A 56,991-nucleotide genomic window follows, 5' to 3' on the forward strand; every position below is an offset into this window, starting at 1 on the left:
ATAGCAACTGCTTTAATAATGCAGTGGACCCACACGGTTAAGCAAATGCTACGATCCTTACTTTAGAGGAGTCAAGCGACTCAAGCCCTTAGGAATTGAATAGTCTTTTCCTCTTTTAAATTAAACTGATGCAATTTAAAAAAAAAAAAAAAAAAAAATCGAAACAGAAACACAAGTTCGCTGTTATTTGGTTTACAATAATAAAGATAGCTCTCAACTATCACCTGAATTAACCTTATGGTCCAGTTGGTTCCAAGCATTCAACAGGCCATTCATTATCACATATTCACATATGAAGCAAAAGTTGACAGAACTCGCTAGTCGCTCCGCGCTATCGGAAAAGTTGGAAATATCAGATTTTTGACAAAACCAAAAAACCAAAAAACACAAATTACTGCAGAAAAAATCAAAATTTTAATGCCAATTTATCGATCTTGTTATAAATATTAGGTTAAAGTTCAATTTACACACTAAAATATAGGAAGTATTTCAACTATATCCATCATGTACAAAATCATTCAAAAACATAACTCATCTAAAATCTAAATTGAAAATTTTTTATTTCTCATCTCTTTCTTTTTTTACCTCTCTCCACCTCCCACTCTCTCTCTTCCCTCTTTCTGGCCAACCCTCCCAACCCAGCCTCTCCCGACCCCACCCTCACCACAAGGACTGGCTTGAGATGGCAACGTATTGGGAAAACCCAAGAACCCAAGTAAGACATAATAATAAATTATTAATCTTATAATTGTTGTAAAAGTATATGAAAGTAGGGTTTGAGGCAGAGAAAAATGTGATATGTATTCTTTCATTCATCAGATAACTATCCTTATATAGAGGTATGGTTTACTAGGGTTTAGTACAAATACAAGTAAAGCGACAAAATCAAGCTTGTTGAGATTTGACATTCTTTACAAGAAATGAACAAATAATCATAATTAGTGCTTTAGACAATAACATCCATAAGCAACAAATAAGAACTTCAAGTTCTATAACATGGTATGAAAATTCAAATTAAGCATGTAAAATCTACTAGTTTTATCATGTATGGTGAATTTTTATGAAGGAAACTTCAAGTTCTTTATATGGCATTATTGAAGCTACAGGTTCAATATTTATGTATGAATTACTGTTTCATTAATTACCTGTATTTTTTACACATATACTCTAGTGCAAATATTTAAACAAGTAAAATGTCCATATAACCAAATAGAACTGAAAAATATCACAAAATTATTTAAATAAATATTTTTGAAATCTGAAGTATATATATTAAATCGGATGAATATTAACAAGTCACAATTAGCAGCGCAGTGGTTCTTAGCGCAAGTTGGTGCGCAAAAGGTTTTAGGTTTGAACCCTAGGCATTGCAAGGGATGAAAATCTCCTTTTTTCAGAGTTTCAGGAGGCTCGCCACGTGTTAGTGCGAGACTAGCCGCTGATGTGGCTGCTTGGGCTTGCACAGGCTGGTTGCTGGCCGTGCTGGGTGGTTTTCGATCACCCAAAAATTCTCCCTTTTTTTTAATCATTCAATAAAAAAAAAAAAACATGTACAAAAGTATATAACTCTAAATAAATCAATCACATAGATTTAGGGTTCATGCTTCATGGGGATTTTTACATGCAATCAAGGTTAAATAAGCATGAATATAAAATTATTTTATAAAATCTACTTGGTTGAAGAGCAGATTGAATGATGATCCTCTTTTGTTTGGCAATCCACAATCCCAGAGCTTTCCGTGCTGATAACGTGTTGTAAAAGTATATGAAAGTAGGGTTTGAGGTAGAGAAAAATATGATCTGTATTCTTTCATTCATCATATAACTATCCTTATATAGAGGTATGGTTTACTAGGGTTTAGTACAATTACAAGTATGCCCCTACAACTAAATACAGGAATAGCCGCACTAATAAAGTATTTACAACAATAATATAATTATTGCATAATTGCTTTGGTATAATTATTGCTTAATTGCATAATATTTTTTCCTAAGTTTGCAGGAGATTACGGAAAAGAACAAACAAAATAGAGATGCCCAAATGATGAACCACACAGGTGGAACCTAGAGTTGTGCAGTCAGTCGACATAATTATGTAAGTAAATTAAATTTTATTAAAATTTTAAATTTTATACATTTAGGATTTTCAATTCTTAGAGGAATTAATTATTGTTTTAATGGATTACATAATAAGTTCCAAGAGCATGGACGTGAGCCCGACATCATCTCCTTTTTTCAAGAAAAGCATACCCATAAGGATGAGAGAAGGTCTTGGGTTGATGCACCATCGGAGAAGCATTTTGTAAGTGTTATATATATTTTTTTATCTTTTGCTTTATATTTTATCTGAACTTTCTTAATTATGAAGTTGCTAGTACTAATATATATTTGTTAGGCTGCCATGGATGCTCAATTGCATTCAAGGCTGGAATCTGGAGAGGAGGGCAACAATGAGCTGCGAGAGGCGCAGGTGTATGTTGCTGAGATGGGTCCTGAGAGAAAGAATAGGGTTCAGCTCTATGGACTTAGTGCGACACCATCTCAGGTGCCATTTGCTAGTGCACAACATGGATCATCATCTCATCGATCGCGCTCAGACTATGCTCGCTTGGAGGCAGAAAATCAACAATTGAAGTCCCAAATGGAGCAACTTGCAGCTCAGTAGGCGGCTTATCAGGCAAGCATGGATGAGATGTGGTCGCTGATGGAGGCGTTTAGACATAGTTCACAACAGCCGCCATCTTATCCTGCACATACATTGCATCCTCCATATTTGTCTTATCCGCACATGCTGCCACCATATTCTTTTCACCCATCGTATCCTGGATATCCGCCTTATCAGATGGCACCTTACCGGTCGGAGTTCACTTCTACATCTGCTAAGCAGTCTCCAGCTGCAATACCTCAAATTTTATTGATTTTGGGTTAAGGGTGTTACTAATCTAATTCAAAATAGTTAGAACTAATTGTTACTTCTTTTGAACACAAATGTGAATTTATTCCACATAGACAAATTTATGGATTTACGTTTATCTAAGTGCTTTATTTAAAATTATGCACTTATGATAGATAATGTCACTTGCTAAGAACATGACCACTTGTGCACAACACTTAAACCTAATTGCTTATGTTTGGATAATTGGATTATGAACATGACTTTGTTCACTAATTTGGTAGTTTCGAATTTCAAAGAAATGGCAAGAGCTTATATGTTTTAATTTCATCCAAAAATTGTTTTAAGGCACTTATTTTAAATAACATATTTTATTGATTGTTTGGACACTTAATTGATCCTTTCAGATCACACACACACACACTCTTGCTTGTACAAATAGGTGTTTGTGACATTATTTGTTTAGAGTTAGGATTTGACAACTAGACATACCAAGGGTTGCAAAGTTGACCTTGAAACCCTATTTTCCTTGACCAATCTAGACCACTAGGGCTAGAAACCTAGATTACTTAAGCAAGAGATCAAATGATAACTATTGCATGGCATAGAGGTCATGACTAGAGGTGGACTTGGAGTGAATTTTTGGCTAAGAGGAAAGAAAAACCAAATAAAAGGTCATGATGGTATTAATTAATTGACTTTGGTTAAATAAAAGCCTTTGATTGGTCATTGGGCTGTTTAGCCTAGAGCCTTAGGCTAAACATTCAATTAAAAAGGGTCTAAGGGATTGGCCAGCCTATTAGAAGCCTCTTGAGAAACCAAAAGCCCTGACAAACAGCCCAAGAGCCTTGTCAAAAATCTTTCCCCCGCAAGAAAGGAAGTATCTCTTAAGTTTTCCCTCCAACAAACACAAGAACATACCCTTTTATAAAACCAACTCCTGCTCAGACTAAACCCCCCCCCCCCCTCCCCCCTCCCAACAAAAATTCTAAGTCTAGAACAAGAGAGAGAGAGTTAGAGAAAGAGGAAGGACAAGAGGAGAAGAAGAGTGAAGCCAAAGAGGGAGGCCAACCCGAAAAGAAGAAGGGAGTTTTGCGGCCTGCATTGCTCTTTGAAAAACTCAGCAAGAATTGGTAAGAACCCTCACTCTACCCTCTAAGTCTGATTTTCAATACCTTGTAACCTTTTTGAATGGCTAGGGTTAAGTGCATCCAAGGAAAAATCCAAGCGTCTCACAACCTAACCTTGTTTAGCTATTTTCGCATTTTTTGACCTTATTGACAAAAATTGATTTCTATACCAATCGGGATAGAATCTTGCAAAACTGTTTTTGTGCATAAAACTAGACATATACACCTTTAATTCAAGCTAAGAATCATGCAAATGCCATTTATATTGAGTGAGTTATGCATTTTTTAAGTTTGCCTAAAAATTTGACTATTTTCTGCAGCTTTTTTCAAAGAAAATTTTTGAGGTTTGCATGCTCAAATTTTGTTTTACTTAGAGACTTGATTTGAAATCATTACAATAGATTGTAGAACTGATTTTGGACTTATACCAATTGGTTTTACTTGATTTGGTGCATTAAACCCAAAAAAGACATTTTTTACCACATGAACAGTAATTATGCAGCAAAATCAGATTTCTGATGTGAACTTTGGGCTTTCGAAAACAATACTTTCATAACTCCAATTGCTTTGAAAATTTTTGTTCATGAGTGTTAGTATGTCTTCTAATTGCCTGTAAAAAATCTCGTTCAAATTATTTTTGTGTGATTTTACAAAATTCAATAAGCAAGTACTGCCCATTTGCATTTTTAAAGAAACAAATATGTCTCAAAACTGCCATTTTTGACAATAAGGCTTTTTGGCCTAAATTGTTGGTTCACACAGGTCACAAATCATCCCTGGGATTGATCTATGAGCATGAGGGAGTTCATGTACCTCTAGAATGGAGTTTGGGTTGTCAAAACCCATGTTTTTGAACAAAATCTAGGTTGCAGCATACCTCTTTTCTGCTGTGGCCTATCTGTTGGTTTTTAAGCTTCCAATTATGCTTGCATACATGATTTAGAACTTGTTTGAGGTCATAGAATGATTGCTTATAGGTTATAGGTCTTGGATGCCACTTAACTTAGCCAATACAATATCAAAACCCTAGAAAACTCCATTTGAGTTTGAGAATGTGAAATCTGATTCCCTTTGTATTTTGGGATTAATTTTCAGTTTGGTGGATCACTACAAGGACAAGAAGATTCAATTGAGGTAGGGGGATCTAGTCTTTTCTAAACTCTATGTTTTAATGTGATTTAATTCTCAGTTAATTTAATGTGGTTGTTTCCCTGAATGCTTGGCTCGGATTGATTCTTGTCTTAGATGTTTTAACTTGTTTCTTGACTACCATGTTTGATTGGAATTAAATAATTAACCTTGAAAGGAAATTATGATTTATTTAGTTAATTATAGAAAAAGATAATCAATTTGCTTTTAAAACCGAGAATTAATTGAATTTGGGATGCATGTTGATGACTTCAATTTGCCTAATTAGGGTGGAAAAAGCTACCTATTTGTTCTAGGATTAAACAAGTGGACTTATGTGAATTTATTTGAAAATTGAATCACCAGGGCTGCATAATTAGTTTTAAAGAAACTAACCTAAGATTTAAAGTGCTAATGAACTTAGGTTGGTTTATTTTGAAAATAATGAACTACATATTATTTTATTGTTGTATTAAAAGGGTACTAGATCACCTAGATCTAAACTAATAGGGCCTATATAATTGGTGGTACTCGAAAATTATTAAGGATTGATTTCTACATTGTTGTAAAACTTGAAAGTTCTAAGGTTTAAGAACTAGTGTAAAGGTGTATAAGAGGCTTGGAACCAATAAAAGAATGTGTGTTAAATTGGCCTTATTTGTTGGTTTCGGATCCAAGTTTAAACTTGGACTTGGCTGTCTATTTAATTGCACTTTTTGCCTTAAATTTTTATTTGTGTTAAAAGGCATGTTATATGAGTAATAAAATGAATGAATTGATTATATAATTTGATTGTCATTTCATGGTTATATAGCATCATATATACATGTGAAGCATTGAGGGCAGCCACACCTTGCATAGGGGCTGCCAAAGCATACATGAGCATTCATATTTATTGAATCAAGAATGCTTACACTAATGTGGTTTAAGTATTTGGACTTCCTAATTAGAGATGAAAAGGTACAGTTCTTACTTTATCATTGGGTTCAATTCCCTAAATGGTATGCATATAAGTGTCGTCTGGAATTGGTTATGAAAATTAAGAATATGCTAGAAGGGAAAGTAGATGGTTTTTATTTACTTCAATGAAAGGACATCTCACTATTTAGATCTTACTTTTTAGTAAGATATGAGGGATAGAGGTAATTAACTTTACAAATTAGGGCATAAGTCCACTGTCTATAAACTTTAACAGGTTTGCAATGTCATGGAGAAAAAGGTACGCTTGCATTGTTATTTAATTAAATATACATTTGCATTTCATGAGATTAATCATGTTGCATATATTAAAAATGGATGTATGATGGTTTAATCATACCCAACCCGAGAAAGCATGGTATTATTTATGAAATTATAGCCATAACTTGATGTTGATGCTGAAAAATGGTAAAGTAGTCAACGTCGAGTCGAACCACGTGGACCCGTTGACCTCCTAATGAGTGGATGACACGTCGAAGTGGGGTAGGAACAGGTAGCTGGGTCCGACTAGTGAATAGTGGAGAAAGAGTGATATTCAAAGCACCCTGCGCAAGTACACAAAAGTGAGCGGGAAGGGCACCGATGTGGTACCGGCCGAACCTCCTCTGACGCTCAAGTTAGTGTTCAGAGAATCTATGAGCAGAGTGAGTGAATAGTATAATATTGATTGAATTGTCCCTTTTGTGACAAGAATGTACCTATTTTATAGTACTTTTGGAAGAGTGTCAACCAATCCGGTGATGACACGTGTCCCTTGTAATGACTCACACTGTAGGAGCGCCACGTGTCACCTGTCTCGTGGATCGGAATGAGTCGAAACGGGTCGGGGCCTAGGAGGCTAGAGCTTGAGAGGCCGGAACCTAGGAGGCCAGGACGTAGGAGGCCGGAGCCTAGGGGGCCGGAGCCTAAGAGGTCAGGGGCTAGGAGCCCAGGAGCCCAGGAAGGGCTTCGTCTTTGGGCCTAAGAAGTCGGAGCCCAAGAACTTAGGAGGGGCTTATCCTCTGAGCCTAGGCCCAAACGACATAATGTTAAGCCTTATGTGACTTGTCGTTATGCCAAGATGATTAGTCATACGAATAGAGGTCCCCCAAGTTTCCGAGCAAAAGATACTTCTTGGTTAGGAACTTTGTACACAAAGAAGTCCGAGCAGAACGACAAGTGTCCACATACTTGTTCCTGCTTAAGATACTGTCCAGAAGCCCCCCAAGTTCCTGAGCAAGAAAAGCTGTACTGTAGGAAAGCTTGGGGGATTAGATATAAAAGATCATAATAATTTTTTTTTTTTTTTTGAATTTTAAATTTGATCACTCTATACTTCGAGCAGTAGACGCTTCGCAAAATCCCAGTGAATCCCATCCAATTTAATGGTGGGATGTTGCCCTTGGTAAATGAGAATCTGGAATTAAATGGTAGAGCCCAAATATAAAAAATTGCACACTCACATCTCCCCCCCCCCCCCACTTTTTTTTTTTTTTGTGACTAACTTGGAGAGAGAAAAGAAAGTTGTTTTTTTTTTTAATGAACAAACATTGGCTGTGAGGGGTGGAAACAAAATAGGGGAAGAAGAAAGAGGGCTCGGCTCGGGTGGGTGGGGGTATTGCTCGGGTCGGACTGAGGGGGGGGCTGTAGGCTCGGGTTAGAGAGGGTGTGTTGCTCGGATTGGACTGAGGGGGGGGGGTTGTAGGCTCGGGTCGGAGAGGGAGGGGTCGGGTCGGAGAGGGTTGGGCTGCGCGCTGCTCGGAGTGAAGGTGGAGGCTCGGGTCGGCGGCGCGGCGCGGAGCAGGAGAGCCTTGTGGTGCTCGGGCTGCTCGGATCGGTGCGGGTCGGGCCGAAGGTGTTGTGCGCGCGGCGGACTCGGGCCGAAGGTGTTATGCGCGGGGCGGGTTGCGGTGTGTTCGGGCCGGCGGCTTGGAGCAGAGGAGCTCGGCGCAGGGCGGAGGAGGTGCTGTTCGGGTCGGAACAGGGGGGCTGCTCTGCTCGGATCGGCTCGGGTGTGGGCTGCGCGGAGGTGCTGCAGGTCGGTTGAGCTGGGCTGCTGCGCGGTGGTGCTGCGAAAGGCTGCGCGGAGGTGCTGCTGGGCTGGGTTGCTGCGCGGGTCTGCTGGGCTGACTTGCTGCGCAGTGGTGCACGGGTCGGCTCGTTGGGTGTGGGCTCGAGCAGCAGCGGCTTGGGTTGAGCGGGTCAGAAAATTGGAGGTTGTTCCGAGCACTTGAGGTAGGCACTTTGAAATTCTTCCTAGCCATTTGATTTGTTGATTTTGCCTTGGAAAATCTTGGAAAATTTAGAACTGTGAGAAATTGTAGTCGTCCAGCCTGATGCGGGCCTTGAAATTCTGATTTAGAATTTGTGGAAAATGTGAGTAGGGGCAGGTGGAGGTGCGGGTGGGTATGAACCTTGCCGAGCACTGGGTAGGCCACACGCCTTCATTTTTGGACTTTGTAATTTATTGGGTGTTGTGTTGTTGGCTAGGTACATAGGAAACAAGATAAGTGGGTCGGAACCCGTCTGAGCTGTTGAAGCCGCGAAATACAGGTAAAGCTTGGGTTTTTATTGCTCTTCCTCTTGAATTGATATTGTGAATATTGGCTTTGATAAATGGTTGGTTATGTGAACATGTGAAAAAGTGATAGGGTGAATGTTATCAAATTGGGGGTGGAAGAGCTATATGAGGGGTGGGAAACCAGTAGTGATTTGATATGTCCATGGTGTTGTCTTGGTATTCCGAGCACTTCCCATCTTGATTTTTTGGTTTGTCTTGGATGGGTAGGTGTGGTGGGGTCGGACATTCCATGGTTTCCTCAGACGATTCGTTAAGGGAGGGCAATTCCATGGATGATGGAGAGTCCGACCAGACGTCTACAAGTGATGGGACACCGACGAGGCCAAGTGTGCCCCGACCCCGGATGGGGTGTGGAAACATGGAGGTGGGCAAAGTGCTCAAAACTGTCCAAGAGAGCCTGTCCATGGTGAGGGAAAGTGAAGGGAAGGACACTGGTAGTGAGGACAGTGATGATAGAGAAACGCCCACAAGTGGTGGTGATGTAGGTAGGCACAGGGTACCTAGGACGTATTGGTCCGTGGATGGGCTGTGTGAGAATAAGATGAAAGAGGAGGAGCTTGAAAAATTGAGAGTGGAGTTCCAAATTCCCGATTACATCTATCTGAGCCTCCCGGGAGAGGGTGATGTCTCGAGTGACCCACCGGAGGGGCATATTTTGTGTTTTGCCAAAAGTTTTCACCATGGGTTTAGACTTCCTCTCCATCCTTACTTCCAATATATGTTAAGAAAGTTAGGAATTGCGCCAGCTCAACTAACACCCAATAGTTGGCGAACATTAATTGGGTTGTATATATTGTTCCGAGATGAAGGGTATGGTGCCCCGAGTATGGCTCAATTCTCAAACTTGTTTGAAATTAAGTCGAGCCCCAATTTGCGAGGGTGGGTGTACTGCTCGCAGTTGGCAAACAGGCAATTCACTGATGGTACGACTCTCCAAATACAGGTGGGCCACCCAGACGCTCATAAGGACTGGAAGAAAAAATGGTTTTTTGCGAGTGGAGCCTGGGAATTCGGCCGGAGTGAGAGGATGACCATTAATAGAGTGCCGACGAATTTCCACATAATAGGTTGTCTGTTTGAGCCGATGCAATGGTCTGTGTACACTTGGATTATTAGCTGATATTGTGCTTGTACTAATAGTAGTCTTTAGTTGTTTTTTTTTGCAGGAGGTGAGTGGGAGAGATTGCCATTGTCTGAAGAGAGTGTGGAAGAGGTGCGGAGGGTGCTTAGTCGACCCGCCCGAAAATTGAGCGCCACATACCTTCTGTCTCCTGAGAAGTTGGCCAAGTACGGCTTTGGAGCCCCAGGTGATTTTCTGTACTTCCCCTCTTGAAGTGTTGGTTGCTGAAAAAAAATAACTTGTGCTCATTGGTTTTGTTGTCTTACAGTGAAAATGGCCAATATGAAAAAGACAAGTAGACCGGTTGGTCCTGCCCCGCTTGCCCAGAGGAGGCTGATGATGGGGGCGTTATTGGCCGGGAGTGGCTTGTCCCAAGGGAATACAAGTAGAGGTGCGCCGGTGCCTGGGAGTATGAGGCATAGTGGGTCGACCAACACCCTTGTTCCGAAAGTGACTTCTCCTGGGAGGAAAAGGAAGACTGGAGTGGATGTGGCAGAGCATGGGAGAGAGGGCAAGAGGGCAGCTAATGTGCCTGACCCGGTCCCAGAGGAGGATCGTCTGGTAAGGCAGGCGGTGACAGATTTTGGAGGGTTGCTGAAGAAGGGGAGGGATGACCGGGTGATCGGCGATGGTGCTGAGCCGCTATCTGTTCTGCAGCGGGCCTTTTCGGAGCAGTCCTAGGTAAGGGAGGGTGGTATATCATAATGAGATGTCCAAAGTTAAAACTTTATAGCATGTGATAACATTGTTGTGACATTGGACCTGGCAGGCACTGTATTTCACTTATTAGGCACATGTTAGTGTCCTTGCCACGGTGGAGAAGATAGGACGAGATGTCGAGCTTTGTGGTGTGGAAGGACAGAGCGCTCTCAGCCGAGGAGAAGGTCAGTACCCTGGTCGGGCAGAACAATGCGTTGCAGGCCGAGCTACTGCAGGCCAGGAAGGAGGCGGACCAGGCTAGGCAAGAGTTGGAGCAGTGCGGGCAAGAGCTGAGTCAAGCCAAGCAGGAGTTGGACAACGAGTATAACAGCGGCTATGCAATGGGCTTTGGCGATTGCAAATTAGAACTCGAGAAGATGTGCCCTGATTTTGACTGGGACCGCGTGCGTGGTCTGCTAGGGGCTGGCAGTAATGATGGGCATGCCAACGTCCCAGAGGGAGGTACCCAGGGGGAAGAGCCCGAGGATGGAGCATCCACAGGTGGGGAGCATGACATGGGAGAGGATCCCAAATAAATGTTTGAAGCAAACATGGCCCGGAGGCAGGGGTGGGCGAACCATCTCCCTATTTTTGTTTGAGTTATATGGTCAGGTCGGATGTGGCCCGTACCAACTTGCAAACTCTTTTGATTATTAAGTTTGTACTTAATGATATTTAGATGATTTGGAGGGTGTCCGACCCGTCATGGGGTAGGATGCCCTTCTTTTTAATACATGGTATTGTGGAATTTTCTTGAATGCATGGTACTTAGTTTCCCTTGAATGCATGAAATTTATTTTTCCTTGAATGCATGGTACTTAGTTTCCCTTGAATGCATTCTCCATAGCCGCCCTTGAATGCATGGTACTTAGCTTCCCTTGAATGCATGGTACGGATATGGGTAGGGTCGGATGTAAGATGGCCCGGAGGTCCATACAAACAATCAACACTTTGAATGAAAATGAAGAAAAAAGGGTGTCCGTGGTAGGACATTCATTTATTAAAGTGATAAGATAGATGAAATTGAAAAAAGTCCCCGGGGGGTACAAGATGTGTCTACTTGTAAAAGTTGAGGAGGTGCTCGGCATGCCAAGGGTGGCCGAGTTCCTTGCTGGTTATGGCGCAGAGCCTGTATGTGCCCGGACGGATGACTTCAATGATTTCGTATGGTCCTTCCCAGTTAGGTTTCAGAGCACCCGTTTTGGCCAAGGTAGTGCTGCGCAGGACCCAGTCCCCCACTCGAAAGTGGCGAGGCTTAACTTTAGAGTTGTAGTACCGAGTGACCCAATGCTGGTAGGCATACTTGTGTAGCTCAGCCTGGGTCCAATGCTCTTCAGCTAGGTCGAGACTTAGGACTAGCTGGTCAGCATTTTGCTCAGGCTGAAATGTGTCGAGGCGATAGGAGGCAAGTCCGACCTCAACTGGGATGACGACTTCAGAAGCAAAGGCCAAAGAAAAGGGGGTTTCCCTGGTCGATGATCGACAAGTCGTCCGGTAGGACCATAAGACTTCGGGTAGGAGGTCAGTCCACTTTCCCTTCTTTGCATCAAGCTTGGTCTTCAAGGTATGTTTAATGGTCTTGTTGACAGCCTCGACCTGCCCGTTGGCCTGAGGATGACCAGGAGAGGCAAAGAAAACCTTGATGTTGAATGTGGAGCAAAATGATTTGAACTCTTTGTTGTCAAACTGTTTGCCATTGTCAATGATAATGGCGTAGGGGAGACCAAAGCGGCAAATTATGTTCTTCCATACAAAGCTCTTGATGGTCTGGGTGGTTGCCTTTGCCAAGGGTTCGGCTTCTGCCCACTTAGTGAAGTAGTCCACTGCGACTACTGCCATCTTGACTTTTCCTTTCCCATCTGTCATTGGTCCGATTAAGTCGATACCCCATTGGGCAAAGGGCCAAGGACTGTTCATGGTAGTCAGGGGCTCGGGTGGTTGGCGCGGAAAAGTTGCAAATTTTTGGCACTTTATGCATTTCTGGGTGAGCTTCTTTGCATCAGCGCGGAGGGTCGGCCAATAATAGCCTTGGCGAATGGCCTTGTGGGCTAAAGATTGGGCCCCTGCATGATTGCCACAAACCCCTTCATGGATCTCTCGGAGGATATAGTCGCCTTGCTCGGGGGTAAGGCATCGTAAGTATGGCATGGAGAAACCTCGCTTGTTGTTGATAATGGTATATCGGGAGGCTCTATGGCGAAGGCGCTGAGCCTCGGTCTTGTCCGCAGGTGGGTTCTCATGCTTAAGAAATGCGAGGAGAGGGTCCATCCAACGAGCTTGTTGCTCAGACTGGCAGACTTCCATAACATCAGTGCTGCGCTAAGGTAAGAGCTCGACTGGGACAGACCTTCCGGAGGTTTGGTCAACAGCCGAGGCAAGGCGAGCTAGGGCATCCGCCCTCTCATTGTCTGCTCGAGGGATTTGTATGAGCTGATATGCTGAGAACTGACTGAGTAGGCTTTGAACTTTGGTGAAGAAGGCGGTCATGCGCTCACCGTTTGTCTGGTATTCCTGTGTGACTTGGTTCACCACAAGTTGAGAATCGCTGTAGATTTTGAGTTGCTCAACGTCCATATGTAGTGCCAAAGATAATCCGGCAAGGAGGGCCTCATATTCAGCCTCATTGTTGGATGCCTGGAAGCCGAATCGAAGAGCATAATCGATGGTGGTTTGGTCAGGGGCGATCAAAACAAGTCCGGCTCCACTGCCCTGCTGGTTAGAAGATCCATCAACATATAAAGACCAGATTGGGCGATTTAACTTGATTGCTGGAGTGGAAGAAGTTGGTGGGTCGGTGGTCGACACAATGGCGGAGGAGGGCTCAGCCTCGGATAGGAATGTAGACTCTGAAATGAAGTCTGCAATGGCTTGTCCCTTGATCGCGGGCCGTAGGCAGTAGGAAATGTCAAATTCGCTCAGCTCAATGGACCATTTGATAAGTCGGCCAGAGACCTCAAGTCGCTGCAAGACTTGCCTGAGCGGTTGATTGGTGAGAACCACAATAGGGTGAGCCTGGAAGTATGGGCGGAGGTGCCAGGCTGATGTGACCAAGGCAAGGGCTAATTTTTCTATCTCTGGATATCTGGTCGCAGCATCTTGCAGGGCCTTGTTGGTATAGTACACCGGGTGCTTAACCTTATCCTCAAGTCGAATTAGGACCGAGCTGGTGGCTGTCAGGGAAACGGACAAGTAGAGGAGTAGCTCTTCCCCTGGCTCGGGTTTAAAGAGTAGAGGTGATTTGCCCATATACTCTTTAAGGTCTTGGAAAACTTTCTTACACTCCGGAGTCCAGTCAATATATTTTGTCCGAGCCTTGAGGGTTTTGAAGAATGGGGCGCAACGGTCGGTGGCCTTAGATATGAATCGTGTCAAGGCGGCGACCCGGCCTGTTAGGCTCTGGACTTCCTTCTGAGTCCTAGGAGATTGCATATCGATCAAGGCTTTGATTTTTTCAGGGTTGGCCTCGATCCCCCTTTGGCTCACCATGAAGCCAAGGAACTTTCCCGAAAATACGCCGAACGTGCACTTGGCAGGGTTCAGGCGCATCTAGTACTTCTTGAGCACTGAAAACATCTCGGAAAGTTTGTGGACGTGGTCCTCCCGCCCGGACACTCTTGACAAGCATGTCGTCCACATAGACCTCCATGGACTTACCAATATACTCTGAGAAGATGGAGTTGACCAAACGCTGGTAGGTGGCCCCGGCATTTTTGAGTCCGAAAGGCATGACTTTGTAACAATATAGGCCCCTATCAGTGATGAAGGCCGTATTGTCCTGGTCGGAGCTGTGCATAAGGATTTGGTTATAGCCGGAGTAAGCGTCCATGAAACTAAGGAGTGCATGGCCTGCTGTGGCATCAACCAGTTGGTCAATTCGTGGAAAAGGAAAGCTGTCCTTGGGGCAGGCCTTGTTGAGGTCGGTGAAGTCCACGCACATCCGCCACTTGCCATTTGACTTTTTGACCATCACAACATTGGCGAGCCAATCCGGGTAGGAAACCTCGCGGATGAAACCAATTTTTTGTAATTTGTCGACTTCGTCCTTCATAGCAGCATAGATTTCGGGCTTGTACTGCCTACGCTTTTGTCGGACAGGGCGGTGCTGCGGATTAAGACTCAGGCGATGGGAGATTACCTTCGGAGATATCCCGGGCATGTCATCATAGGACCATGCAAAGACTTTGGCATTGGCACGAAGGAAGTGGATGAGTTCTTCTCGGAGACCAACACTGAGTTGGGTTCCGACCCGAACCTTGCGGTCCGGGTAGGCAGGTGAGATGAGAACTTCTTCCACACAATTGTCATCCGGTTGGGCAATAGCTCTAAAAGATGAATCACGGGGATCTTCAGGAGGATCCGGGGTAGGGCAGGGGGGAAACAGAAACAGCCATAGAGGGCTTGGCCTCTTTCTTCTTCTTGACTGAAGTCGTATAGCATGACCTGGCTGATACCTGGTTGCCTTTGACTACCCCCGTTCCACATGGGGTCGGGAACTTGATTAAAAGCAAGTGAGTGGAGATCATAACCTTCAGTTGGTTAAGGGCCGGTCGTCCCAGGATGACGTTGTAAGCTGTAGGGCAGTCGACCACAAAAAACTGAGTGGTTGTGGTAGCAGACGAAGGATACCTCCCGAGGGTAAGGGGGAGGTAGATTCCACCAAGAGGGGTGACCATATCGCCCGAAAGCTAAGTAAAGGAGCAACTGACCGGTCAAGCCTCTCCTGGTCAATTCCAAGAGCTGTGAAGGCTGAGGCGAAGAGGATGTTGACGGAGCTACCACAATCGACAAGGATCCGAGCCACGTCGAAGTTAGCTATGGTGGCCTCAATGACCAAAAGGTCATCGTGTGGAAAGATTAAATCACGTTCTTCCTCCTCAGCAAAGGAAATGGGCGACCATCCGAGCTTAGGAGTCTTTTTGCCACGGTGGAAGTCTACAGCCATAACGCCGGAGCATTGCTGAGCACTTCGGGCGTATTCCTTGCTAGCCCTGTTGGAGTTGCCAGCGAGGGTTGGGCCCCCACAGATGGTATTGACTCGCCCCCGTCATTGTCCTTCGGTCTTGGCCTTCTCAGTGGCCTCCTTTCGACAAATTCGTCCAACTTTCCTGCCTGTACCAAAGTTTCTATGGCCTTCTTAAAGGCTCGACATACTTCAGTATCATGGCCATGGTCGTCATGGTAAAGGCAAAAAAAGTTCTTGTTGGCCCGGTACCGTGTTTGTGGTGGGCGAGGTGGGAGCTTAGGAAGTATGTCCTTGATCTGGGGATACAATTCTGTATAAGTAACAGTGAGAATTGTATAGATTTTGAATCTGGAGGCATAGGATGTCTGATAAGTTTCCTCCCTTCGTTGTCCTCCCCCTCTACCATCACCAAATTGTTTCTTGGTGAATTTATTGAACTTTTTCCCGGACCCCCCATACTGGTTACCCGAGTAGGGCTTGGGCTGCGGTGGCACTATGATGGCCTGGTCGGTACTTGGACGATCTATGGTAGGCGGCTTTTTTCCATATGTTTTGAATTCAGCGGTAGCATAGGCAATGACCTCTTGCATGAGTTCCTTGTAGGTGTGCGGATTACGGCGGTTGATTTCAAACAAGAAGTCCCCCTCTAGGAGACCACCTTTGAAAGCAGCGAAGGCTACTTTCTCATCACAATCGCAACACCGAGATCGCTCTAACTGAAATCGGGTGATATATTCCCAAAGGGATTCCTTGCTGCCCTGGCGGACCCGCGTCAGGTCATCCGTGGTGTAAATCCTATCGGTCTGGATGATATACTGGCCTAGGAAGAGTTCTCGGAGCTCGTTGAAACAGTCAACCGAGCCTGGAGGAAGTTGGTAGAACCAGTTCCTTGCACTGCCAGAGAGAGTGGAAGGGAAGATTCGACACTTTGTAATGTCATCGACACCTTTGGACTCCAGAGCTGACCGGAAACTCATGAGGTGATCATATGGGTCTTCCTTCCCTGTATACGGAGTGATTTTGGGAGGTCGGACGTCGCCAACCGAAGGAGTGGACAGGATGCGAGCTGTGAAAGGTCCAGGTAGCTCCCTTGTTTCCAAAGATGGGTGTCCACCACGACTTCCCCCCTCCACTCTCCTCAGGCGCTCACTGATGTCCATGAGGAGTTGTTGGAGCTGGTCTGGTGGAAAAGATCCGCTATTACCGGAGTCAGCGACTTGCTCACCTGTGAAAGCATCATCTCATGCACGGCGCCAAGCCGAGAAAACCTGCTTTTCTCCCCGTTGTCACTTGGGACGAATAGCCTCGTCCTCCTCAAAGTCTTGGGGACGTAGGTTGAATTCACCCTGGTTCGCCCGCTACTCTTCTCGTCGAGAACGGTTGTCGTCGAGCAGATGACGGCAGTCCCCATAAATGTGGAACTCTTCAGAGCGGGTAGGATGCTCGCCAGATTGGGTCCGGGCGACCGGGTGGACAAGTCTCTTTTGGAAACCTGGGGGTGGGCGGCTGCCTTGCCCTGCGTCTAGTTGACGCGGAACATTTCGGTCCCTCCGAAGGTTCCTCCCCTCACCACTCCGGATAGTGGTATGCTCTTCCCTGTCGTGGAGAAGTCGCTCATATAGCTGCGTTGTGTCTTTTTGGAGGTCGAGCTGTTCCTGGGTTCTTTGGAGTTGAGCTTCCAACCGTTGGATGTATGCCTCCTGATTAGATTCGGCAATCTTCTTGCCTCGTTTGTCACCAAGTGGGGTGTTGTCGACTTGGTCAAGAATGGGGCCTCCGTCAGACATTGCGGGGGTCGGAAGGTTTTTGCACCTCAATTGAGGGTAGAGAATCAAGTGGGAAAAAGTTGTAACTTTCCCACAGACAGCGCCAAACTGTTGATGCTGAAAAATGGTAAAGCAGTCAACGTCGAGTCAAACCACGTGGACCCGTTGACCCACCACTGAGTGGATGACACATCGAAGTGGGGTAGGAACAGGTAGCTGGGTCCGACTAGTGAATAGTGGAGAAAGAGTGATATCCAAAGCACTCTGCGCAAGTACACAAAAGTGAGCGGGAAGGGCACCGGTGTGGTACCGGCCAAAGCGCCTCCGACGCTCAAGTCAGTGTTCAGAGAATCTGTAAGCAGAGTGAGTGAATATTATAATATTGATTGAATTGTCCCTTTTGTGACAAGAATGTACCTATTTTATAGTACTTTTGGAAGAGTGTCAACCAATTTGGTGATGACACGTGTCCCTTGTAATGACTCACACTGTAGGAGCGTCACGTGTCACCTGTTTCGTGGATCCGAATGAGTCGACACGGGTCGGGGCCTAGGAGGCTAGAGCTTGAGAGGCCGGAACCTAGGAGGTCAGGACCTAGGAGGCTGGAGCCTATGAGGCCGGAGCCTGGGAGGCCGAAGCCTAGGGGGCCGGAGCCTAAGAGGTCAGGGGCTAGGAGCCCAGGAGCCCAGGAAGGACTTCGTCTTTGGGCCTAAGAAGTCGGAGCCCAAGAACTTAGGAAGGGCTTATCCTCTAGGCCTAGGCCCAAATGACATGATGTTAAGCCTTATGTGACTTGTCGTTATGCCCATATGATTAGTCATACGAACACTTGATGTATGTGTAATTGTGTTTTTGAGCATTGAAATTGACTAAACTTATGCTTGTATAATTGTGGTTTCGATCTTTGAAAATGAATATGCTTATATTTCAAAGAAAGAATGATTTGGTTTCCATATAAATGTTTTAAATAGGTTACCATTTAATTATTAAATTATTTGTTTGGGCATAGGCCATTTTGGCAAAGGCTTAAGCCATTGATATACCCTACTTGTTATTGAATTGTTTGTATTGAAATGATTGAGTTTTGTTGGACTAGTTGAGTGTGTGATCAGTTGTTTTGGTGATGCTCACCCCTACAAAAGAATGGTTAGCTTCATAGACGTTTCGGAGAGCGATGGATGAAGGTTTGGAAGTAGAGAGAATTTACCAAGAAATAGCATACCAACACTGCCCACATCCGAATACTCAAGTGATGAAGATGATGACCCAATTATTGATGAGTTTGTTACTATCCATTTTTTTAACTATCTTTTTATATTTTAGTTGAGGATTTTGTGGAATTGATTATTTAAGGATTAATACAGCTCAATTACTTACTCATTATGTGATACCTTGAGATGTTGTTTTGTTTACACCAAAATTAGGATTTAAATTAAAGTTTTCACTTTCAATTGGATTTCAATTTCTTATTCGATGTTTTGTTTACTGATTCTAAAACAAAGGGTTTGTCTTTATTTTTGGAAATTGATTTATCTTGAAAGGAGAATATCTAAAAGCTCACTATTTTACAAAGTTTCCATTTTCGGTACACTCAGATTATTTTTATGAAAAATGAAAAAACTATTCCCCACTGTTTTGGAGTTAGTTTGTTTTTAATTTTAAATTCTTACATTGATCTTCGATCTTGACATGTTCTTACTTAGGTTTAGTGAGAGTATGTTGAGGTTGAAGATCAATGTGGCGCTGCCACAAACCCAAAGTGCTAGACCCCATTTTGGAAATAATAACAAACAATGTAAGAGGTTTATACAAAAGTGAGCCCCCAGCCCCCACTAATATTTAGTGGATCTAGCGTTTTGTTCTAACCAAGCACAAGAGAAGCCTTGAAGCCTTTTCACACAAGACAGCATGAAGACAAGATTGAGACAGTACTAACCAGTAAGCAAGCACAAGAGAAGCCCCGATCCATCCAAGTGTACCTACCATGCAAAACACAGCACTCCAAAGCGGCTCAGCCCATAAATTATGTTGTTTCTATTGTTGAAATATCAGGCATGGCTACATTCCTTCTCTCAGTAGTTTTCAAATAAGATATATTGTACATCAAACAAGAATGATTTGAAGAAATAATAAATCTAATAAACGTTGAGATATACATGATGTAAACAGAAAAACAAACCAGAAAGGCAGAAAATGAAACTCTCCAAAGAAAATTAATGCTTGAGCTGTTGGATGGACGCTAGTCTTTTGAACAGGAAAGATTCTTTTGAATATTTTTTTTGCTCAGTGCTTAAATACACTATTAGTCTTAACAGATGAGTTCCCGAAACCTTGATTAAACAGAAGGTACTGGCCTGTCCGAAACTGATACTTTGATGCTGACAGTGACACATCCTCAGCAACATCGACATTCTGCCTCCAATAAGCTCTTTCTGGTTGGATTACTATATCATTACCATTTGACAGGACACCCTGATTTTCCTGCTTGTACACAAGTTGGATTCCGAACTCCTTAATCTTCGGATTTAATGAAACACGTAATTTGTTCCCACCATCCAATTCATCATCTCCAAACAGCCAATGGCTTAGCCATAACACATCTGTATTCTCTTCGCTAACAGCCATTGTGACTGGGGAATAGGCCCACATGAGACCCTTGGTATCATTACTGACTTTAAGAAACAGAGATCCATCATAAATATTTTTTTGTGAATAAACAACACATGCATTTAAGCCTTGGATCTTGAGATTAAGATGTGAAGGTAGAGTAATAGACAACACGGAGTCACCCTTGCTCCTGTAGATGTACCACTCTGGGATCTTGTTTCCATAAAGGAAAGTGCTAAATATGCCACATTCATACACTCCCTGCATTTTCATGCACATCACTTATATTATAACAAGCTATACAAATCATAATAATAACTACTTGAGAGACAGAGAAAGAACCTGGAGGGGACCCTTCATGGTTGTATGTGTCAATCGGCTGAACATTTCGACCTCATCAGTGCTCCCAACGGATTCCAAATTGAACAGGCCCATATCTTTTATCATTTTTATGTCAACGCTTCTCAACGGTTTTATTTTGAACAAGCTTTGAACTTCAACTAATCTCTTGCATCCCCAAACCTCTAATCTCCATGATATGCAAGCATTTGGTAAACTTTTTACTCTTTTTAATGATGCACAATATCTTGGTCGCAATTCCGCTAAACATGGAGGGAGCTCTGGAAGCATTATGAGATTTGTGCAATTATTTAATAGAAGGACCTCGAGCTTAATAAGACTGCTCATGTTTACTGGCAGGCTAATAATTGGGTTTCCTCTTAGATCCAAATACTTCAATGAGGATAGACTACAAATGTCATTTGGAATCTCTGTTAGATTACAGTGACCCGGATTTAGGCTTCCTCCAAAGTTATTTCGCAATGGTAAATTAATTGCAATCTATTTTAGCATTATTAAAAAAAGAAGAAGAAAGAATATGTTCTTAAAAAAGAGGAACCATGACCAACATATTCAAAATAAAGAACTAACATACTACCAGTTATTAATTATACATTTATTTTTTTATTTTATCTGAGTCATCTAATTTGCATGTAAAAATTTAATTAGTTGTGCATAAGCGTGTGCCAATGAACTAGTGTTTAATAATGTGAAGCAGTTTTGAAGTTATTTCTTGATTTGTTTTTCTAGATTGTCATACGTAATTACATAGAATATAGTGGACTTGATAAATATTTGAAGCTGACAGTGTTACTGACATATCTTCATCACCGTCGACGTCGATATTCTGCCTCCAATAAGCTCTTTCTGGTTGGATTGCTATATCCTGCTCATACACAAGCTGGATTCCAATCTCCTTTATTTTGAAATTTGCAGTTAATGAAACATCCAACGGCTTAGCCATAGAAATGTACCATCACTATGCTCTTCGGAACAAGCCCATGTGATTGGAAAGTAGGTCCACGTAAGACCCTTGCTATCATTACTGACTTGAAGATGTACAAATCCTTTTCGTAGCGGTGAATAAACAACACATACATTTAAGCCTCGGATCTTGAGATTATGGGGGTGTGAAGGTAGAGTAATAGACAACTCAGAGTCACCCTTGTACATGTACCATTCTGGGATGTTGTGTCCAGGAAGGAAAATGCTAAATATGCCACGTTCATACACTCCCTGCAGTTTCATGCACATCACTTCTATTATAACAAGCTATAAAAATCATAATAATAACAACTTGAGAGACATAGAGAACCTGGAGGGGACCCTTCATGCTTGTAAATGTGGCCAAGTTGTACATTAGGACCTCATCAGTGCTCCCAATGGATTCCAAATTGAACAAGCCCATATCTTTGATCATTTCTATGTCAACACTTCTCAACGGTTTTATATATATTGAACCTGCTTTGAACTTCAACTAATCTCTTGCATCTCGGAAACATAGGTGATGATAAGGCCAAACACTCATCTGGTAAATTGCCTACTATTTTCAATGATGTGCAAGATTTTGCTCTCAATTTCTCTAAACTTGTTGGGAGGTCTGGAATCATTACGAGGGTTCTGCAATACTTCTTGGTAGTTTTATGAGATTTTTGCAGCCTTCAAGATTCAAGGACACAAGTTTCTTTAGCTTTCCAATGGATTCATCAACCTCAGCCAAATTTATACAATCTTTAAGAATTAATCTCTCAAGCCTAGGGAGGCCTGACAAGTTAGAGGTTGTGACAAGGCCATGTGAATGACTGAGATTAAGGATCTTCAGACTTGGAAGAAACTGTTTAAAAGAGATATAATTAGTATAACTAGTGAGAGAGAGAGAGAGAGAGAGTGGAGTTAAAATTAGTACCATACCCTGGTTCCCTTCCAAACATATTCCAGGCAGCTATTCTGCAACTCAAGACCAACTAGTTTTTCCAAATAAAAATTGGCTGGTACTGATTTTGAATGGAATCCTTGCCAAGACAACCATACTAAATGTTTTGGAAAATCTTCATAGCTTCCACTGATTTTTACATTATTGAGCAGGAGAATTTCAAGATTGTGCATCCTTCTAAATGCCTCTGTACTAAAGTCCACCTCATTTGCTGGAAGACCTGAATTGGTTGAGGAAAAGTTGATTGATTTCCAGGAGAAGAAATCAAGGCTGCGTCGCCTTAAAGAATTTCCACCAGAATCTTCAACATGGCATCGTTTTTTGTTACATCTACCAAATATTGACTCAGTAGACTCATCTTCCATCAACAAAGGAACATTGAGCATGAAGCCCTTAATAGTTTCAGTACCCTGCCAACACATGAGAACACTGGGTTAGTAACAAGTTATAAAAAATGCATAACACAAAAACCAATTAATAGACAAACATAAGGAGTATATTTGTTTCTTACAGTTAACTTTCTCAAAACATTAGACGCTTCTTTATGATGCCACACCCTACTACGTTTTCTAGGGTCAAATGATTCCTCACGAATAATATCACTAGAACACAAAAGGGCTTTTATAGCACTCAAAAAACGCTATAAAAGCCCTTTTATAGCGTTATTGAAAACGCTATGTCAGCCGACGTTATAATAGACCCAAGACTTATTATAGCGTTTTTAGAACGCTATAAAAAAATTCCTTTCTATAGCGTTTTTGAAACGCTATAAAAAATCTATATAATAGCATTTTTAAAATGCTATAGAAAGATATGCAATAGCATTTTTAAAATGCTATTTTTGTGGTATTTAAAATGAACTGTGTTGGCCCATATCTACTTCATATTTAATTAACTAATAGAATATTTTTCCAATTTGGCCAACCTTCAATTTCATACACAAGGTTCATGACCAACTAATAAATATATATATATATATAACATATTTGGAAGACATTCAAATAACTAATATACTTTTCAAGGTAGATAAAACAACCCATTATTTTTTTCCCATAAAAAACTGCATTGAAAAGTCAGATTAGACAAGGCAGCATCCAAACAAGGGACAATATATAGGTCACCCCAAAGAATTGACCTATAAAAAGTCCTCTTGAACAAAACCAAAAGAATTGAACCAAAGAAGAATTAAAGAGAGATCGAGCTTGACTTCCAAGTTGACATCTCAACAATTGCCAATATATCAGCCATAGTACTCTTCAATGCATGAATATAGAAAGTTGAAGGGTAAAGACAAATATGTATAAGTTAAAATACAGAAACCCACAAATCCACAATATTCAATAAAGTGCTTAAGATGACTTACATTCACTGGCCAAGGGAATAGAAAGTGATTCAAAAGCTGAAACTTTTCCATGTCATATTCTCTTATACCACAGTCATTATTGGATGCCATGAAATGCATTCCACCCCTGTAAAAGAGTTTCTATATCAGGCAATGTTTTATTATGAAGTGAAAAATGATTCGGATGAATAGCTTTTTATAATAGTTCTAAATTAAGATTTTGATTGTAGTTGTAGCGCACCAAGTATTACAAAGGAAAGAAAAGTCTCAATGCTCTTTATTAATTTAATCAAATTGACCAGACCACTACAAGCATAGTAAGGGCTGCATAAATTAAGCATTCCAATGACCCTGTTTTAAATTAGACAAAGGGTCAATTAAGTGCCAAACTAACCTTGGATAGTAATCAGCGGCCAACTTCTCCAATTTTGGTTTCAAATATATACACTTTCTGCACCAGCTAGCCAACCTACAGATACATGCACCCCACCTCAATAACCCATTTCAATATAAGTTTCATGTTGAAAGAAGGGAATATTCTACCAATTCCTGATAGTCGTTCATGTTGAAATATTCTACCAATTCTTGTACGGACACGTGAAGCTAGCATAGGATTATTAGGATACTTGCTATATCTACAAAGTAAAGCTTTGCAGATTGCCAGACTTATTTTAATATTTTAACAAAGAAAAGCATACTAATTAAATGAATGGAAGCTTGTAGAAAACATAAAGTATGACTTATAACATAGTAAAAACAGAATTGATATTAATTATGATATTTAACCTGGACAGGGGTTAAATCAAAGGAAGGACAAGCATCATTCTCTCTTCTCTGTGCACACACAAGAAAGTCCTCGGCCAAGCCATGCTGCTGCCACAACCTCAGCTGTAACAAAATAAAACCACCCAATAATAAAAATAGAGTTTCTAAATTCTCAAAGAACAGATGTATGTACTTTCAAATGGTTACATAAGACACATGTGAAGAAAATGAAATGGATAAACTCAACTTTCATATTTTTTTGGACAACATAACTAATTAGCAGAATGCCATGAGATATAATAGGTAATACTGTAGGATTTTTCATTCTATTGGAAGGAAATTGAGATCACGATGTTAGCATACAAGAAGCTACACAAGAAATCAAGTACTTGAGCTAGCAAAATCAAAACAAGTGCTTGAGCTAGCTAAATCAACACATGTTATATCAATCAACATTAACCTTCCCTATTAGCATATCTTGATAAAACTGCAGTCACGAAGCAAGAAAAAGAACTTTGCAATTACACTAGTAATACAATATAACAACATAGGCTATAATAAGCAGTGATAGAGAAAAAGAAAACCCCACAAAAATTATCAAAGTTTTCCTAACCCATATCTTGATTTAGTCAGTGAATTTAAAAAAATCACTCACAAGATACACAACAACATTGTGAGTGAATTTAAAAAATTTTAACTAAGAACTATGAATGAATTCAAAAAAAAACTAAAGCTAAAAGCATATATGACCAAATACTAACTTGATAAGCTAGGTAAAGTTTAAAAAGAAGCAGGGCAAGGTACCGCTTGTTCGGAGAAAACCATGAGCATTACTCCCAAGTTTGTCTCCCATTGATCATTTACTTCTAGAAATTAGCTAGCCCACTATCACCACGCACTTTTCCAGACTTTGATATCAATCCTCCCCTCTCCACAACCTACGAAACATTTCCAAAAATAAGCAACTAAGTACACACATAACCATACAAATTCTCATTCAAATCGGTTTAGCCTAAGATATAATCCACCCAAAAACTCATCAAATTATCAAAGCAAACATATAACTATTCAGCTTCACAACAAACAGCTAAAAAAGAAAATTACAAAATGCTCACTTTCCCCTTCCCCCTCAGATTCTATGCAAGAAAACAACCTGAAATTTGTCCAGAAACAAGTGTGATGGTGACCCTGGGATTCGAAACCAAGTGTGACCCTGGATTAGAAAATGTAAGAATGTAAAAAGCAAAGTACCTGCTAGAGCAACCAAGTGTACTGGTGACCCTGGGATTCGAAACTCTAAATCCTAAATCTCTAAATAGAAACCCTAAATAAAAATTACCTTCTTAAATTGGCGATGGGTGACTGAGTGAGAGTGATAGGTGAGAAAGAGAGAGGCGACGGTGGAAAGAGGGTGGCGAGAAGAAGCGACGATGGCTAGAGGGTAGCGAGAGGGTGACGAGAGGACGTGATGGTGGCGAGATGGTGACGAGAGGACGCGATGGTGGCGAGATGGTGACGAGAGGACGCGATGGTGGCGAGAGGGAGGCGAGAGAGAGTGGATCCGGAGAGGGAGAAAGGGCTGCTAGAGAGAGAGGCAGTGACAACTGAGGGGTGAGAAAGTAAGAAAGTGAAGAGATGGACTTTCTCTGTTCTCCTTCAGAGTTTTGAAAAAAATAAATAAATAAAACCAAACATGCCTATGCCCAAATTTTCCTTTGCCACGCAGCAGCTTTCATTACCCATAGCGTTTTTAAAAAGTAATGCTATAATTATATTACATACAATAGCACTTTAAAAAAAATGCTATAATTAAATGCTATTATAAGCCTCTTTTGTTGTAGTGTAATTCCCCTTCCCATATCACTAAGTAATTGATGCATGACCAACTTATTCTCATAACTGATTTGCACTAGACATCTATCAACTAGATTTTGAATTCCAATCCTTGTGTGAAAATCTAAGTTGTCCGGTATTGTAATTGTATAATCCTTCTTCCTTCCTATGAAGAAACAAGCTATGTGAAGGAATAAATCTTTGTCATGATCATCTTGTAGACAATCATAGCTTGTTCTAAGAACTTTTTGAATTTCTCCATGAGGAATCACTTCTAACTTCTTCAATTTATCTTCCCATACATCTGCACCTTTTCCAGATAGAGAAGATCCCAGAAGTTCAAGAGCTAATGGCAGCCCATCACAGTGTTGTACTACAGATCTTGAAAGCTCTATGTAGCTTTCAATAGGATGGGTTTGTCTGAAGGTATGCCAACTGAAAAGCTCAAGTGATTGATATTTATCCAATCCTTGAACCTTAAACATTTCGCAAGTTTCACTAGAATTTAACAAATTTTCACGTCTAGTTGTAACGATAATTTTACTTCCTGGGTGCAGCCAGTTCCGCATTCGAAGAATTGCATTGAATTGGTTTGAGTGGTCTACATCATCAACAACAATAAGAAGTCTTTTGCCATATACAGCAGATTTGATCTTTCTCATTCCTTCATCTGTGCTGTATATTTTCCTTGTTTTCCCCTTTTGGATATCTAAAAGAAGTTGTCTTTGCAAGCGAATCAAATCACTAAGTTTTCCTGACCTTTCTCTATTTAAATCTGCAAGAAAGCTGCTGCCTTGAAATCTATTGAAGTTTTGGTTATAAGCAGCTTTGGCAATGGTGGTCTTGCCAATTCCGCCCATCCCACAGATCATAGCTACACCAACATCATTCGATCCATCTTTCAACCACATGTTTATGCCTTTCACACGATCATCCATTCCGACCACAAAGGGTGCAACATATAATGCTTTGTGATCCAGTTTATTTCCAACCTCCTCAACAAGATCTTGAATAAATTGCCCCTCGTACCTATAAATATATTACTGATATCATCATATATAAAGAAAAAAACAAATTTAACTTCTGTATAGAAGGGTACAATTGATGATAATATCAAGTTGAAATGAATGATTATACCCACTTACTAATATTGAGTATATATAAGATATGAACAAATGAATCTTAAATTTTAATAAAATGTTGTCCAAATAAAGAAGATTGAACCAAATTCCAACATTTAAAGTGAGAAGCTTTTGGGAGTGAAATTATTACCCATCTCCTAAAACGATCCCGCCCAGATCTGCAACACTTCTAAGAGCTCTTCTCCAATCTTCCACCTTGTCCATCTCCTCCTTGAAGCGCTGTTCATGTCTACCAAATGCATCTGCAAAACTCCCAGTTTGCTTCCGGACATGGGATGGATCCACATGATAGAAAACTGGCACGACCATGTGGCCATCAGTTGTTCTGCGTTTCATGATCATGGCAAATTCGTCCAAGCAGGATGTTGAGGAAGCGTAGTCCTTGGAAAACACAACTATGGATACTCGTGACTCTTGTATGGCTTTCTGCAGCTCAGCCTTGATTTCTTCTCCTCTTTCAATTTCATCATTGTTGATGCAAATTTCCGTAAGATAGTTGCAACAACTTAGAAATGGTGACTTGGTTGATCCGAAGCCTTGCTGGATGGTGACGTGAGATCTTCCTGTAAGAGAAACAAGATCAAAGGAGATAGACCGGTGTGGTACCAGCCAAACACACTCCGATGATGAAGTCAGTGATGTGTGTTTGATGGTGTTTGAAAATAGGTGAGGAAGAACAAGGGATGAACTTAGGAGAATGGGAAGAACAAGGTAAATGTTCTGGGTTTATCCTCAACAAGTTGGGTATGCTCTTGGGGTGAGTGAGAGTTTTGTGTAGGTATTTTCTGGTGAAGGGTTGATAGATTCGATCCTTGATTTTGTGCATATAAGTTGGTATATATAGACAAAGGAGGTTGTGATGAGTAAGTTACCTGCATATGGTTGGCTGGTTGAGAAAGATCCACGCGTTCGGTCGTGAACAGTGGCATGCACAGCTACCCACCTCCTTTGCATTCAATGCAAGTATGAAAGATTCAGGTGAACTACCTCAGTAGTCATGAATGTGAGCTGGGAAGTCCCATATGTCAGAAGATCTTGTCAGGTGCATTTAAGTATTGCGGTTCGTCCCAACGTGATCTTCCTTGGAAAGGCGGCGGGAAGCCGAGCCGACCCGAATGCATATCCTTATGTGTATACATGAAGTTCATGTGTGATCGGATCGGACATGGAATTCCCAACCGAGCTGATCCAGTAGGTAGTGCCCCCTTCGAGTCGTAACCGGTCGTCGCTAGAACTAGAAAGGATGTTCCCTCGGTGCCGAGCCGAGCCGAACCGGGATGACCATGGAAAGATGAACATTTAATCCTTTGGGAGATCATCGGTTCGGGTCGGACCGAGCACAGAGGACTCGTCGTGGTGATCCGACCTGAGCTGATAGAGGGAGTGCCGCGCTGTGTGATGATTTGGAGGTCAAAGTTTGACCACTGAGAAGTCAAACACTGAAGTTGGGTTTGACCGGCCACGTGTCCAGCCATGGTTGACTGTTGGATCGGTGTGGGTTTATCCACAAACAGGAGTCCCCCAGCTTTCGATCCGAGCGGACAGTGGTGGATTGGAAGTTGAAGTGTGGTGGCCTTCCCAAAGATGATATGTTGCCCGATCCGAGCCGAACCGGACAGGTCTATATTCCCGAGGATACGAACAAGTGATGACTTATGCTTGGCAAAAATATCTCGGGGACAGGCGAATGGACGTTTGGTGTCTGCATGGGGGAACGTAAGGGTCACCTCATTTATGGGTATTTTGAATGTTGACAGGTGGCATGATCTGGGATCTGAAGTGCCATTTTTGGAGGGTCAGGATCAGTTTGCATGGGGATATAAAAGGGCTTCTTTCTCTTTCTTCCCTCTCATTTTCAACTTTTCAGTTTCTGAAACTCTCTCTCTCCCTGCAAGTCTCTCTCTCTCCCCGCAAATTTCCTCCTCTTCCTGCAATTTGGGTGGTGGTCCGACCGTGATTTTGACTAGGCACGGTTGTTGGCGAGGTGGTTCCGAGTGGATAGGGGGCGGATAGTTTGGCCGGACAAAAACCAATAAGTGATTCTGTCCATTTTCTGAGTTTTGCATTTTTCAGGTTTTCTGGGTGTGTTCTTGAGTGTTCTTGAAAAAGGCACTTTTTGATTCAAAAAGGTAAGAGAGAGAAAACAGAAAAGTGTTTGTGATGTCAACCACTGATTCGAGCGGTCGGCTCGGCTCGGGGGGCGCTTTTGAAGGGGACAGCAAGGCCGAGCTGAGCCGGAGCCCACCAGGGGGTGAGGCAGATTGGGATAATCTGTCCGAAGAGCTGAACGAGGTCATCTCGACCTTAGATCGTAACTCGGGCGAAGTGCGCCAACCCCGGGGCGATGAGGAGGATGTAGACGCCGAACCGAGCGCCAGTGTTCCGAGGAGGCTCACCTCAGGCTCGGAAGAAAGGGACAGGGGTCACGAGGCGTCGACTTCGGCTCGGCTCGGATCGGTGATGGGGAGTCCGATCGATCCGGACTTCTACGAGGAGTTGGCGTGGAAGGCCGACCAGATTCCCAATGAGATAATCGAGTTTCATCTTAAGGATCTGAGGGTTCAGTACGCCATCCCCGAGTCCGTGCTGACAAGGCTGCCGACCGAGGGAGAGAAGCCGAGCCGACCCCCAAGGGATGGGTGACCATGTACCCCGAAATGTTTGAGAATGGGGTTCGGCTTCCTCTGCATCCCTTCCTGCAGGATTGGCTGGCCATGATCGGCGCAGCGCCGCACCAGCTTAATCCTAATGTATACAGGATCATCCTGTCTATGCATATCTTGTGGCACAAGGTGCACAAGTGTGTGCCAGACAAGGACATTCTGTTCTGCTCCTATGCATTGAGGTCGAAGCAGAAGACCGAGCTCGGCTTCTACAACCTCCAGGCCTACTCGGGGCCGTTGTCCACCAGGAATCCTTCTTCCCAGAAGACTTGGAAGAGGAGATACTTCTTCGTTTCTGGGGATTGGGAGTTCGCCGATCCGAATAGTCCTCCTCCGGCTCGCGTCCCCAGAGCCTTTAGGATTCCAGGTGGGCATTGGATATCTAGGAGAGCCGATCCGAAAGAGACTTGTGTATGTATATTATTATTTTTTTTTTTTTGAGGCAAACTCCTTCTGTTTCATTTTTGTAGTTAGCTGGGGCAAGTACAAGCTTCGGGGCGAGCTCAGGGACCAGATCGCCGCGATCAGGGACTCGCCAGCAGAATACCTGTCCACGAAGTTTCTGCTCGGGAAAACCCAAATCAGGTCGAGCGGGATCTCCTGGTTTGTACCCAGGTGGAATCCGAGGACCAAGAAGGGGATGAGTTCCGCCGATCTGGAGGCCCGGCTGAGGAGGAAGGCGGAGAGGAGCGCCCAAAGGAAGTCTGCAGGTCGGGCCCCCGCCGAGCCGATCCCCGTGCCTGCCGTCGCGGCAACACAACCTGGGCCTTCTGTGCCGAGGCCAGATCGGCACGGAGAGAAGAGGACCCGGGCCGAGCTCGGTGGTGCCAATGCCGAAGTGTCTGGCTCGGCCTCCATGAAGACGGTGGAGGTGGACTCCTCCATCTAGCCGTTCGTGACCGGCTTCAAATGCGTGGTCACGCCGAAGATAGTGGAGGGGCTCTGGGCCTGTCAGGAGACGCCGAGCTTCAGCAGCAAGGCATTGAACGTCTCTTGCCAAGCCATGGTGGTAAGTATTTTTGATCTTGGTTTTTACGCTTTTTCTGATCGGCTCGGACTAACAATTTCTCTGTTTTGCAGCTTGCCCTCAGGCAATTTGAAGCAGCCCAAGCCACCGTCGACGCCGAGGCGAAGATGAGGAGGCTTCGAGAGAGGAACGGCGAGCTGAGGGAGAAGCTGGCCGAGGCCGAGAGGGAGGTCAAGGCAGAGTGCAATCGGTCCCCCGGTCTACGGACCAAGTTAGCCGAGCGGGAGGTGGAGGTAGCTCGGCTCGAGAAGGAGCTCCTGGAGTCAGAGCAGAAAGTGGCCAACCTGGGCCAGTTCATTGACGAGCTCCAACGAGACGTCGAGGCTGCCGAGCAGAGAGCCGTCGAGTCTCGGCGTCAAGCTGGGCTGCCGAGCGTCCAGGCACTTGTTGATGCCCAATTTGAGGGGTATCAGGAGCTTCTGGAGGAGATCCGGTTGAAAAGGCCGGACTAGGGTGTGTCATTCCTCGGCGAGTCTGACGGCGAGGAAGACACCCAGGAATGTCAGCAGGAAGAGCTTCCCCCTCCCGATCGCCAAGCTCCTGCCGAGGTGGTCGTGTTTGTGGCCGAGCCGACTCCGGAGGATCCCCCGTTGCCTGAATGTGAGCCTACCCCGATTCCCCCAGTCCCCGAATCCGATCCCAACGCTGAGATGCAGATCGGTGGGGTCGAGGTGGTGCAGCTCGGGGAGAAGACGCCCGAGGAGTCCACTGAGTCGATCCTGGAGGGGCCTGCCGAGCGATCTGCATGATACTTATGTTTTTGCTGTTTTTGTTATGTTTTTTGTTCCCGAGCCGATTTGTGGCTCTGGTTTGGTTGATTTTGGAACAATTTGTTTTTTGGCTCGTCATGTTATTAATCTATTCAGTATTTTCTTTATGAAACAAGTTGTTGTCAGTTCAGCTCAAGGATGAAACTAAAGACATAACAAGTAACACATGAATAAGAAAATGATAAAAGTAACAATCATGATAAAAACAAAGGCATTTTGAGATCGGCTCGACTTGATGATCGCAATGGAATAAACTGTAATGATAAATTACAACTTGTCTTCGGATCAGCCTGATAAGCATAATGAAGATAAGTAGGAATTTGAAAACCCTAATGATCCCAAATGGGCCTGATATACCCATTAAAATATTAGGAATTTTGTTTTTGAGAAAAATATCCAAACTTACTTTCAGATTGGCTCGGCATGCGCGATGAAAGCTTGAGTTTGAGGGTATATTTTTCTTTTAGAAATATCCTGTTGAACGTTAGGACTGTAGAAAGTCACTTCGGCTCGGACAAGGATTTTTATAGACCTGATAAGTCTGTACTATGCCGAGCATCGGGCCGAAAATGGTGCGCCAGCTCGGCACAGGGGTTTATAGACCTGATAAGTCTGTAATATGTCGAGCATCGGGCCGAAAGTGGCGCGCCAGCTCGACACATGAGTTTATAGACCTGATAAGTCTGTAATATGCCGAGCATCGGATCGAAAATGGCACTTCAGCTCGGCACATGAGTTTATAGACCTGATGAGTCTGTAATATGGAGGCCGAAAATGGCACTTCAGCTCGACACATGAGTTTATAGACCTGATAAGTTTGTAATATGCCGAGCATCAGGCCGAAAATGGCACTTCAGCTCGACACATGAGTTTATTATTTTTTCGAAGGAAACACTTAGATCTTTCCTCTTTGTTGGAAGTGTATAGGAGTAGAGTCCCCAGTGTTTGCTTCGAAAAATGAGAAAAAGATGAGTCAAAAATGTGTTCATCCTTTCATTGATTGGAACAAATGTTAGGTCGGACAGTCCCCGATCCTAACTACATTTCACTGATAATAAGTCTTCAAGTGTTCAGCGTTCCAGCTATGCTTGAGAGGCTTCCCAGCCAGAGTGGCCAAGTTGTAAGTGACAGGCTTGACTATGCCTGTGATTCTATAGGGTCTGGTCAAGTTCGAATCAAATGAGCTCTCTTTAATGGCGAGAGGGTTCTTCTTCATGACGAGACTGCCCAATCTGAAGCTTCTGGGTTTGACCCTTTTGTCCAGTGTCATTGGTCTCCGAGTTGTATGTTCCGGTTCGGAATGAAGGAGTCTCCATCTCGACCGGAACAACAGCATCGGTTTCGAACGCCAATGAATAAGGTGTTTCCTTCGTGGAATTGCGATAAGAAGTTCGGTAGGACCATAATACCTCTGGTAAGAGTTCAGGCCAATTTCCCTTAGCATTATCGAGCTTGGTCTTCAAGGTCTTCATGATGATCTTGTTGATGGCCTCGACCTATCCGTTTGATTGCGGATGGTAAGGGGCGGTAAAGCGCAAGTTGATGTTCAGACGTGAACAAAAACTTCTGAACTTCTTACAGTCGAATTGCTTGCCATTGTCCGCGATGATAGTGTGCGGCATGCCGAACCGGCATATGATGTTCTTCCAGACGAAGGTTTCCATCTGCTCGGCTGTAGTGGTGGCTAAGGGTTCAGCTTCGGCCCATTTTGTGAAGTAGTCGACTGCTACTACGGCCATTGTGACTTGCCCCTTCACCTTCGGCATAGGGCCGATCAGATCGAGTCCCCACTGCGCGAATGGCCAAGGACTGGATATAGAGGTCAGCAATTGAGGAGGTTGATGGGAGACCGTGGTAAACTGCTGGCATTTGACACAAGCGCGAGAGAGATGATCTGCGTCCTTGTTCAGTGTAGGCCAGAAGTAACCCTGTCTGATCGTCTTGTAGGCGAGGGCTCTTCCTCCAGAATGGTTTCCGCATATCCCCTCATGGATTTCTCTCAGTACGTCCTGACCTTCTTGGGGGGTGACGCATCGTAAGTAGGGTAGGGGAAGCTCCTCTTGTAGAGCCGACCATCGATTATGCTGAACCGAGCCGACCTAGTCTTGATGAGACGTGCCTTGTCCCTCTCCGGGGGGAGGGTCCCGGAGACCAAGTAGTTGATGATCGGCGTCATCCAGTTCGGCTTGGTCTCGGTCTGCATGATGGCAGCTCCTTCCTCGGCAGTGCTAGGCCTATCCAGGATTTCAACTGGGACATGCCTAGCAGATCCGGTATCTGTGGCTGAGGCCAAGCGTGCCAAGGCATCAGCTCTGCAGTTTTATGCCCTCGGAATTTGGGACAGTTTGTACTCCTGGAAGCTCTCGAGCAGCGAGCGAGTCTTCTCGAGGTAGGCAGTCATGTTAGGTTCTCGAGTCTCATATTCTCCCAGTATCTGATTGACGATGAGTTGGGAGTCACTGAAGATGTTCAGTCTGACCGCGCCGAGCTCTTTTGCCAATCTGAGCCCGGCGATGAGTGCCTCATAGTCTGCTTCATTGTTAGATGCTTGAAACCAGAAGCGAAAAACATACTCCATCACGATTTGTTCTGGGGAGATCAAAACAAGCCCGGCTCCACTTCCCATTGCGTTGGCAGATCCGTCCACGTAGAGGGTCCAGGTGAGGAGATCAGCCTGGCTACGTTCGCCGTTTGTGTTCGGATCGGACGCAGTTGGTGTAGCGTCGGCGTATGGTGGATCTTCCGTTGTGGTGGTGGATTCACAGATGAAGTTTGACATGGCCTGGCCCTTGATGGCTGTACTGGGACGGTAAGTGATGTCAAACTCGCCAAGCTCGATTGACCACTTTATGAGCCGACCCGAAGTCTCGGGTTTGGCCAGGATTTGCCTGAGTGGCTGATCGGTCAAGACGACGATTGAGTGAGCCTGGAAATAGGGCCTTAGTTTCCGAGCTGAGCTGACCAGGGCGAGGGCCATCTTCTCGAATCTTGGATATCTGGTCTCGGCGTCGGCGAGGGCTCGGCTCGTGTAGAAGACCGGATGCTGTACCCCGCCGACCTCTCTCACCAGAACCGAGCTGAGAGCCGAATCAGATACGGAGAGGTAGAGAAAAAGTTCTTCACCTTCCTCTGGTTTGGATAAGATTGGAGGTTCCCCCATATGCCTTTTCAGATCTTGAAAGGCCTGCTCGCATTGGGAGGTCCATTCTATGCCCTTCCCTGCTCCCTTCAAAGCCTTGAAGAAAGGGAGGCACCGGTCAGTGGATTTTGAGATGAACCGGTTCAGGGCAGTGACTGGAACGCGAGGGCTCGGCTCGTGTAGAAGACCGGATGCTGTACCCCGCCGACCTCTCTCACCAGAACCGAGCTGAGAGCCGAATCAGATACGGAGAGGTAGAGAAAAAGTTCTTCACCTTCCTCTGGTTTGGATAAGATTGGAGGTTCCCCCATATGCCTTTTCAGATCTTGAAAGGCCTGCTCGCATTGGGAGGTCCATTCTATGCCCTTCCCTGCTCCCTTCAAAGCCTTGAAGAAAGGGAGGCACCGGTCAGTGGATTTTGAGATGAACCGGTTCAGGGCAGCGACTCTTCCAGTCAAACTCTGGATTTCCTTGCGTGTCTTTGGGGACCTCATATTAATCAAGGCTTGGATTTTCTCCGGATTGGCCTCGATCCCCCGTTGGCTGACCAGGTAGCCAAGGAACTTTCCTGACCGAACCCCAAAGACACATTTGGCTGGGTTCAGCCGCATCTGATACTCCTTCAGGACTCCGAACATGTCTGAGAGGTCCTTGACGTGGTCGTCCGCCTTAATGCTTTTGACCAGTATGTCGTCCACATAGACCTCCACGGATTTGCCTATGGAAGATCTGAACATGTGGTTGACCAGCCTTTGGTAGTGGCTCCAGCATTTTTGAGACTGAAGGGCATGACTTTATAGCAGTACATGCCGCGATCGGTTATGAATGATGTGTTTTCCTGGTCAGGTTTGTGCATTAAGATCTGATTATACCCAAAATAGGCATCCATGAAGCTGAGGAGCCTATGTCCCGCCGTCGCATCGACAAGCTGATCTATCCTGGGTAGCGGGAAACTGTCCTTGGGACATGCCTTGTTCAGGTCGGTGAAGTCCACACACATCCTCCATTTCCCGTTGCTCTTCTTCACCATGACCACGTTGGCAAGCCAATTGGGATAATTGACTTCCCAGATGAGCCCGTTGTTTTGCAACTTGGTCACCTCTTCAGCCATGGCTGCATACCTGACCGGATCATACGACCTCCTCTTCTGACGGACCAGTTTGCATCCCGGGTCGATGTTCAGCCTGTGGGTGATCACGTCAGACGATATGTCTGGCATGTCATCGTAAGACCAGGCGAACACCTCCGCATTAGCGCGGAGGAAGTCGAGTATGGCCGATAGCTGTTCTGGGCTGAGCTGGGTTCCTATTCAGACGAGCCGATCTGGGGTGTCTCCTGAGATCGGCACTTCTTCCCAGGCTTCGGTCGGGAGGGGGCGAGAGTCCGAGTTCGGCTCGGCCGTGAAGTCGAAAGTCTCCGCCCTCGGCCACCTGCCGGAATCAGCAATGGAGTCCAGCTCCTGGGACTTTGGCGGTTGACCCTTCTGCCTGATAGAGGTGGCGTAGCAGGATCGAGCTGAACACTCGTCTCCCTGAATGACGATGCAGTCATCGCCCATTGGACACTTGATAAGGAGGTTGGCGTAGTGGACTATGCAGTCGAGGTCGACCAGGGCCGGTCTGCCCAGGATAATGTTATAGGCTGATGGTCACTTGACAACGATGAAGTATGTCATGTAGGTTTTCTTGACTGGCCCCTTCCCGAGCGAAAGGGGATGGTAGATGTGTCCGAGTGGTTGAACCACTTCTCCCCCGAACCCGATCAAGGCTGGCGTATCAGCTTCTAACTTGTCCTCGCCAATGCCCATCTGCTCGAATGCAGAATGGTAGAGGATGTTGACTGAACTTTCCCTATGGATGAAGGAACGCGCGATGGTGGTTCCGGCCACCTTAGCCACTATGACCACCGGATCGTAATGTGGGAATATGATCCCGTTCACCTCGTTTGGCTCGAAGGTGACCGGTGCCCAGTCTTTCCGTTGTCTTTTGGAAGTGCTGGGCTGACCCGCTTGGATCGACAAGGACTCGTGAGCATGAGCCGCCTGTCTGACGTACTCTTTCTGGGATCGGTTCGAGCTTCCCACGAAGGTTGGGCCTCCGCCGATCGATCCTATGGCGGCGTCCCGGACGTCGATGGTGTTGGTGGGCTTCTTCAGTGCGGCCTTGGGTACCCTAGGCCCGCCGGCAAGGAATTGGTTGATCTTACCCGCCTGGGCAAGAGTCTCAATTCCGTCGCGGAGGGCGTAGCCGTCACCCGTGACATGACCATGATTGGAATGGTACTTGCAGAAGACGCCATCCTTGATCTGATCTGGGGGTGGTCCCTTGATCTCCCTTGCAGCTGGGAGTTGATCCTTGATCTTGGAGAAGATTGTCTCCAGACCGGCGTTGAGAGGGGTGTACTCCGTGTACTGGACAAATTTGGGCCCCTTGCCCAGAAGTTGGCGCGGTTCCTCAGTCCGGAATTTCTTGGTTTGGACCTGAGGCTTTGGGTTTGCGACTTCCCCTTCCTTTCTTTTGGCCGAGGTCGGCTTGGAATTCAAGGCCTCCACTTGAGCATCCCACTCTTCTGCCCGCGCCAATTTGGTGGCTTCGGCAGAAAGCTCATCATAGGTGGAAGGAGGGTTCCTCATCAGATAGGAGCGAAGTCCCCCGGCGAGCAGACCTTGCATAAGAGCATTTTTAGCCGATCTATCGTCGTAATCGTCACACTTCGTATACTCGATGTTGAAGCGGATCAGATAAGTTTTGAAACTCTCCCTTTCCTGTTGTTTGATGAGTGACATATCGTTCAAGTTGTAGAGTCGTTCGGATACAACCCGATATCTCGTCAGGAAGGCCCTCCGGAGGTCGGAGAAAGAGTCGATGGAGTTCGGCTGGAGAGTTCGAAACCATCCCCGAGCCGATCCCTTCAAGGTTGAAGGGAAGATTCTGCACTTCGTGGCCTCAGATGCCTGGCGGGCCTCTATGGCGTATCTGAAGCTGTCAAGATGATCGTAGGGATCCTTAGTCCTGTCATACTGATCCATCTTGGGGGGTTTGGTATCCCTGGAGACCTCAGCATCCATGATCCTGCTGGTGTACGGGAAGGGGAGTTCTTCCCCATGATCAGTTCTACCGGTGCACCCCCTGGAGACCTCGACTTGGCCGAGCCGATCGTGGACACTCCAAATTTGGCTTTGGACCAAAGTCCGGACAAGATTTTCCACATTGGGTGTGGTCGGCTCGGCCGCAGTCTCCCCTGAGCACTCGGTCCGGTTACCGAGTCTCTCGTTCGCCGGCTGACGAGTGATCCTCTCGCCCACCGGACGCCGGTCGGACATGATCATGATAGATCCGAGCCGGTCATTCGCGGATCGTCTCCCTGAACGAGTTCCTGACGGGGAAGGATCTTGGCTGGTGGTAGGCCCGAGCCTGTTCCTGATTGATACCCTGGGTTCAGTCGAACCGGTTGGACTGATAGCCCCCAATCTGAATCGGGCTGGAGGTCGTTGACTTGTGTTCGGATCGACACGGTTTCCCCCCAAACCCTTGGGAGAGTGTTTCCTGAAGGCCGCCTGCTTTTGCTGAAGGAGACGGTGGGCGTTCAAGAACTCGGCCTGTTCGGCCGGGGGCATGTTCTCGAAGCCCGAAAAGGTGCAATCCGCATCCTGCTGAGGGGGCTGACCGTCCGGCTCGACCGGAGTGCTCTGCCGAGAAGGAGATGGCGAAAGGGCCTCCTGCTCGGTTCGGGTTCGAAGCGATCGGAAATTCGATCTTCCGCTGTTCTCGAGCTGAGCGCGATGACGCGCAAGTTCCTCGGCCAGTTCGGCTTGTTTTGCGAGCAGCTCATTATTCTGTTTGAGAAGTGCATTCTTAGCGGTCAGATGTCGTTGGTTCTCCCTAAGGAGTTTGTGAGCAGCCCTGATTTTTGAAGGGCCTTTGGATTTCGGTGTTCTAGGAAGCTGTGCTCCCCTTGTCTTCTCAGGTGTCTCAGGCTGATGTTGTTCATCATTCTGGGACGCTCCTGTAGAAGAACTGCTGTCACGAAAGATGGTAGTCATGATGACTTGTTTGGAGGAAGAAACTTAGCACTTGTGGTGATGAACACAACAGCTGAAGACGATCTTCCCACAGACGGCGCCAATCTGTTGATGCAAATTTCCGTAAGATAAATGCAACAACTTAGAAATGGTGACTTGACTGATCCGAAGCCTTGCTGGATGGTGACGTGAGATCTTCCTGTAAGAGAAACAAGATCAAAGGAGATGGACCGGTGTGGTACCAGCCAAACACACTCTGATGATGAAGTCAGTGATGTGTGTTTGATGGTGTTTGAAAATAGGTGAGGAAGAACAAGGGATGAACTTAGGAGAATGGGAAGAACAAGGTAAATGTTCTGGGTTTATCCTCAACAAGTTGGGTATGCTCTTGGGGTGAGTGAGAGTTTTGTGTAGGTATTTTCTGGTGAAGGGTTGATAGATTCGATCCCTGATTTTGTGCATATAAGTTGGTATATATAGGCAAAGGAGGTTGTGATGAGTAAGTTACCTGCATGTGGTTGGCTGGTTGAGAAAGATCCACGCGTTCGGTCGTGAACAGTGGCATGCACAGCTACCCACCTCCTTTGCATTCAATGCTGCATTGCATGCAAGTATGGAAGATTCAGGTGAACTACCTCAGTAGTCATGAATGTGAGCTGGGAAGTCCCATATGTCAGAAGATCTTGTCAGGTGCATTTAAGTATGGCGGTTCGTTCCAACGTGATCTTCCTTGGAAGGGCGGCGGGAAGCCGAGCCGACCCGAATGCATATCCTTATGTGTATACATGAAGTTCATGTGTGATCGGATCGGACATGGAATTCCCAACCGAGCCGATCCAGTAGGTAGTGCCCCCTTCGAGTCGTAACCGGTCGTCGCTAGAACTCGAAAGGATGTTCCCTCGGCGCCGAGCCGAGCCGAACCGGGATGACCATGGAAAGATGAACATTCAATCCTTTAGGAGATCATCGGTTCGGGTCGGACCGAGCACGGAGGACTCGTCGTGGTGATTCGACCTGAGCTGACAGAGGGAGTGCCGAGCTGTGTGATGATGTGGAGGTCAAAGTTTGACCACTGAGAAGTCAAACACTGAAGTTGGGTTTGACCGGTCACATGTCCAGCCATGGTTGGCTGTTGGATCAGTGTGGGTTTATCCATAAACAATCATCATCTCTAAAGGTGTGGATTCCTGCCCCCTCCAAAGCTCTGTAGAGATGATCAGTAAAACCCTTGCGTGTGTCTTCGCTTCTAAAACTCAAGAATGCATGATATCTACACCTGTTTGAGGAGGAAGCATCCATTTGTGTTTATGTTTGTAAATGCAGAGTTTATTGAAATGTATATGCAGTTTGTGTTTGTATTATTGATAAGAAAAGTGGGAATGGATGGACAAGCTAGTCGCCAAGATGATTTTTACTATTTTCAGCACCAAGAGGATCCTGCCAAAAGATAATTTTAGAATCATGTGTTTTGATGAATAATATTCCGGACAATTGGGAATTCATTGGATAATTTTAGATTTGTTGCTTAATTTCTTTCTTGTTTGATGTTCAGTTTCTGATGGATTCTTTGGAATTTAGGAATGGCATAAAAAATTGCAAGTCAGCAATTTCTCCTGGTTTTTGATGATTTTAGCAATTTACATTGTCATTTTCTTGGCTTTTCCTATTATTTTGGCTGTTTGCATATATTCATGAAGATTAGATTGAACTATACTAATAATAAAAAAACATAAAAAGATAATTATAAAAAACTAGAATAAACACAAATATTTAAAAGGATTATAAAAACATGTAAGTAGAAACGATATAATAGCGAGAATCATAAATTTCATTGATAGAAAATTTACATAATAGCAATAAAGCACACTTGATACAAACTTTATTACAAAGCAAGCAGATATAAATATTCTACATAGAAATTTGGTGATGAAAATAGACTGATCCTCAAGGAAAGGACAAACGGACAAACCAAGCACTATAAATAGATAGGAATCTTATTTTTCCTACAAGAAGAGGAAAAGGTAGATTCAAATAAGATTTGCTTTATCAGCCAATAATTAGTTTGTCTAATAATAAGACAGGGGACACATTACTAACTGGAGTCTATAAAAGTCATATAGTATTCAATAATGACTTTTAAAAAATTTGTAATAAAAGTCCAGGTATATTTAAAAAGTCATTAATTTTTATGGAATTTATTTAATGATAGATTTTAATAGACTTTGAAAGACTTAATATATATTTTAAAGTCATTATAAATTCGACCTCTCCCCTGCAGATTTTTAAGGATTTTTATACTCTCTAGAACTCTGTAAAAATCTGTAAATTTTGCAAAAGTCTATCACTTAAAAAAGTCTACAAAAGTCTATATAAATCTATATACACTACACCATCCTTAAAAAAAAATGTTAAATTTTGAAATCCTAAAAATGCTATTGGGAGCTCTCTAAAGCTCGCCTCAGGTACACATGCATCTACACAACATATATATATATTTTTTTTTCATTTGATCTGGGCTGTTTGTTTCTCTTTTTATGTCTTTATTGGTTTAATGATGTCAACTGCACTACCGAATAAGATGTATCCAAAAGTTTGCTGATTGATCATGATAAAAGGGCCAATATTTCTTAAATGGACCTCTCTATTTAGCAACAAAATGGAGAGGATCCAAATCCTTGCCAAATCTACCCAATCTTTGACTTTGCTATGATGCCTTTTGTAGCTTGTAAGTTTAAATGTCTGCAATGGTTTAGTGCTTTTTGGGTTCATCAAAGCCTATAATTGTTTGTTTGTAAATTGTAATTGTGCGACAGTGTTTAATATGCACACTGTCTGACAATATATAATATGTACACTGTCTGACAGTGTATAATATGAACACTGCGTGACAGTGTATAATATGCACACTGCTTGACAGTGTCTAATTAGTATGGTATGCAGTAGATTCAGTCACTGTCGCACTATCACTGATTTTACTATTATTATTTTCAAACCGAATTTGCATATGTTAATTATCATTTTGACACTTTTGTATAAACTAATGATGCTCTCAACAACATAATAAACAATTTTGAATTGGTGATTGTCACACAATTACTGATTTCGAATCAATGATTGTCTTACGGTATCTGTGTGACACTATCTGTTTTAGTAAATGTGTGACCATTTCTGTTTCAGTATCTGTGTGACAGTATCTGTTTTGGTATCTGTGTGACAATGTATGTTTCAATATCAATGTGACAGTGTCTATTTCAGTATATATTTAGGTTTTTACAATTTCCAATTTCCAATTTAAAATCGGCATTTTAGACACTATCTGACAGTGTTTAATATGCAAACTGTCTGACAGTGTCTAATATGCACACTATCTGACAATGTCTAATATTGATATTAACTAATTTGGATCGCAATTAATGAAATATCCATGAAGTCAACAATACCCATTGAATTTTTGCTTAAAGTTTTCTGCACTAAAATGTCAAGTTGATAAGTGTCTCCTATATAAAATTTGGGTGCCCAAATTTTCTATCGACTTTTTTAGAACAGGTCCGAGTCAAATAGCAATGATTCAAAGCACTTCTTTTTACACTATTTCGGAAACCCAAGGACTCAATCATATGGATATGTAAAATACAGGATTTCTAATCCTAGTAGGAAAAGGAGGGAAACAGATACTCAATTTAAAGTGAGTAAACAAAATTTCATACTCGATCTCATAGATACATATAGAATTCTGTGGAAAGCCGTATTCGATGAAAGTCGTATGTACGGCTTGGAGGGAGATCTTTCATATCTTTCAACCTCCCCTACAATATCGTCATCGCAGTAGAGTTTAACAGGCTTATATAAAAAAGATGATATTAGGATTTCGAAATAAGCTATACTGACTAAAAAAATTGCATTTGTTATAAATTCATACCAATCCACATAATGATTTCTATTTTGATGTAAAAGGTTTATAAATGAAGTTAGCAATTTGGATAGTATATCCACATCCATTCCTTCCTGATTGAAGAAAGGAATTCTTGATCCCAAAGAATCGATCTTTCTTTTAGTTGTTGAATCTCTCTTTGATTGATCAAATCTATAATCCATCTAAAATCACAACAACATAATAAACACTTTTGAATTAGTGATTGTCACACAATTACTGATTTCGAATCAGTGACTGTCGCACAGTATCTGTGAGACAGTATCTATTTCAGTATATGTGTGATAATATTTGTTTTAGTATCTGTGTGACAGTATTTGTTTAGGTTTTTACAAATACTGATTTTCAGTATCTATGTGACAGTATCTGTTTAGGTTTTTACAAATACTGATTTTCAGTATCTCTCACACAATTATTGATTTCGAATCAATAATTGTCACACAGTGTCTAATATGTTTTCGAAATTGTGCGACAATTTCCAATTTAAAATCGGCATATTGTTGTCAGACAGTGTCTAATATGTTTCTGAAACTGTATGACAATTTTCAATTCAAAATCGGCATATTAGACATTGCCTCTATTATGTTTGTGAAACTATGCGACAATTTCCAATTTAAAATTGACATATTAGACACTGTTACTGGGTGACAATTTTCAATTTAAAATCGGCATATTAAACACTGACTCTAATATGTTTTTAAAACTGTACGACAATTTTCAATTAAAAAATAATATCTAATATGTACACTGCATGTGTCTAATATGCATCTTACACAAGAGGATGAAGAGAAACAAGATGCAAGGAAAAAGGAGAAAAAAATAGGAAAAAAAAAAAACCATTACACATTGCTGCAGGTAAAAAAAGGAGAAAAGAAAAAAAAAAAAAAGTTACACGTTGCTGTTGGTAAAAAAAGGAGAAAAGAGAAAAAAAAAAAAGTTACACGTTGCTGCTGGTAAAAAAAAGAGAAAGGAGAAAAAAAGGGTTACACGTTGTAGGTAAAAAAAAAAAAGGAGAAAGGGAAAAAAAATTGTTGTTAACCTTTTTGTAATTTTTAAAATTATAATATTTATAAATATATATATAATTTTTAAAATTATAATATATATATTATAATTTTGAAAATTATAAAAATGTCAACAACTAACCAAGAAGTTGACACAGTCCAAAGTAAAGGTCAACAACCATTTTTTTGCCCTTTCTCCCTTTTTTTTTTTTTTTTTTTTTTTACCTACAAAGTGAAACGTGGAAAGTAGTCTCTTGGATATATTGAAGATTACAGTGTCACTGACATATTTTCATCACCGTTGACGTCGATATTCTGCCTCCAATAAGCTCTTTCTGGTTGGATTGCTATATCCTGCTCATACACAAGCTGGATTCCAAACTCCTTTATGTCGGAAACTACAATTAATGAAACACGTAATTTGTCCCCAGCTTCCAATTCATCATCTCCAAACCTCCATCTGCTTAGCCATAGAAATGTACTATGCTCTTCGGAACAAGCCCATGTGATTGGAAAGTAGGTCCACCTAAGACCCTTGCTATCATTACTGACTTGAAGATGTACACATACATTTAAGCCTCGGATCTTGAGATTATGGGGGTGTGAAGGTAGAGTAATAGACAACTTAGAGTCACCCTTGCTCCTGTACATGTACCATTCTGGGATGTTGTGTCCAGGAAGGAAAATGCTAAATATGCCACGTTCATACAGTCCCTGCAGTTTCATGCACATCACTTATTTTATAACAAGCTATAAAAATCATAATAATAACAACTTGAGAGACAGAGAGAACCTGGAGGGGACCCTTCATGGTTGTATCTGTGGCAGAGTTGAACATTAAGACCTCATCAGTGCTCCCAATGGATTCCAAATTGAACAAGCCCATATCTTTGATCATTTCTATGTCAACACTTCTCAATGGTTTCATAGTAAACCTGCCTTGAACTTCAACTAATCTCATGCATCTCAAAAAATTAAGAAATGATGATTCAATGATGTGCAATTTGCCTACTATATTCAATGATGTGCAATTTGCTGCTTCCAATTTCTCTAAACTTGGTGGGATGTCTGGAATCATTACGAGGGTTCTGCACTTGTGTACCAAAAGCCTCCGGAGCATAATAAGATCCTTCATGTTTTCTGGTAGTCTCATGATTGGGTTTCCACTTAGATTCAAATACTTCAACGAGGATAGACCACAAATATGACTGGGAATCTCTGATAGATTACAGTCATCAAGTCTTAACCTTCCCAAAAAATGTGGAAAATTTGACAATGAGAAATTGCTGAGCTCAAGACTTTTTCTTGGTGATACCACAGACCAGACTGATTGCCATGACTTACTCAAAAACAGAGGAACTATCTTCCTATCACTAGATGTACATTGTGGCTGATTTCTAGCAGTCGTATCGACTTGAAAGCTGAGCTTTGAGCAACCAGAGAGAATAAGCTCCTTAAGAGATTCCAACATGGAATCCTTGCCAAGAGAACCATACTAAATGTTTTGGAAAATCTTCATAGCTTCCACTGATTTTTACATTATTGAGCAGGAGAATTTCAAGATTGTGCATCCTTCTAAATGCCTCTGTACTGAAGTCCACCTCATTTGATGCAAGACCTGAATTGGTTGAGGAAAAGTTGATTGATTTCCAGGAGAAGAAATCAAGCCTGCGTCGCCTTAAAGAATTTTCACCAGAATCTTCAACATGGCATCGTTTTTTGTTACATCTACCAAATTTTGACTCAGTAGACTCATCTTCCATCAACAAAGGAACATTGAGCATGAAGCCCTTAATAGTTTCAGTACCCTGCCAACACATGAGAACTCTGGGTTACTAAACAAGTTATAAAAAATGCATAACACAAAAACCAATTAATAGACAAACATAATGAGTATATTTGTTTCTTACAGTTAACTTTCTCAAAACATTAGACGCTTCTTTATGATGCCACACTCTACTACGTTTTCCAGGGTCAAGTGATTTCTCGCGAATAATTCCCCTTCCCATGTCTCTGAGTAATTGATGCATGACCAATATATATTATAATTTAAAAAATTATAAAATGTCACCAACTAACCAGAAGTTGACACATGTCCAAAATGATATATTGAAGATAACAGTGTCGCTGACATATTTTCATCACCGTTGACATCGATATTCTGCCTCCAATAAGCTCTTTCTGGTTGGATTGCTATATCCTGCTCATACACAAGCTGGATTCCAATCTCCGTTTCCTTGGAAACTACAATTAATTTGTCCCCAGCTTCCAATTCATCATCTCCAAACCTCCATCGGCTTAGCCATAGAAATTTAACATCACGCCCATTGGAATAAGCCCATGTGATTGGAAAGTAGATCCACCTAAGACCCTTGCTATCATTACTGACTTGCAGAGGTACAATTGCATGTCGTGGCAGTGAATAAACAACACATACATTTAAGCCTCGGATCTTGAGATTATGGGGGTGTGAAGGTAGAGTAATAGACAACTTAGAGTCACCCTTGCTCCTGTACATGTACCATTCTGGGATGTTGTGTCCAGGAAGGAAAATGCTAAATATGCCACGTTCATACAGTCCCTGCAGTTTCATGCACATCACTTATTTTATAACAAGCTATAAAAATCATAATAATAACAACTTGAGAGACAGAGAGAACCTGGAGGGGACCCTTCATGGTTGTATCTGTGATAGAGTTGAACATTAAGACCTCATCAGTGCTCCCAATGGATTCCAAATTGAACAAGCCCATATCTTTGATCATTTCTATGTCAACACTTCTCAACGGTTTCATAGTAAATCTGCCTTGAACTTCAACTAATCTCATGCATCTCAAAAAATTAAGAAATGATGATCCAATAATTAAAAATTTGCAATTTTCTGCTTCCAATTTCTCTAAACTTGGTGGGAGGTCTGGAATCATTACGAGGGTTCTGAACTCGCTTTGAACTTCAACCAATCGCTTGCATCCCAAAAATTTAATTAATACTGGATACAATTTCTCTAAACTTGGTGGGAGGTCTGGTAAATTGCCTACTATTTTCAATGATGTGCAATTTTTTGCTTTCAATTTCTCTAAACTTGGTGGGAGATCTGGAATCATTACGAGGGTTCTGCAATTCTTTACCACAAGACTCTGGAGCATAATAAGATCCTTCATGTTTTCTGGTAGTCTCATCATTGGGTTTCCACTTAGATCCAAATGCTTCAACGAGGACAGACCACAAATATGACTGGGAATCTCTGATAGATTACAGTAATCGAGTCTTAACCTTCCCAAAAAATGTGGAAAATTTGACAATGAGAAATTGCTGAGCTCAAGACTTTTTCTTGGTGATACCACAGACCAGACTGATTGCCATGACTTACTCAAAAACAGAGGTACTATCTTCATATCAGTAGATGTACATTGTGGCTGATTTCTAGCAGTCGTATTGACTTGAAAGCTGAGCTTTGAGCAACCTGAGAGAATAAGCTCCTTAAGAGATTCCAACATGGCAATACTTCTTGGAAGTTTTATGAGATTTTTGCAGCCTTTAAGATTCAAGGACACAAGTTTCTTTAGCTTTCCAATGGATTCATCAACCTCAGCCAAATTTATACAATATTTAAGAATTAATCTCTCAAGCCTAGGCAGGCCTGACAAGTTAGAGGTTGTGATAAGGCTGTGTGAATGACTGAGATTAAGGATCTTCAGACTTGGAAGAAACTGTTTAAAAGAGAAATAATTAGTATAATTAGAGAGAGAGAGAAAGAGAGAGAAAAGAGTTAAAATTAGTACCATACCCTGGTTCCCTTCCAGACCTGTTCCAGGCAGCTATTCTGCAACTCAAGACCAACTAGTTTTTCCAAATTAAAATTGGCTGGTACTGATTGTGAATGGAATCCTTGCCAAGACAACCATACTAAATGTTTTGGAAAATCTTCATAGCTTCCACTGATTTTTACATTATTGAGCAGGAGAATTTCAAGATTGTGCATCCTTCTAAATGCCTCTGTACTGAAGTCCACCTCATTTGATGCAAGACCTGAATTGGTTGAGGAAAAGTTGATTGATTTCCAGGAGAAGAAATCAATCCTGCGTCGCCTTAAAGAATTTTCACCAGAATCTTCAACATGGCATCGTTTTTTGTTACATCTACCAAATATTGACTCAGTAGACTCATCTTCCATCAACAAAGGAACATTGAGCATGAAGCCCTTAATAGTTTCAGTACCCTGCCAACACATGAGAACACTGGGTTAGTAACAAGTTATAAAAAATGCATAACACAAAAACCAATTAATAGACAAACATAAGGAGTATATTTGTTTCTTACAGTTAGCTTTCTCAAAACATTACACGCTTCTTTATGATGCCACACCCTACTACGTTTTCCAGGGTCAAATGATTCCTCACGAATAATTCCCCTTCCCATATCTCTAAGTAATTGATGCATGACCAACTTATTCTCATAACTGATTTGCACTAGACATCTATCAACTAGATTTTGAATTCCAATCCTTGTGTGAAAATCTAAGTTGTCCAGTATTGTAATTGTATAATCCTTCTTCCTTCCTATGAAGAAACAAGCTATGTGAAGGAATAAATCTTTGTCATGACCATCTTGTAGACAATCATAGCTTGTTCTAAGAACTTTTTGAATTTCTCCATGAGGAATCACTTCTAACTTCTTCAATTGATCTTCCCATACATCTGCACCTTTTCCAGATAGAGAAGATCCTAGAACTTCAAGAGCTAATGGAAGCCCATCACAGTGTTCTACTACAGATCTTGAAAGCTCCATGTAGCCTTCAATAGGATGGTTTTGTCTGAAGGCATGCCAACTGAAAAGCTCAAGTGATTGATAACCATGCAATCCTTGAACCTTAAACATTTTGCATGTTTCACTAGAATTTAACAAATTTTCACGTCTAGTTGTGATGATAATTTTACTTCCTGGATGCAACCATTCCCGCATTCCAAGAATTGCATTGAATTGGTCCAAGTGGTCTACATCATCAAGAACAATAAGAACTCTTTTGCAACATACAGCACATTGGATCTTTCCTATTCCTTCATCCGTGCTATATATTTTCTCTGCTTTCCCCTTTTGGATATTCGAAAGAAGTTGTCTTTGCAAGCGAACCAAATCTTTGGGTTGCACTGAATTTGCTCGAATATCTGCAAGAAAGCTGCTGCCTTGAAATCTATCAAAGTTCAGGTTATAAGCAACTTTGGCAATGGTGGTCTTGCCAATTCCGCCCATCCCACAGATCAAAGCTACACCAACATCATTTGATCCATCTTTCAACCACATGTTTATGTCTTCCACGCGATCATCCATTCCGACCACAAAGGGAGCAACTTTCAAGGCTTTGGGATCCAATTTATTTCCCACCTCCTCAACAATATCTTGGATAAATTGCGCCTCGTACCTATAAATATATAACTGGTATCAACATTTATAAAGAAAAAAACAAACTTCATCTTCTATATAGAAGGGTGCAATTGATGATAATATCAAGTTGAAATGAATGATTCTACCCACTTACTAATATTAAGTATAATAAGATATGAACAAATGAATCTTAAATTTAAATAAAATGCTGCCCAGGTACATGAATTTCATAAAGAAGATAGAACCAAAATCCAACAACCATTTACACCCTTTATAATAAAAAATGTCAACAAGCTAATACTTTTAAAGTCTATATGATAGCATGAGAAGTTTTTGGGAATGAAATTATTACCGATCTCCTAGAACCATCCCACCCAGATCTGCAACACTTCTAAGAGCTCTTCTCCAGTCTTCCACCTTGTCCATATCCTCCTTGAAGCGCTGTTCATGTCTACCAAATGCTTCTGCAAAACTCCCACTCTGCTTCCTGACATGTGATGGATCGACATGGAAGAAGACTGGCACAACCATGTGGCCATCAGTTGTTCTGCGTTTCATGATCATGGCAAGTTCGTCCAAGCACCATGTTGAGGAAGCGTAGTCCTTGGAAAAAACAATAATGGAAACTCGTGACTCTTGTATGGCTTTCTGCAGCTCAGCCTTGATTTCTTCTCCTCTTTCAATTTCATCATCATCTCTAAAGGTGTGGATTCCTGCCCCCTCCAAAGCTCTGTAGAGATGATCAGTAAAACCCTTGCGTGTGTCTTTGCCTCTGAAACTCAAGAACGCATGATATCTACACCTGTTTGAGGAGGAAGCATCCATTTGTGTTGTGTTTGTAAATGCAGAGTTTATTGAAATGTATATGCAGTTTTGTGTATGGATGGACAAGCTAGTCGTCAAGTCAATGATAAAAGTCACACCGGAGCAGTATAAATTATAATTAGTGAAAAACTTGGAAATGTGAAATACCAAATAGCAAATGCTTTAATAATGCAGTGGACCCACACGGTTAAGCAAATGCTACGATCCTTACTTTAGAGGAGTCAAGCCCTTAGGAATTGGGTAGTCTTTTCCTCCTTTAAATTAAACTGATGCAATTTTTTTTAGAGATTTTTAGATATAGACCCACAAGCTATATATGGTTTTGAATTAAACCCAAGGTATTTCCATTTTCAAAATAAACCCATTTTTAATGATGCCATGTAGGATTTCTTACCTTCTAGATTTTGCTGACTCAACCATCATATTTAACATGGCATATTCAAATGGTAAGATTTGATGTTAGATTATTAAATGCCATATTTTAAGCAATCAATAAAATTCAAAATTCAAACATAATAATTTAAGAGGGAATTCAAACTTAAAAATATATAAAATATTACGGTAATATAATAGGGTGATAATACCTCCTAAACAGGTATAATAACACCTATGATGAATATATATCTCTTAAACAGGTATAATAACACCTATGATCACTCTCCAATCATAAACTTGTGTCTTATATATCTACAAAGTCAGGAAAACCATGAACTTCAAATTTTGGGCTAAACATTTGAAGAAAGTGAACACTAATATGATGTAAATTATATCACACCTTTATGTTAGGTGTATAAACCTCATTTGGTTCTATATCAAAGGTAGTTTAAAAGCCCAAATCATGAGTATACCAGGGCATGAGGTTTGTAAATTTGTCATTTGAGAATTTTGTATGCCAATGATGGGTAACAAAAAAATGTACCGAACAACAAATAAATAATTGTGTCATTTTATTAAATGTACCTACAACACAACCCAACTATGAAAAGTTCTACCTAAATATATGAAAGGTAAAAAATGCATACACAAATCACAATGACATACAAATCCATATAGAATTAGGTAGATTTAAAAACCAAGTTAATATAAGTAAGAAATAAATTCAAAACTTAAAAACCTTCGAGGTAGGTTGCCTCTTTCTCATCAAACGTATGTCCTAGGTAATCAACATGTATCATATAACACCACTCATCTTTAAAGCGTGAAGAACGTCTTAACAATTTCAAACCAAATCATGAGTTCAGACAGTAACAAAATGTTATAAAAAGAAAATTAAAAATAAATAAATAAATAGAAAACCTTCCCGTTAGGTATACAGTATACTGTATACTCCTACAATTTTCACCAAACCACATTAAAGGTATGTAAAAACCCCCCCAAATTAAACACCTTCATTCCACTGAAAATCCACCCTAATTTAGAACCCACCTTTAAGTTGACTAGAAAAACTTACAAAAGCCCCATAGGCGACCATCAACCCCAAAAATCAAATTTGACATAATGATCTGCCTACATAGTCATGGACTCAAACACAAAAGTGAATCATATCTCAATCGTATTACACCAAAGATTAAGAGAGAATATGGAACATACCTTCAAATCTGGTGTGCTATCAAGCCTACAACCAAGATGCATCAACAATAGTGAAGATCTCCAAAACTAGCTTCTAGGATTTATGGAGAATTTTAAGGCCCTGTTTGGTATCCATTCCAAAAAAAAAAAATTCAAAAACATGGATCCATTTTTTAAATGTGAGATTTTAAATCCAGTTTTTAATATTTAAAAACTTGTTTGGTATAGAACTTAAAATCAGTTTTTAAATTTTAAAAAACCTGTTTGGTTGATATTTTTTTTAATTTTTTTTTTCCAGTAAGTTGTTTGTTTAAAGATTTAGACTTAGAGTTTGAGTGCAAGACTTGATACCCGAAATTTGAGATTCGAGAACCGGGGCCTAGGACCTATGACTCGAGAACCGAGACATTAGATCGGCCGAGATTCCATACACAAGGTCCGTAACCTAAGATTGATAACGAAATTCATAGCACAATCTAGGAAGAGCAAAAATAAAGGGAGCAGATCATTTATTCAAAAACCAATTGTAGGGACACCTTAATGAATCATGTACTGCCTACCACATCAGAAGGAACCAATCAAATATCACACTTTCAAATACAAAGTAAAAAAAAATACAACAAAACTAACAAAAGCATAACTTTATCCTTTGGACAAAATAAATCAAATCTACAAACTAATCCTGAAAATGAATAGAATAAGATTATAAAGGGGTCAGAGTATCATTTTATGCTCTGTACATTAAATCATTGGTCGGCTTATTTTATTATTTTTTTCTACAATACTCCATCTTCATAAGAAGTAGTAAGTATATAAGCAAAAATCAAGTGCCAATCCAAACCGGCTGTCTCTTAATGAAGTAGACATCAAAATTTCACAAACAGCCAATCATGATCTAAACGTAAACAAAGAGAACCACTCATATCAACAGATGTTGCAACCAAAGAAAAGTCTTCAACTTGGCATGACATCGCCTTTTTCCTTGCTCCTGTTGGCTACCCAAGTGAACATCACATTGGAAGCAAACCCAACAACTGAGAAAAGAAAATTAGAAGCAAAATCAAACAATAGGGAAGAAGACTACTGACTAAAGCACATGCTGGTAACAAAGCACCTTAAGGAGTAGTAGTTCTATTGATTAACGCACAAAGACTATTTCTTATATAAAATACTCCTAATTACATATACAAAATGCATCAATCCCTGCCAAAGCAGCAACCCAAAATGCCCCAACAGTCTTTGCAATGACTTGGAGTTAAAAGAAAAACCTAATGGAACAAAATTCATAGTTCCAAAGTTATAAATCTGTCAAACAAAAGAGTGGGCTAATGTCAGCAATAGCCCAACCTAATTTACATCCACAAATTACAATATGAAATTGGCATCAATTTTATAAAGAAGAGAAGGCATCTAAGGAGTTGGAGTTATTCTCCTCTGACACACAGGAGTTGAACAATATAGAATAACCAATTAATGAGTTTCTCAATTTGCAATCTGTAAAATTCACTTGCCTCTGACACACAAGAGTTGAAGTTATATATTCTCCTCTTGTAAGTTGTTGCCAGCTGATTTGCACTTTTGAGAGACAAGTGAAGCCTTTTCTTGAGATTTTTCTGTATTGTTCCTCACTGCATCTTCAATCCTGAAAGGTCAATAACAATGTAGAGATGTAAAATATAAACAGCTCCAATTACTATAAAGAAAATATATCTGCAATCAGTTTATAAAAATTCCTGTTTCTAAAAAAAGCATGACAACTACCAAGATTTTTTCCATCACAAATCTCTTTAGCTAAGTTCACATCACACATCTCTTTAGCTTTTTTCAATAAAGATGCTTCACAGAGGAATTGATCAACTAAGTTCACCTAGCCTCCTCTGCCTCATGACTTGACACCACCTTCACTCTTTCACTCTTTCTAATTAACAAAACACACATGATGCTGTTATTCTATTGAAGTACTTCTAATTTTTAGTTTCCCTTGTACATAACTACATATTGGTAGACGTTATGTGTATTTCACAGAAGTCATATTTTATAACTTGTCCGATTGCATTTTTCTCAAAGTTGTAGGAATACAAAAGTTTTTGAGGAAGTCATTATTATTTGATTAACATGAGAATATGAGATGCACGCAACAATTCATATAAGGTATAGCTTTGTCTAGGTGTAGGACAGACGTTGCTTTATAGCTATAAGGAAGCCAGCAGGAGTCTTGACAGGGCATCTGGAAGGTGTTACATTCATTGACAGCAAGATGGTCGTTTTACATTTCGAATGGTTTAGAATGAACACCCAATCCATTGACAGAGCACCTAGAAGGTGTTACATTCACTGCAAATTCTGAGAACTACCCACATAGAATTACAAAAGGAACTACACAACACCCAATTCCTAACTAAATCAAACTAGAAATAAAATTAATCATAGAAGGACTGCCGCACAAACAAAACCAAAAGAACAAATCATCTTAAACTTATTCCTGAAATCATAGACATAAAAAGAATGAACAAATCACCAAAAATCTAAGATAAAAATAAATAAATCATCAAAAACCTAATCTCATTTTAATAGATATGATGGAAAGTACTTAAGTTACAGGTGTACTACATGTCTACCTATATGCGTGTAAGAGGTGGTGCCGCTTCTTATGAGACAAAGGACTTGTCACTAGAGCACGCATGAAAGTGGGTATAGACACAAGGCCAATCCACGTGTCCGTTTATAAACACAAGAAGGGTTATAAAGTTTTGTGTGTGAGATATGTCCGGTTATTCATATAAGATTGAAAGTTCAAAGCAACCAATGCTACTCTCCATCTTGATTAACTTTGATGTATTTTCACTAAAGTTCAAGTTCAAGTCCAAAAGACACTTTAATTTATGCACAACGCTTTCAAGAAATTGCTAAAGTATTTTTCAAATGTTTTTAAAATATGAGTCGTTTTTATATTTTGAAAATGGTGGAGGATTGTTGGATAATTTTTAAATTATCAAAAGAAATGAAAATTCTCGGCAGAAATGAATCAAATTCATAGGGCTCTCTTGGAATTGGCTCGTATATGCCTTTTCTGAATCAATGTGTCTCTTTGAAAGGTTCCTGAATCTTTTGGAGAGGTTTTATGTTCATTGGGTCATGACTTTTCATGGACAGGCATGATTCAAATGAAATGATACCTCTTGGATTAAATTCAAATGAATGAGTGTTATACCACTTCGGAAAGGACACATTGAACTCTATAAAAAGGGAAAGATATTTGCAGTTTATATATCTAATCTAAATTTCAATTACATCTCCATCTTTTCACCAAAAAGAAAAATACAGAGAACAAATATCTGCAGCTTTAGTTTTTTGGGAAACTTAAGCATTCTTATTCTGTCTGTTCTTGGTCGTGCAGGATATTAGCAAACAATAAAATTCTCTAGGCTTCATTGTATCCACAAGGCATATTTGCGAATCCCTCTGCATACTGGAAGTGGGGGCAAATATTGTTTGAAAGAAAGCACTGTTACAGCGTGCCTTGAAGCAAGTTTCTTTCACAGTTCTTAACAGCCACAACTCTGAAGATTTCTAGAAAAAGCAAGGTTCCTTCATTTTTTCGGCAGTCACAAACTACACAAATAATCCAACATATATAACTAAAAGAGCAAAAGTTCCAATACTGATCTTGCCAAGGGTACGTAACCCCTTTTGGAGGGCTAATTGTTTTTATAACCTCTTCTTTTAAAACTTACTTTTATGCAAGGAATAAAATTTCGGGTTTCAAGGAAATTTCGATGGAAATTTCGACGAAAATTTTGAAGATTTTTAAATTTCGACAGAAATTAGACGAAAACGACGGAAATTGTTATCAAAATACCGAAATTTTGAATGAAACTTTACCATATGTTTATTTAACATATTATCTACTATATTGATAAAAAACATTGAAAAAACTAAATTATATAGTAAATTTCATGTGATATAATATGAATATAATGCACGCTAGAGGCAAATACTATTAAATAAAATTAATATAATGAATAAATGAAATTAGTATATTCTTTATACTCTATAATTTATACACAAAATCCTATATACTCTATATACTAAATCCTATATACTCTATAATATATACACTAAATTTTATATACTTTATAATGTGTATTCTATATTCTTTAGGATATGGTATAAGATATTAGGGTTTATGCTTTTTAAGATATTTTTAATTATTTTTATATAGAAATGTATTAGGATTTAGAATTTAAAAACAACTAAACGAAACCCCAAATTTTTTTATCTTTCTAATTGCACAAAGACCCCAAACCTTAACCAATCCTAAACTTTTTTTTTTTTTCCCTTTTTTTTTTCTTTTTCTTTTCTTTTCTTTTTTTTTTCTTTTCTTTTTCTTTCTTTTCTTTTCTTTTTCTTTTCTTTCCTTCCTTCCTTTCCTTCTTTCTTCCCGTGACTTCATCTTTTCCTTCTCTTTCTTCTTTCCCACTACCCAGCCACCAAACCCACTTCTCTTTCTTCTTTCCCACTACCCAGCCACCAGACCCACGCCCAGAGACCTTCTCTCTCCTCCCTCTTTCTCCTCCCTCCTTTCTCCTTCTTTTCCTCCTTCCCTGGTCTCTCTCTTCCTCATCTCCCTCCCCGATCTCTTCTCTCTCTTCGATCTGCGACCTTCGAAATTTTCTACGAAATTGTCGAAATTAAACGAAATTTTTTTAGTTTGGTGTTAAAATTTCCATACCCTTAAAAAATGAAATTTTGCCGAAAATTTCGAAATTTTACTCCCTGCTTTTATGACCATTTTTAGTTATTGTCCATGTATAGAAAGTCTAAATTGCCCTTCCCATTTTTCCCACTCATCCCTGCTTTCTCTCTCTCGCTTCAAAACAAGCATTGTGATCCATACATATAACACGGAATATTTTGTTGTAAATTAATAGTGGCATAACATGGATGTTTTGATGTATACAAGGATCATAACAAGCATTGTGATCCAGTTCCAATTCTAATAAAAGCCAATTTTCCATCTTTTCATATTTAAAGAATTTCTAGCTAGGTTTTTTATTACTTTATTTCTGTTGTAAATATATTATTATGTGTGGCTATTCCTGTAATTAGTTGTAGGGGCATACTAGTAAATATTCTAAACCTAGTAAACCCTACCTCTATATAAGGATATTTATAACATGAATGAAAGAGACTGATATATTTCTCTCTGCCTCCTCTTTTCCACAAACCCTAATCTCTACATACTTTTACAACACGTTATCAGCACGAGAAGCTCTTTGGATTGTGGATCGCTAAACAAAAGAGGATCATCATTCAATCTGTTCTTCAACCAAGTAGGTTTTATAAAACAATTTTATGTTCATGTTTTAAAACCTTGATTGATTGAAAAAATCTCCATGAAGCATGAACCCTAAATTTATGAGATTGATTTATTTGGGTTTATATATTTTTATACATGCTTC

At 41.6% G+C, this 56,991-nt stretch overlaps 5 protein-coding genes across 5 annotated transcripts; all 5 read right to left on the reverse strand.

Annotated features, from left to right (window-relative positions):
• Window positions 1-13,959: 13,959 nt before the first annotated feature.
• On the reverse strand, window positions 13,960-15,181 carry LOC147285960 (uncharacterized). Its single transcript, XM_086239309.1, has 2 exons — window positions 15,035-15,181; window positions 13,960-14,928 (listed from the first exon to the last, which is right to left on the reverse strand). The coding sequence occupies exons 1-2, from the start codon at window positions 15,179-15,181 to the stop codon at window positions 13,960-13,962; spliced, it is 1,116 nt and encodes a 371-aa protein (XP_086095435.1).
• A 259-nt stretch (window positions 15,182-15,440) lies between these two features.
• On the reverse strand, window positions 15,441-16,631 carry LOC147285961 (uncharacterized). Its single transcript, XM_086239310.1, has one exon. It carries the CDS (start codon window positions 16,629-16,631, stop codon window positions 15,441-15,443), a length of 1,191 nt encoding a protein of 396 aa, XP_086095436.1.
• A 2,387-nt stretch (window positions 16,632-19,018) lies between these two features.
• Window positions 19,019-40,117, reverse strand: LOC147285962 (disease resistance protein RPV1-like). The gene is made up of 8 exons (XM_086239311.1): window positions 39,985-40,117; window positions 27,329-27,668; window positions 26,072-27,085; window positions 22,628-22,715; window positions 22,095-22,526; window positions 21,797-22,017; window positions 20,187-20,643; window positions 19,019-20,105 (listed from the first exon to the last, which is right to left on the reverse strand). Exons 1-8 carry the CDS (start codon window positions 40,115-40,117, stop codon window positions 19,521-19,523), a joined length of 3,270 nt encoding a protein of 1,089 aa, XP_086095437.1. The 3' UTR covers window positions 19,019-19,520.
• A 3,906-nt stretch (window positions 40,118-44,023) lies between these two features.
• On the reverse strand, window positions 44,024-45,777 carry LOC147285963 (disease resistance-like protein DSC1). The gene is made up of 3 exons (XM_086239314.1): window positions 45,664-45,777; window positions 44,547-45,561; window positions 44,024-44,467 (listed from the first exon to the last, which is right to left on the reverse strand). Exons 2-3 carry the CDS (start codon window positions 45,222-45,224, stop codon window positions 44,024-44,026), a joined length of 1,122 nt encoding a protein of 373 aa, XP_086095440.1. The 5' UTR covers window positions 45,225-45,561; window positions 45,664-45,777.
• A 50-nt stretch (window positions 45,778-45,827) lies between these two features.
• Window positions 45,828-50,021, reverse strand: LOC147285964 (disease resistance protein RPV1-like). Its single transcript, XM_086239317.1, has 5 exons — window positions 49,488-50,021; window positions 48,074-49,172; window positions 47,541-47,972; window positions 46,414-47,463; window positions 45,828-46,334 (listed from the first exon to the last, which is right to left on the reverse strand). The coding sequence occupies exons 1-5, from the start codon at window positions 49,958-49,960 to the stop codon at window positions 45,828-45,830; spliced, it is 3,561 nt and encodes a 1,186-aa protein (XP_086095443.1). The 5' UTR covers window positions 49,961-50,021.
• Window positions 50,022-56,991: the final 6,970 nt, after the last annotated feature.

The sequence above is a fragment of the Dryas octopetala genome, chromosome 4 (assembly GCF_963921425.1).
Source record: "Dryas octopetala chromosome 4, drDryOcto1.1, whole genome shotgun sequence".
Lineage (NCBI taxonomy): Eukaryota > Viridiplantae > Streptophyta > Magnoliopsida > Rosales > Rosaceae > Dryas > Dryas octopetala.

Bases quoted from the DNA above. Each gene is read 5' to 3' on its own strand.
- LOC147285963 (XM_086239314.1), bottom strand. From the start codon at position 45,224: ATGTTGGAATCTCTTAAGGAGCTTATTCTCTCTGGTTGCTCAAAGCTC. The intron at 44,468-44,546 runs GTTCTCTCTGTC...ATGAAACTGCAG, and splicing joins CCATGAAGGGTCCCCTCCAG to GGACTGTATGAACGTGGCAT.
- LOC147285964 (XM_086239317.1), bottom strand. From the start codon at position 49,960: ATGGATGCTTCCTCCTCAAACAGGTGTAGATATCATGCGTTCTTGAGT. The intron at 47,464-47,540 runs GTATGGTACTAA...TCTTTTAAACAG, and splicing joins AGGTCTGGAAGGGAACCAGG to TTTCTTCCAAGTCTGAAGAT. The intron at 46,335-46,413 runs GTTCTCTCTGTC...ATGAAACTGCAG, and splicing joins CCATGAAGGGTCCCCTCCAG to GGACTGTATGAACGTGGCAT.
- LOC147285960 (XM_086239309.1), bottom strand. From the start codon at position 15,181: ATGGTCACCCCTCTTGGTGGAATCTACCTCCCCCTTACCCTCGGGAGG. The intron at 14,929-15,034 runs GTTATGATCTCC...ATACGACTTCAG, and splicing joins CGGCCCTTAACCAACTGAAG to TCAAGAAGAAGAAAGAGGCC.
- LOC147285962 (XM_086239311.1), bottom strand. From the start codon at position 40,117: ATGGATGCTTCCTCCTCAAACAGGTGTAGATATCATGCATTCTTGAGT. The intron at 27,086-27,328 runs GTAATAATTTCA...ATATATTTATAG, and splicing joins GGGATCGTTTTAGGAGATGG to GTACGAGGGGCAATTTATTC. The intron at 20,106-20,186 runs GTTCTTTCTCTG...ATGAAAATGCAG, and splicing joins CCATGAAGGGTCCCCTCCAG to GGAGTGTATGAATGTGGCAT.
- LOC147285961 (XM_086239310.1), bottom strand. From the start codon at position 16,631: ATGGACATCAGTGAGCGCCTGAGGAGAGTGGAGGGGGGAAGTCGTGGT.